This window comes from Acomys minous (genome assembly GCF_964271855.1).
Source record: "Acomys minous genome assembly, chromosome: 6".
Lineage (NCBI taxonomy): Eukaryota > Metazoa > Chordata > Mammalia > Rodentia > Muridae > Acomys > Acomys minous.
Genome location: NC_140487.1, coordinates 109834719 through 109898958, shown reverse-complemented (window position 1 = coordinate 109898958; position 64240 = coordinate 109834719). Strand labels below are relative to the sequence as shown.

General features: G+C 51.7%; 6 protein-coding genes across 8 annotated transcripts; 4 read left to right on the top strand and 2 right to left on the bottom strand.

The window, feature by feature from the left end:
• Positions 1-16750: 16750 nt before the first annotated feature.
• FAM110D (family with sequence similarity 110 member D) lies at positions 16751-19682 on the top strand. 3 transcript variants are annotated; one of them, XM_084786018.1, is made up of 3 exons: positions 16764-16839; positions 17652-17847; positions 18496-19682. In XM_084786018.1, the coding sequence occupies exon 3, from the start codon at positions 18592-18594 to the stop codon at positions 19408-19410; it is 819 nt and encodes a 272-aa protein (XP_084642144.1). In that variant the 5' UTR covers positions 16764-16839; positions 17652-17847; positions 18496-18591; the 3' UTR covers positions 19411-19682. The 3 variants fall into 3 exon arrangements, with proteins under 3 accessions (XP_084642142.1, XP_084642144.1, XP_084642143.1); XM_084786016.1 differs by lacking the exon at positions 17652-17847 and having other exon boundaries at positions 16751-16839; positions 18496-19680; XM_084786017.1 differs by lacking the exon at positions 17652-17847 and having other exon boundaries at positions 16800-16839; positions 18442-19682.
• A 1175-nt stretch (positions 19683-20857) lies between these two features.
• Positions 20858-24304, bottom strand: LOC311599594 (uncharacterized protein C1orf232). The gene is made up of 4 exons (XM_084785618.1): positions 23874-24304; positions 22182-22265; positions 21971-22068; positions 20858-21192 (listed from the first exon to the last, which is right to left on the bottom strand). Exons 1-4 carry the CDS (start codon positions 23955-23957, stop codon positions 20895-20897), a joined length of 564 nt encoding a protein of 187 aa, XP_084641744.1. The 5' UTR covers positions 23958-24304; the 3' UTR covers positions 20858-20894.
• A 1111-nt stretch (positions 24305-25415) lies between these two features.
• ZNF593 (zinc finger protein 593) lies at positions 25416-26317 on the top strand. Its single transcript, XM_084785619.1, has 3 exons — positions 25416-25707; positions 25875-25937; positions 26031-26317. The coding sequence occupies exons 1-3, from the start codon at positions 25514-25516 to the stop codon at positions 26170-26172; spliced, it is 399 nt and encodes a 132-aa protein (XP_084641745.1). The 5' UTR covers positions 25416-25513; the 3' UTR covers positions 26173-26317.
• A 143-nt stretch (positions 26318-26460) lies between these two features.
• On the bottom strand, positions 26461-31164 carry ZNF593OS (ZNF593 opposite strand). The gene has a single exon (XM_084785620.1). The coding sequence runs from the start codon at positions 26772-26774 to the stop codon at positions 26625-26627; it is 150 nt and encodes a 49-aa protein (XP_084641746.1). The 5' UTR covers positions 26775-31164; the 3' UTR covers positions 26461-26624.
• A 1638-nt stretch (positions 31165-32802) lies between these two features.
• On the top strand, positions 32803-44507 carry CNKSR1 (connector enhancer of kinase suppressor of Ras 1). Its single transcript, XM_084784477.1, has 21 exons — positions 32803-32936; positions 35653-35810; positions 35928-36109; positions 36953-37037; positions 37419-37460; positions 37564-37668; positions 38414-38473; positions 38761-38823; positions 39150-39251; positions 39361-39422; positions 39498-39571; positions 39674-39780; positions 39859-39889; positions 40384-40556; positions 41990-42063; positions 42202-42273; positions 42878-42951; positions 43098-43159; positions 43238-43322; positions 43429-43610; positions 43873-44507. Exons 1-21 carry the CDS (start codon positions 32885-32887, stop codon positions 44131-44133), a joined length of 2106 nt encoding a protein of 701 aa, XP_084640603.1. The 5' UTR covers positions 32803-32884; the 3' UTR covers positions 44134-44507.
• A 972-nt stretch (positions 44508-45479) lies between these two features.
• On the top strand, positions 45480-58359 carry CATSPER4 (cation channel sperm associated 4). The gene is made up of 11 exons (XM_084785736.1): positions 45480-45600; positions 45719-45790; positions 46182-46325; positions 49301-49402; positions 52235-52332; positions 52524-52644; positions 52868-53001; positions 55422-55596; positions 57029-57240; positions 57515-57680; positions 57951-58359. The coding sequence occupies exons 1-11, from the start codon at positions 45532-45534 to the stop codon at positions 57999-58001; spliced, it is 1344 nt and encodes a 447-aa protein (XP_084641862.1). The 5' UTR covers positions 45480-45531; the 3' UTR covers positions 58002-58359.
• Positions 58360-64240: the final 5881 nt, after the last annotated feature.

Sequence of the window (64240 nt, the reverse complement as noted above, 5' to 3'; positions counted from 1 at the left end):
AACTCTGGCTGTCCTGGAACTCTCTCTATAGACTAGGCTTGGCCTTGAACTCAGAGCGATCTGCTTGCATCTGCCTTCCAGGTGCTGGGATTAAAGGTGTGCACTACTACAACCCAGCTTAAAAGTAATTTTTTTAATAAAAAAATCAAAGCCTGAATAAAGTTCAAAAATCATATAATTATTTCAAAAACTTTCCAGTTCTCAAAAGCATAAATTAGACTGGTGGTGGTGCACACCTTTAATCCCAGCACTCGAGAGTCAGAGGCAGGCAGATCTTTGAGTTCAAGGCCAGCCTGGCCTAAAGAGAGAGTTCCAGGACAGCCAGGGATACACAGAGAAACCCTGTCTCAACTACCCACCCAGAAAAAAAAAAAAAAAGACAAAAACGTGTTAGTTGTAATGTGCTTCCCTAGCAGGGAGGCACTGTGATCATGGAGTCGGCTTTTCAGGAGGATGTGCATGCTTTGTGCTCCAGTGTGCGGATCCCTGAGTAGTCTCCACACTCAGAAGCTCAGGGTGACCATCCGTGGTAGTGGGGTTCCCACATTCCCAGTGAAAAGAACTGTAGTGTCTGTCTGTCATTCGCTTGATTAAAAACTATTAGGCAGAGCTGGACATGGTGGCACATGCCTTTAATCCCGGTGCAGGGGACCGAGGAAGGTGCATCTCTGAGCTTGATGCCAGCCTGGTCTTCATGTTGAGTTCTAGGTCAGCCAGGGTTGCCTAGTGAGACCCTTTCTCAAGAACACGCCTCTGGAGGGCTCGCCCTGCGTGTGATCACTGCCACCGCAGAATGTCAACACCCACCACCCAGACAGGTTAAAAAAGCCAAAGGGGCCAAATAATCAAGAAAGGCAAGGTCGCCCCAGATGTGGTGGCTGTCACCTGTCAGTCCCAGCACTGGGGAAACTGAGGCAGAAGGATCACTGAGAGTTGGAGGGCGGTCTGGGCTACAGTAGAAGACTTCATTAGGCAGGAGAGAGGAAGGAAAGTTATGCTGCAGGCCTGGAGAGATGGCTAGCAGTTAAGACTGCTCTTGCAGGGGATCTGAGTTCAAATCCCAGCACTCACTTGGCAGATCACGCCTCTCTGTAAATCCATGATCTGACACCCTCACACAGGCTCACATGCAGGCAAAACACCAATGCACATAATATCAAAATAAATGATTTTTAAAATTTTATTTTTAAAGAAAGAAAGTCAGGTTGCAGGGCTGTCCCAAGAGTTGAAGAGAGAGACAGGCAGACGACGCAGAGAGCTCCCACAGTGTTGGGTGTGTTCTTCAGCCGTTAGTTTATCTCTGCAGATTGCATCTGTTTATTTATGTGTGTATATGTGTGTACACACACACACGTGCCATGGTCATATATGGAGATAAGAGGACAACGTCACTGAACCTGAGATTTCTGCAAGAGCAGTAAGTTCTCTGGACTACTGAGCCCCGAGCCAAGCTTCCTCCCCCTTTTTTGTTTTTGTTTGTTTGTTTTGTTTTTGTTTTTTTGTTTTTGTTTTGAGACAGGCTCTCTCTATGTAGCCTCACTCTCATGGTTGAGTCCTGAAACTCACTTATGCAGACCAGGTTGGCCTCAGACTCACAAAGACAGGCCTGGCACTGCCTCCGTATCTTGAGTGCTAGGATTAAAGATGTGTGCTATCACTCTAGGCTCAACCGGCTTCCTTTTTGTTGTTGTTGTTGTTTATTTTTGTTTTGGGGTGGGTTTTTGGCTTTTTGAGACAGGGTTTTTCCATGTATCCTTGGCTGTTCTAGACTCATTTTGTGGACCAGGCTAGCCCACCTCAAACTCACAGAGATCCACGTGCCTCTGCCTCCCAGAATGCTGGGAGTAAAGGCTTGCGCCACCACACCCATCTTCAGCCTGTTTTTTTTATACAGCCCAGGACCACTTGCCCAGAGTTGACCCTCCCACATCAATCATTAGTCAAGACATAACTCCACAAATCTGCCTACGGGCCAATATTATGGAAGTATTTTCTCAATTAAGATTCCCTCTTCCCAGAGATGTGTCTGGGTTTGTGTCAAGTTGACACAAAACCCAACCAGAACAATATTGTAAAATAAATTATGATCCTCAGCTCCAAAAGTGTATATTATTTGCTTGCATCCATAGAACATTCTAGAACTAATGTGACAGAAAACCTATCAGTGGTTTCCTGGCATCGTACTGGTGTACTATGGGTTCCAACCCATTAATAAAAGAAAGAAAGAAACTAGTGATTCTAGTGTGAAGAGAGAATAAAATGTTGCCACTAACACCCCCTTCAATGAGAGACAGAGTTGTGCATACCTGTATTCCTCCTGCTCCAGACCAGGAAGACCATGATGTGTTCAAGCACCAGCATGAGTTCCACAGCACCAGAAAGAAACAACTGAAGAAGATGGACTGGAGAGATGGCTGCAGAGGACTGGAGAGAGAGATGAAAAAATTTAAAAAATTTAAAAAAAAAAGAAAAGAAAAAAAGAAAAAAAGCTGGGCAATGGTGGCTCACACCTTTAATCTCAGCACTTGGAACGCAGAGGCAGGCTGATTGCTGTGAGTTTGAGGCCAGCCTGGTCTACAAAGTGAGTCCAGGACAGCCAAGGCTACACAGAGAAACCCTGTCTCGAAAAACCAAAAAAAAAAAAAAAAAAAAAAAAAAAAAGAAAAGAGAGAGAGAGAGAGAGAGATGGCTGCAGGTGAACGAGAGAGATGGCTCAGTGGTTCAAAGCCCTGGCTGATCCTCCAGAGGACCCAGGTTTGATTCCCAGCACCAACATTGCAGCTCACAGCTATCTATAAAACTCCAGTTCCAGGGAATCAATGCCTCTCTCTGGTTCCGCAAGCGATGGGCACTCACAAAGGCACAGAGACACAAGCAGGCAGAAACACCCCACACACACGTAAAATAAATCAATCTTTTTAAAAGAAGCAAAAGAAGACAAGCTCGTTAGACTGAGGAACAAGTGGGAAAGTTCAAGATAGTGTCACTTTTACCAAGGAGCCACAAAACCCCACTGCAGTGCTGGACCTGGGGAGTCCATCCTCACTCTGGGACCCTCTTTTAAATCTTGTTACCACTCTCTATGCTTCTGGGGGGCAGTAATAAGAGGTGTTGAAATGTATCGCTCTGTGGCATTTGATTCTTGGGTAGGACTTTCTTTCAAGCATTAGAGAGAGAGAGAGAGAGAGAGAGAGAGAGAGAGAGAGAGAGAGAGAGAGAGAGAGATTGCTTTTTAAATTTTTGTTTTGTGGGACTGGAGAGATGGCTCAGAGGTTAAGAGCGCTGGCTGCTCTTCCTAAAGGTCCTGAGTTCAATTCTCAGTAACCGCATGATGGCTCACAGCCATCTATAATGAGATCTGGTGCCCTCTTCTGACAGGCATGCCGAACACTGTATACATAATAAATAAATAAGTCTTTTTAAAACATTGTTTTGTGTGAACATGTGCAGGTGCGGTCATGCTCGGCCACACGTGAGGGCATCAAAAGACAATTTGCGGGAGCCGGTTCTCTGCTCCCACTGTGTGGGTCGGAGGGAGCAAACTCAGGCCATTGGGTTTAGTGACCAGCTCCTTTACCTGCTGAGCTATCTGGTCTGGGCAGCATTTTCTGTTTTTATTTTATTTTACTTATTTATTTATTTATTTATTTATTTATTTATTTATTTTGAGACAGGGTTTCTCTGTGTAGTCTTGGCTGTCCTAGACTCATTTTGTAGACCAGGCTGGCCTGGAACTCAGCAATCGGCCTTGCCTCTGCCTCCCGAGTCCTGGGATTAAAGGCGTGCGACACCACACCCGCCTAGCCTCACCTTCTAAATGCTGGGATTATAGGCGTGCAGCACCATACTCAGCAGGTTCAAAGACTCATGACCCAACCCTTGAAAGAGCAAATGGACCCAGTCCCAAGTCCTGCTCTGGGCCAAGGCACAGAAGAGGGGCTTCAGGCAGCTCCCCACATCACCAGTCTGGAGTGGATAGGTTGTCCCTGGGAGGTGACCCTTCTCCTCAGCGTCCACATATCAGAATACACAGACTACAATTACTGGAGTCAGCCAAGGGGCTGGGCCTTCTCCATGGGCCTCAGGGGCTAACCAGCCTGGATCTGCCTTTCCCAGTTGGAAGGTGGGATTTCCTGAGGTTGAGAAACGTGTGGGTCTCCGCCCTGTGCCTGTGTGGTGTTGGTGGGGCCCACACGTGTCTAGTCTTCTCCGGACAAGCAGTACCACGATGGTGTGCTACAGTGAGCCGCCAGGGGGATGCAATCTCTGGAGCCAAAGCCTGTGTTTATCTAGGCCTACATCCCAGCCTAGGCTCAGGCCTTAGAGGAGAAACTTCCTGGCCTCAGGATTTCCTTTAAGTACATGGGACCCAAAGAGTTCAAAGGGTCGTTGTAATAATTAATCATTGTCGTCAGTGACATGGGTTTAACTCCTGCTGTGAAATTCAGAGGTTTGGCCCATTCATGGAAAATTACTACCGACAGTTACAAAGGGAGGCCACATAGCACTCCCCAACCCCCCTGCCCCCCCACCCCCCACCCCCCCACCTTCGGTTGAAGAAGACACAGTAGAAATGAAAAAAAGGGAGAGTCTGGGCTGTGGGTCACTCAGTTGTTAGAACATACACCAATACATGGGGTTGGCATGCAGCACTGACTAAAACCAGGTGCTATGGCAAACGCCTATGAGGCTCCTGAGTTGGAGGTCAGCCCGAGCTACAGGTCAAGACCCTATGTCAAGGAAAAGAAAGAGGGCTGGGAATATAGCTTAGCATGCGTGAGGCATTAGGTGCAACTCCAGAGAGAGAGACAGAGACAGAGACAGAGGCAGAGACAGAGGCAGAGAGACAGAAACAGGCAGAGAGGCAGAGGCAGAAACAGAGACAGGCAGAGAGACATAGGCAGAGGCAGAGAGACAGAGGAGTAAGAGAGACAGAGGCAAAGAGACACAGAGGTAGAGACAGAGGCAGAGACAGAGATGGGCAGAGAAACAGAGACAGAGGAGAAAGAGGGAGGAGGATGCTGAGGATAGAGCACCTGCCTTCCTGCTCAGGAGCCTGGAGTTCAGCCCTCAACAGCCAACAAGAAAGCAAGCTGGGTGTACGGTGCACACCTGTAATCCCAGCACTGGGAGGCAGAGGGACACAGAGCAGCTCAAGGTTAGCTTGGCTACCTAAGGAGTTCATAGCCAGCCTAGTCTGTAGGAGACTCTGTCTCAAGGGGGAGGGGACAAAGGAATTCAGGGTGGAGAAAAGAAAATAAGATCTGGGGGATATATAGCTCAGAGAAAGAGCAGCTGCCCAGCCCTGCACCCTTGGCCCTGGATTCGAGCCCCTGAATGGGAAAAAGAAAACAAAATGAAAGGCTTATGTAGCAAGAATCTTGCTTTGTTAAAAAAAAAAAAAAAAAAAACAGTTATAGCTGGGTATGGTGGTGGCACACGCCTTTAATCCTGGCACTCGGGAGGCAGAGGCAGGCGGATCTCTGTGAGTTTGACACCAGCCTGGTCAACAAAGGGAGTCTAGGACAGCCAGGCCTTGGTTTCACAGAGAAACTCTGTCTCAAAAAACAAAAACAGTAGCAAACAAACAAAACACCCAGGTCTGTTGGGAATATGTTGTTTTTTTTTTACCCAGGAGTGGGGCTATGGGGCTGCTTCAGATTGTCCACAGCAGCTGACTATGATTTGTCTCATGCTCTAGGAGGTGCATGGTTTTGCCATTTGGAGCTCTGGGGACTCTTGAGAGGGTATTTTTTTAAAAGGCCAGAAGGGGCTGGAGAGATGGCTTAGAGGTTAAGAGCACTGTCTGCCCTTCCAAAGGTCCTGACTTCAATCCCCGGGAGCTACATAGTGGCTCACAACCATCTACAATGAGCTCTGGTGCCCTCTTCTGGCCTGCAGGTGTACATGCAGGCAAAACATCGTATACATAATTGAAAACAAAAAAAATTTTTTTAAGTGCCAGAAACTGGAGAGAAGCAACAGCTGCTGCTGCTCCCCCTGCCGCGCTTTTCCTAGTTCCTGGTTGCTGGTTGGAGATACCTACCAACAAAGATTGGACTTGCCCCAGGAAAGAGTCTACCCTCCCCTCCCCTCTCTCCTTCTTTCTCTCCTACCTAGTGTTGGAAGGTTGGAAGGGATTGGGGTAGAGAAGGCTGGTAGGTAAAAGGACCCAATAAAGTATCAAAAAACAAAACAAAACAAACAACAACAACAACAAAAAAAAAAAACTTCAACTACGGGCTTATGAGTGTACTGTCGAAAGTTCAGCTTAATTTAAGTTTGTTTGTTGAGACAGGGTTTCTCTATATAGCCCTGACCGTCCTGGAACCTTGGCACATATTCTGTAGCATTTTCCACTGAGACAAAACAGTCCACCTTACAGGGAAGCTCCTTCGACACCTTCAGGAGGTTCCTGAAACTGGCCAGACTCGGTAGCCTCCAGGAAGTTCCTGAAACTGAAACTGGCTACTAGACTCAGTAGGCTCCTTCCTTCTTCCCAAGAGTAAACAAGCCAAGCTGCTGAGAGTCACTCCCGGACCAGTCAAACTGTAAAGCAGACTCTGAGACCAGCCAAGCAGCCTGGAAGAGGTTTAGACCAACTGAGGCGCCTGGAAAGGAAACTTAACTGCCCAACCTGTTGAGCTGCGTGCAGGCTGAGCGCTGTGCTCACGATTCCTAGCTTTTGTGACCTGTCACCCATGCTGGTGTGGGCTTTGGTGATCCAGCTGTCTTTGAGTAATTTCTGCTCCGGTAAGTAACCCTTCACCTATACTCATGTTAAGTGGCCTCAAAGTCACTGGCTCGCCGGGTGGTGGTGGCGCACGCTTTTAATCCTAGCACTCGGGAGGCAGAGGCAGGCGGATCGCTGTGAGTTCAAGACCAGCCTGATCTACAAAGTGACTCTAGGACAGCCAAGGCTACACAGAGAAACCCTGTCTCGAAAAAAAAAAAAAAAACTCACTGGCTCACTGAGTTGGACTTTGGTGGTGTCTGTACTTTGGACTCCTGTGGGCTTATTCACCTGTGGGGTGAATAAATGTGTGTGTTGTATGTTCCTGGGGAAAGTCTTGTCATACAATAGCACACACCAAGAGCTTAATAAATGGCAGGAGTAAACTAACCGGCCGCTGCAGCAGCAATAGCTTTACTGGGTGACTTTGATCTGGCCACTTAACTTCTGTAAACTTCACATCCTTTGAGGAGTGCCTGTAGTAATAAATTATTTTTCTAAATTGTTTTGCTAACCAAAAGAGAATAACATATGTAAAGGAAATTTCCTAATTTCCCAGGAAGGACACTAATGCGGGGGTGGCTGCTCTTGCTGGTAAACTACCAGTCCAGAGCACCCGCTGTCAGGATAAAGAACCTTCTAAGCCCTTGCAGGTGGCTTAGAGCATCGAGGATGTCAGTGCAGGCAGCCATGTGGGCAGACCCTAGAGCTCTTCCCCAAGCACAGCCAAGAGACCCAGAAGTTGAAGAGGGCTCTGGAAACGCTTCCTGCCTGGTGCAGCCTGCCCCCTAGTGGACAAGAGTGGATAAACCTACGTTTTTGGGGGGCGTCCAGGCGCAAACCACCCTCCACAGTGTCTGCACAGCTCCAGTTCCACGAACCTGCCTGTGGAGTTTGTGAGGTACGTTGTGGCATGACTTTGGAAGCAGTAGTCTCATGGTGGCGATTTCTCATGGGTGGTTAACCAAGACTCGGGGGGTGTTGCTGTCTCCTGATGGTTAATGGGGATGGCCGGGGCGGGCTCTCTGGCTGTCTTTAAACCTTCAAAGGGGAACAATATGATTTGCGTGTAGCTCGTTGATAGCCCAGAGATTCATCTCCAGCTTGTTTATTTGTTTGGGCACCTGACCCATACTAAGCAAGTGGTCTGCCAATGAGCCACAGCCCCAGTCTGTTTGAGGGCGGGAGGTGGGGGGACGGGGAGGTCAAGTGGTCTGACTTTTATATTCCACTTTCTTTAGTCATCAAATACAGGCTGTTCTGGGAAGCCAGTGACCTTGGCAGCAGCTCAGGTGGACTTAGAGAAGGCGACACTGCTAAGAACACTGACCACGTGTGGGACGGGCAAGTTCAGCTTCCGCCCCACCCACCCAACCCCCCTCCTTGAAAACTGGTGCTGATCACAGAACCATGTGCAGTGTGCAAGCGAGCTCCTTGGCTTCCCTTGGCTCTTCCTGAAGCAAACAAAGGAGGATTATGGGTAGACCCAGCCACAGCCTCGGCAGTTGAGTGTGAAGTATTTGTATCTGGGGGGCGCTGGAGAGATGGCTCAATGGTTGAAAGCACTGGCTGCTCTTTGAAAGGACCCAGGTTCAATTCCTAGCACCCACATGGCATCTAACAAACTGTAACTCAGGTTCCAGAGGATCTGACTCTCTCACATACACATACGAGCAGAACACCAATGTGCATTCCTGTCTTTCCTCTCCTCTCTCTTGTCACCACTTAGTCAAGCCTTTGTGGCCCCCAGGGCGGCCCAGTGCAGAGCCTCACCCTCTCAGAGCCTGAGCACCCGGCTTCCCTTCCTTTGTGGTGCTGGAGTTGCGGGACCTGTTTACGATGACCAGTTATAAGCACAAGAACTCCAGAAGCATCCAGGGCCCTGCGCGTCACTCTTCATCCCAGCTGTGTCCCAGAGGCCTTGTTCCTACTTAGATCCAGACGCCTGGTAAGGTGGGCTGTCAATGGGCCGGAGAGATGGCTCAGAGCTTAAGAGCGCTGACTGCTCTTCCAGAGGTCCTGAGTTCAATTCCCAGCAACCACATGGTGGCTCACAACCATCTATAATGAGATCTGATGCCCTCTTCTGGCCTGCAGGTGTACATGCTCTGTATATAATAATAAATAAATAAATCTTTAAAAAAAAAGATGGGCTGTCAAGACTCTTCTCTCCACTTTCTGGACATAGGAGCTAAGAGGCCCCAGGAGGCAGCCATAGCTTGTAGTTCAATGCAACTTTTATGGACAAGTGTGAGGTCTCGGACTGAAGAAGCAATTAAGAGCACATACTGCTTTTTGGTTTTATTTTATTTTATTTTATTTTGAGACAGGGTTTCTCTGTGTAGCCCTGGCTGTCCTGGACTCGCTTTGTAGACCAGGCTGACCTCGAACTCGCAATGCTCTGCCTCCCCGAGTGCTGCAGTTACAGGCGTGTGCCACCACACCCATGTTGCACGTACTGCTCTTGCAGAGGACCCGTGTTCAATTCGCACATCAGGAGACTCACAATAATCTGTAACTCCAAGAACCCAATGCCCTCTTCCGGCCTCTGAGGTCGCCCGCGCTGGTGTGAGCGTTGCTACACACAGACACAAACACATACATGAAATTAAAAAAAAAAAAAGGGTATCAGCCGTGGTGGTGCACGCCTTTAATCCCAGCACTCAGGAGGCAGAGGCAGGCGGATCGCTGTGAGTTCGAGGCCAGCCTGGTCTACAAAGCGAGTCCGGGACAGCCAAGGCTACACAGAGAAACCCTGTCTCAAAAAACAAAAAAACAAACAAAACAAAAAGAAGAGGAAAAACCAACGTGTGTGTGTGTGTGTGGTGTGTGGTGTGTGTGTGTGTGTGTGTGTGTGTGTGTGTGTGTGTGTCTTAGTGTAAGTATTTGTATCTTGGAGCTGGAGAGATGACTCAGTGGCTAAAACACTGGCTGCTCTTTGAAAGGACACAGGTTCGACTCCCGGCAACCACACGGCATCTCACAGCTGACTATAACTCTAGTTTCAGAGGACATGAGACTCTCACACACACACACAGAACACCAATGTACATAAAATAAATGTACATGAAATAAAAATACATAAATCAATTTTTTGTTGTTTTTTCTTTTTGTTTCGTTTTTTCATTTTTTTTAAAGATTTTTTATTTACTGATCAAGTACAGTGTTCTGCCCACATGTACACCTGCACACCAGAAGAGGGCACCAAATCTCATTATAGATGGCTGTGAGCCACCATGTGGTTGCTGGGAATTGAACTCAGGACCTTTGGAAGAAGAGACAGTGCTCGTTACCTCTGAGCCATCTCTCCAGCCCCTTTTTGTTTGTTTTTCAAGAGAGGGTTTCTCTATGTAGCCTTGGCTGTCGCGGACTTGCTTTGTAGACCAGGCTGGCCTCGAACTCACAGAGCTCTGCCTGCCTCTGCCTCCCCGAGTGCTGGGATTACAGTCATGCGCCACTGCGCCCGGCTCATACATGTTTATATTTACATAATTTTTCTTAGTATGGTGGTTTTTCTGCATCTATGTTAGTGTGCCACATACCACAGTGTGCCTTGTGCCTTGTGCCAGAACAGGATGTTGGGTTACCCATACTTGGAGTTACGAGAGGTGGTGAGCTGCCACGGCAGTGCTGAGAACCAAACCTGGGTCCTCCACAAGAGAAGGCAATGCTCCTAACCAATGAGCCATCCCTAGAGTCACCCACACGGGCTTTTTTTTTTTTTTTTTTTTTTTGGAGTGAGCTTTGAGCAGAAAAGCCATAGGGTTGGCTTATATTTTTATGTTGTGTGTGTGTGCGCGCGCGCACACAGTGGCACATGTGTCGATGTATATTTTGAAGGACTGACGTAGCCATCACTGAGAACAGACTCTGTTAGCGTTCGGCTTCAGTCTGCCTACCTGTGACGTCATTGCCTACCTGCCATGGGGTGTGGCCCTGCCCACGGCTATATGAAAGGCAGACCCTCCTCGAGGCTACTCTCCCTTGCTCTCTTATTCTTCCCCTCTCTTCCGCTGTCTCTGTCTCTGTCTCTGGGGTACCCCTCTCCCCTTTCCTTCTCTCCCCATGCTCACTTAATAAACCTAATATAATTAATATAATATAATATTTGGCACTTGGCATCTTATCATTTTCTTATTACTAAACATAAAAGACTCCAGGGAATGGGGGTTGCAGAAAGGAACCTTAAGAGAGACCCATCTCAGCAATGTGGGCCAGCATGTTGATGGCTTGGCCTGGGACACTGGGAATGGAGCAGGATAAGAAGCCCTGGAAGGGCTGGAGAGATGGCTCAGAGGTTAAGCGCACTGTCTGCTCTTCCAAAGGTCTTGAGTTCAATTCCCAGCACCCACTTGGTGGCTCACAAGCATCTATAATGAGATCTGGTGCCCTCTTCCAGCATGCAGGCACACACGCAGGCACACACGCAGGCACACACGCAGGCATAATGCTGTATACATAATAAATAAATACTTAAAAGGAAAACCACCATCAATGTTATGGCTTGAGCAGCTCTAGAAGCAAGCAAACGCAATTTCACATTTTCTTGTTGTTTGCTCTAATCCTTTAAAAAACACTGCTGTAAGCAGGGCGTGGTGGCACACACCTTTAATCCCAGCACCCAAGGAGGCAGAGGCAAGGAGGGTCTCTGGGTTCAAGAGGCCAGCCTGGTCTACAAATTGAGTCCAGGACAGACAAGGCTACACAGGGAAACTCTGTTTCAAAAAAAAAGAAAGAAAGAAAGAAAGAAAGAAAGAAAGAAAGAAAGAAAGAAAGAAAGAGACCAGACGTTGTGGCGCACACCTTTAATCCCAGCACTTGGGTGGCAGAGGCAGGCAGATCGCTGTGAGTTCGAAGCCAGCCTGGTCTATGAAACCCTGTTGGTGGGGGTGGGGGTGGGGGTTGGGGTTGGGGTTGGGGAGTAAGAAAGAAAAGGAAAAAAATTAATGGAGGTGGATAAAGACCCACTGTAACTGTGGATAGCATCACTTCCTAGATTGGACTGAATAACCTGGAGGAAGCCCCGCCCCCAGCAGCAGCACTCATCTCTCTCTGCTTCCTGACTGTGGCTGCAATGTGCTCAGCTGCTTCCTGCTCCTGCTACCATGCATTTCCTGCCATGAGGGCAAAACAAACCTCCTTTTCCTGAAGATTTTGTAAGATTGTTTTTGTTGCGGCAATGAGATAAGTATTACAACTAAATACAGTAAGAGGGAAAAAAAAAAGGAAAGAAGAAAACAAAGAAGAAAGGGAAAAAATGCGGAATCCTGTACAACACCCGTGTGACCATGGATACGTTACTAACCAACCGTCTTGTGCCAATAGGGCCAGGCTGGTAACTCCTTTTTTTTTTTTTTTTTAATTTAAAAGATTTTATTTATTTATTTTATGTATGAATGCTCTATCTGCACATGAGCCTGCAGGCCAGAAGAGGGCATCAGATCCCAGCATAGATGGTTGTGAGCCACCATGTGGTTGCTGGGAATTGAACTCAGGACCTCAGGAAGAGCAGACAGTGCTCTTAACCACTGAACCATCTCTCCAGCCCCCAGGCTGGCAACTCTTATACCTACTTTCTAAACATTTAACATTTACAGGGCCCTAGGCTTGATTCCTACCACTGCCATAAAATAAAATAAAACAAAATAGGTATAATACCTACTTTACATAGGAGTTTGTAAGTGCGGAAGGTACTGAGGATGAAGCACTTTTCACAGTACCTAGCACTGGAAACGCTCATCAGTACTGTCTGGTTTTGCTATCCTAGGTGATAGGCACTAAGAGAGCAGACATCGTATATGCATTGTTCACTAGCTATGTAGGTGCTCAGGAGAACAAATGTTCTATAGCATGGCATCTCCCTCTATAGGACGACAGCCACTCCTGTACAGTGGTGCTGGGGGCCTGGCTGCGCTCTGAGCCACATCCCTCTGAGAGACAGCAGCCAGGGCCAGGCTATTGTTGTGGCTAGGATTCTTTGCCCAACTGGAAAACCACAAATTAGAGAGGAGCTTTGGTTCTCCTCTCTGGAATTGAGGGAGGTCACCAGTCCATCCAGGGGATCTCCTTCCAGGTCAGGGTCCCTGCCTTGGGGCAAACTTCTCAACTCTGCATACTCTCTAAAGCCTCGTGCCCTCCAGAAGACCCCAGCTCCTGCTGTCCTGTGACCTGAGGCTCTCAGGGCTCTTTTTACGCCCCCCACACACCCCCAGCCCAAACACCAATCCCTTTCGGGGGCCCAGCTCAAATCCCTTCTTTGAAGCTCCCGTACCTCACCCAGGCAGAACAAATCGCTCCTGCCCCACCCCGTGTCATCTGCTTTGTTCATTTCTCTGTGCAGCAGGGCTGATCAGGCCTCCTCCGCTGCCACCCTCCAGAGGAGTTCCTCAAGAGTTTGTGACAACCCTTCCCCAACTCCACCACCACCGCCCATCCCCCACTCCTCCCTCCGCTGCGTCTCCTGACCTCACAGCACAGGGAAAGCATCTCAAATGATCTGTCGCCAGCAGCTGAGGGTGAGGGCGAGGCTGCAGCCAGGGAGGACCACAGGTAACAGTCCCAAGTCCAGGGGGAAGTCAGATCCATCCCCACACCCCATTCCCAGAGCACCTCAAGGTGTTGGCGATTTCTCAGCCCACCCTCACATTACACAAAAGCCACGTCTCACAAACACATTTGGCGTGGACCGCCCAGAGAGGTTGCGTTTCTTTTGCTGGAGGCCACTTAGAAAAAGAGTGGAATCGAGGCAGGGCTGAAATGTGAGTGGCTATGGCCTGCGGCCTGGGGCTGGCTGGGGGGAAGAGCAGACAAGGGTGTCCTTTGTGAAAGGGTAGGCACGGGGTCTGAAGGCAGGGTTTGAAGGTTTGTCCGGCCCTATCTCACGGATTCCCGACATTGGCCAGAGCTATTCCTAGTCTGGCGTCAACCCGCTCCTCAGAGGAGCCGCTTCTGACTCAGCTGGTTCCCAGCTCAGGTGCTCCGGGAATGAAGTCGGATATAGGAAGGAAACAGCCCTCAGACTTGGCCTCCCGCACCCCCAGGTCCTGGCTACTGGGCCGGAAGGAGCCACTTTAAAGATCTCCCTGGGGACCCGTGAAGAGAAAGAGAGAGGTTCCGGCCCTTGTTGAATGCCCCTGAAAATTGAGGGCAGCTGGACCGAGGGTCGTGGGCCCTCATCCTCTTACGACAGACAGATATATGACTTCTGATCCTTCTACTTCCCGCCCCCCCCTTACCGTCCCTTTCTATTACTTTAAGTGCCCACCCCGTTTGCCCACTCTCATGTGCTCCAGCTTAGACTGTGTGGTCCGAGGTCTGTGCCTGTCCTTGAACACGTTGTCCACTGGCATCCTGGCATGGGGCACTGGCAATTCAGACTGGAAGCCCTGTGAGCAGGGCTCTCAAACCCTCACACCCCCAACCAAAGACCCCCAAGGGCATAGCTATGGCACTGCCTGTTAGCATACTGCTCCAGTCTGCCTAGCAACCTATGATGTCATTACCTGCCTGCTACTAGGATTATGGCAAACCCTCCTCTCTTGTTTCTCTCTTCCTCTCTTTCCTCTTGACCTCTCACCTGTCTCTATCTCTCCTCCTGTCTCTCTCTCTTTCTCTCTGGGGTTACACCTACCACTATAATAAGTTTATACCACACTGTTGCCTGGCATCTTTATTTTTCATATTTCACTGCCCTCTGACTAAGGCTCCTGAGTCTCTGCTCTCTGACAGAGCACCGAGGGCAGGCTCATTTCAGAAGCATGGAAAACAAGACATCCAGTCAGGGTGACTCTCCTGTTTTACACACACACACACACACACACACACACACACACACACTCCCTCTTTGAAAGGGCACCCTGCCAGTCCCCCCCCCCCAATGCCCCTTTAAGACCAAAGGGATGGGGGCAGCTTCAGTGAGACACCAGGCCCCATCCTCCCCTTGGCAGGCCAGGTTTCCTGCCATTGATAGCATCCCAGCTGGGCCCCCGCCCAGCCTCCCCCCTGCTTAACCCTTTCATGCTCAGGCCACAGGGCTTCTGGCCTGTGCCCCACCTAGAAGAGACTGGACTAAACATTAAGAGCCATCGTGTGAAGTAACAAGAGCAGCCATTACCACCTACATAGTTTTCAATAAAAGTCACCTGTTGGGCTGATGATGACGTAGCTCTGCTCAGTTGGCGGAGGCTTTGCTTAGCATTCACAAAGGCCTGGGTTCCACCCCCAGCGTTGTCCAGCACAAAATCAGGCGTTGTGCCTGTAACTCCACTGCTCTAGAGGTGGCTAGAGGGAGCACCAGTTCAAGGCTAGCCTGGGCTGCCTGAAACCCTGTCCCAAAAACAAAACACCAAGTTAGCTAATGTTATTTATTCCTGATCCTGTGACTCTGGATTAAGTCATTTCACCACGCGGAGTCTTGGTCTGGTCTCTTTAGCTCTGTGTGGGAAAAACAATAAAACCCACTCCCCAAAGATTGTCCCCGAGACGAATTGGGACAGTGCGCTTGAGAGCATTTTTGTAAGATGCTGCAGCAACACAATTTTGTTATGGACAAAAATAAATAGGCTTCCCTTCGTTACAAGGGGACAGGGATCCAGGGGCCCAGAGGAGGTCAGGGGCCAGGGGTGTGTGTGTGTGTGTGTGTGTGTGTGTGTGTGAGAGAGAGAGAGAGAGAGAGAGAGAGAGAGAGAGAGACAGACAGACAGACAGACAGACAGACAGACAGAGACAGACAGACAGACAGAGATAGACAGACAGACAGGACACTAGGTCCAAGGACTGACCTTTGAACTCTGGGTGATGGAGGGAAATCTGGCAGGCTCCCCAGGTAGGAAGCCAAAGGAGCCTCTCCCCATCTTTTGCTCCTATCCAACTCCTCTTGCCCTCAAGGCATGTTGTGTGTCCAGAGCTTTCCCACCCCATTCAGGCTGGGTATGGTGAGAGCATTTTTTCCCCCCAGGTGATGAGCTCCTTGCCAGACAGTGGTGGCAGAGGAAAGAGGGGATTTGGAGTATTGTGCAAGTCCCTCCTACTTTACTAATTTCCTTCCCCATTAAGTGGGGTTACTACTCCTGCTGAGCCCCATGTGGGAGATCAGAGAGCTTAGAAGGAACTGGGCCTAGCAAACATTAGGGGCGTTAGAAGGGGAGGGAGAGGGCTTATGCTAAGTGGTTGGGCTGGTAGCGGGTGGGAACAACCTGGAGAAAACCAAAGACCAGAGCCAAGCAACCGGCCTTTGAACTCTGGGCGCTAAGAGGCTCACCTACTGAGAGGGGTGGGGCCCCTTTATGGCGAGGGCTTCCCCTTGAGATACACGGGTGCCAGAGTAGTGTCTGCTCGACCCCTAGGAGTCTCCACGTAGGTGGCCGGCCAAAGGATTGGGGCTTAGCCCTGGAGGACCTCTTCTGTCACACCCTTCCTAGTTAACTCCATTTGCCACCTTAGGGTTGTACCACTGAGTTCTTGCTTAACCCACACCACACTGCACCCACTCTTTGGTGGCAGATGCCCTGGCTCGCCTCTAGGAAGAACAGGCTCACTGCACTCCCAACACTAAAAGCAAAACAGACCTAAACCTGCCAGAGGGGGAAAAAAAGCAAATGGCGTACCACCCTATTTTGCATCAAGACTTCAGAGAGAGAGAGAGAGAAAGGGAGAGAGAGACAGAGAGAAAGAGAAAGACAGAGACACAGAGAGACAGAGACAGAGACAGAGACAGAGAGAGAGACAGAGACAGAGAGAGACAGAGACAGAGAGAGTGTGCCTAGGAGAGCAGAAAGTCTTGTTTGGGCTTAATGGTTCTCCAGCCCCAGTTTATGACGTGTCCATGGCAATCACTGAACCTGGCAGAGACTCTCTAACCATCTGTAGAGTGACGTTGCAGGAAGCACTCACTGCTCAGTAGATCCTGTCAGCACCAAGATGGGTCAGGAAGGAGTTAATTCAGTCTGAGCTCTGGATCAGGAAGGGTTAACCTAGGGGGTGGAGGCTTTTCCTGTGGAGAGTAAGGCTGGGCCACTACCAAAGTTACTCCCCAGTCCTTGCTGGCCCTCCAGCTTTCAGTCTGGGCACACTCAGGGACCCCTGCAACTCAGCGTCACCACAAAGAGGTGAGTGCATCCGGAGCCCAATGATGGGTGGGAGGGCACCCTTTGCATAGCAAGACGGCTAGTGCCAATCTACGGGGCCCTAGAAGCACCAATGTTTAAAGCTGAGTGGACAGGGTTGGAATTTACCAACTATGCCTGGGAGAGGGTAGGCAATGGGGCAGAAGGGACAAGACTGGCTACCATCGAGGATGGGCCTGTCTGTGGTCAAACATCAAAGCCAGCCCAGTACCCAGGAAACAAACAGGAGACAGTAGACTATTTTGGTCCTTGAGTTTAGGGCCTTTTTATAGCCTCCCTGCTCAAGGCTAAAGAAAGGAGGGGACAGAGGCCATCCATGAGGTCAGACAAGCTCAGTGCTCTCCTGGGACCTTGGAATCTGACCCACTGCCTAGTATAGTCCCTGGGAAAATAAAACAGGGCACTAGCAGGCTGTCATTGCTGCCCAAGTTTCAGCCACTCTCAGTCTGGGCAGATTTACCACATACTGGATGGCAGTGCAGAGCAGTGGTGTGGAAAAGCGGGACAGGTTGGGCTGGGGCTGAAGTTGCCAGGGTTTCTGCCCTAAGGCCCGTGTGAAGGGTGGAGGGGGGCATCCCTTTGTTGCCTACAGACCCAAGGTCCCTCCAGTCCCCAGAACCAATTAAGTCCCTTTCAGATGTATGGGAACAACGGGGGTGGGGGGGTGGGGGGTGGGCAGGGGGGACATCTGAGGACAGGGGTGGGTGTGTTGAACCATGTGGGTGGCCCATTCTGTTAGATGACAAGGGAAGTGTCAGCTCTTGATTTACTGTCCCTCCTGCCCTTTTCCGCAGCACGAGGGAGGTGAAGGAGAAGGGTCAGAGGTTTCTAGAAGAGGGCAGATTTCTGGGTGTGTAAGTTATTAGGAAGAATCAGTGGACGGAACCAGCTAGTGAGACCAGGAGTTCCTGCCTGGCTTTCTGGCAGCAGCAGAAACCCAACACCAGAGGCCAGCAGGGGATCCAAGCTGATCAACATCTGCACTGTGAGGCAAGAAATCTGGGTTCCAGCATGGCACCCTAACTCTCAAAAGGACCCATACAAACCCCTTCCTTCCCAGGCCATTGTCCTGCTCCACCCCCCCCCCCCTGAAATGGAAATGTAGGGGTTATTGGGTGAGATGGTGTTTACAGTTAGGCTTTCTGGACTACCCTTGGCAGGGGCTTAGCGGCTGGCAGTCGCTGACTGATAGGGCCTGGGGACTGACCACCTCCCTCTCCTTCCTGAATAGCCCTGCCGGGCCTGGCCTGGGCGGGCGAGGAAGCTGGCAGCACTTACTAGAAGCTTCTACCCTATAGTTATGTCCCTGACCTCGGTGCTTGGAGGCGGGAAGGGTGGGTCGGCTGCAGCCAGCCTGTGGCTGGGGAACCTCCTTGTCTTGGGCTTGAAGTTGCTCTGTTGGGAAGAGGTATTTTTTCCGGTTAAGGCCGATTTCGGGAATTGGGCTAGGGCCCGCCTGATTTTTCCCTTCCAAGTGTCCCGTTTGCTTGTCCTGTGTGCACGGCCCAGTGGCCAGCTTGGGGTGCTTCTCAATGGGGCATAGATGTTGATGGGGGAGGAGTGACTGGCTGATCATCTACCCAGGGATGCCCTCAGGAACAGCCTACCCTCTTCCAGACAGTTCCTCTCTCCCTTCAGGCGCCAGGGGCTCCAGAGAATTGTGCGCTACCCTACAGCTACCTACCTGTGCATCTCTAATTGCATGGAGCACTAAACCCGCCCAACCTCGCTAAGATGCTCCTGGCCTCTCCCTCCACACCATCGAGGGGACGAACCCCAAGCGCCGTGGAGAGGCTGGAGGCGGACAAAGCAAAGTACGTCAAGACGCACCAAGTGATAGTTCGTCGTCAGGAGCCAGCCCTGCGCGGAGGACCAGGACCGCTGACACCACACCCTTGCAATGATCTGGGGGCCTCTGCATCGCCCAGGACTCCTGGGCCTGCCCGCCGGGGTAGCGGCAGGCGACAGCCAAGGCCTGACTCCCTCATTTTCTACCGCCAGAAGCGGGACTGCAAGGCTTCACTGAACAAAGAGAACGCCAAGGGCCAGGGGCTAGTACGACGCCTCTTCCTAGGAGCGTCCCGGGACGCTGTCCCTAGCAGCCGAGGACCTACAGAGAGACCCGGGGCTCCCGCGGGGTTAGCTGCGTCCCCAGAGACTCCGGAGGCGACAGGGAAGCGTGCACTATGTCCCACGTGCTCGCTGCCGCTGTCGGAGAAGGAGCGCTTCTTCAACTACTGCGGCTTGGAGCGCGCGCTGGTGGAAGTGCTGGGCGCCGAGCGCTTCTCTCCGCAGAGCTGGGGCGCGGAGCACAGTCCGCAGGTCACGTCGCCGCCACCCGGCTCCGGAGACACCAGCGATTGGACATCCAGCGACGGGGACGCTGGTAGTCCGGACTGTGCGGGCGGCGGCGGCGGCGGTGGCTCGGAGGCGGCGGGGTCGGCTCGGGACGGACGCCCCCAGGTGTCGGTGGTGGAACGCAACGCTCGCGTCATCCAGTGGTTGTACGGCTGCCAGCGGGCGCGCGCCCCTCCCCGAGAGTCGGAGGTGTGACCGCCACCACACGGGAGACCGCACCTGGAGAGCTCGCCTCGTCCCGTGAAGAAATCTTTCCCTGGATCTGTTTCCCCCCACCCCCCACCCCCTGCATCTCTGCGCAGGAGGGAACCCTTTGGGCCAGGCGCAGACTGCGGAAAGAGATGGAGTGGCCACGTGGCCTGTGAATGTGAGCAGTGATGGGACTAAAGCGGGAGATGAGAGAACTACTGAATAAAGCAAAAATGTTATTTAATAAAAAGGGTCGTGAGTTTGGCTTAGCGGACAGATGTTGAGGAAAGGGAAGAACTGGTTTGCGTGGGTGAGTGGGTGGGTTTTGAGTGTGGGTAAGTGTGACTCTGGCCAAGTGGAGGCCTTTCTTCACATTAAAGGAAGTAGACAGGCTTCTGGAGTAGCTGTAATGCACGCGGCAAATGTGCCTGGAATAAGAAAGAGCTCAGTACACTCACTGTATCTTGCTTAAGCTACCTGGATTCCCGGAGCTTCATGTCTCCCCCTCTTCCCCCCGCCTCCGCCGCCCCCCACGGCCCCCGAGGTAAGAAGGCTGAGACTTGGAAGATCTGCAATGGAACTCACTAAAACCTCCTGCTACGTGTGTGTGTGTGTGTGTGTTCCAGGCCAGCCACTGTGGTAATGTGACAATGGGGACTGAACTTCATGCAACTAGACTAGCCCTCTACTGCCCAAAGCTATATTCCCAGCAGGGTTCCATTTTTTTTTTCTTCCCCTTCCAGAACACACAAAGTCGCAGGTTTTCCTCACAGGTTCCGGTGGAAGCCTTTGTTCAGCATCCGCCTTCTCTGGGGTTCTGGTTTCCTTCCCGGAACTCTGCATTCTTCACTTTCAGGGGACTTTCCCAAAATTCCCCATGGACCTCATCTCTTCTTCTTCTTCTTCTTTTTTAAAAAATTTATTATGTATATAGTATTCTGTCTGTATGTGTGCCTGCACTCCAGAAGAAGGCACCAGATCTCATTATAGATGGCTGTGAGCCACCATGTGGTTGCTGGGAATTGAACTCAGGACCTCTGGAAGAATAGCCAGTGCTCTTAACCTCTAAGCCATCTCTCCAGCCCGACCTCATCTCTTCTGATCTTACTTTACGTCTCAACAAGCCCTTGTTTGGGACCCTTTGCTAGAGAGCTGCCTCGTTAGTCCAGTGTTTTCACACGTTTCGAATCAGCGAATGCCGTTGGGCCACCAGCAAACAAAGCTGGGCAGGGCAGTGGAGTCGGTCCTCTGGGGCTTTCTGCAAAGTCGCAACTTAAATATAAGGCCACCCATCCTGTCACCTGGAGTGCCTCTGCACTTGTGTCGGGAAAGGTGAGAAACCGTTTAACAAGACCCCACCCCGTCGCCCACCTAAAAGTAGCTTTTCCTGTTGTCGGGAAAAAATTACGCAGTCACACTGGTGTCCATCCAGAAGTTTTTATAGGGGGTGGGGGGAGTAGGGAAGGGCGGGCGCCAGCCAGGCTGTCCGGCTAGTCGCCCTTGGGCGCGGCCTTCACCCTCATCTCTGCCAGTTTGTGGGTGAGGAAACCCCACTTGAAGCCTGCCGCGGGGTCCGCCTCTCGTGTCTCGGGGCACTCGGTGGCCTCCTCCGCAGGTTTGTCCTGGGGCTCCAGGTCGGGCCCCGCGGTGGTCTCCACGCCGCGCAGCATGGACGCTGCCGCTTGCTGCTGCTGCTGCCATCTGCTGGCGAACGCGTCCCAGAAGCCCGGTCCGCGCGGCTCGGTTTCAGTGGAAGCCACCTGCGAGGAGGGAGGCGCCGCCAGCGGGCTGCAGGAGAGGAGGGGCCGGCCGTCAGCACCGGAGAAACAGGAGGAAATCCTTGCACTGATACTTAGACAAGAAGAGGGGTTAGGTGGAAGCGATGTGGGAAAGGGCTGTCCAAGCAGAGATGATAAGCCTTGCCTCTGCCAAGTCCTAGGAGAACTGGGACTGGAAGGCAAAGGCGCGGGGTGGGGGTGGGGGGGAAACCACCCCTGAGGCAAGAGTAGTGGATGGGGGTGCATACAGAAGGTGGGTGCGCAGGGCTGAAGGAGAAGCCAGAGCTGCTGTATGTGTAAGAGACGGAGCCAGTGGGAGATGAAGCCCCGGGGCCATCTTTCAACATCAAAGACCCTTGTAAAGCAGTATTTTCCAAACTGTTGTGCCTTGGGGTCCTCTGGGATCCTCAGGCCTCCGTGGACACCGAGAAATTCAGACGGGGAACCTATGCTGGTCACAAGCTGCTTTTACCACCTAGACCACCTTTTACTGCAAGCCCCTAAACAAATAGGTCTTCTCTGCTGTCCTGGGGTGCTAGGGAGATGTCTGTCTGTCCTCAGGTAGAGGGATGACTCACCCCCATAAGGACTTCCCTTTACCTCAGTGCCAAGAAATCTGACTCCGGCTTCTTTCTACACAGGCCACTGTATGCTGACTAAGAGGGTGGATCAGCCAGGGGTTGTCCCTGTGAACCCCTATAGGGGCGATGGACAGAACAGAAGGAGCCATGGTGGCAGTAGAGAGAGCAGAGGACTCTTCCAGCCCCGTCCCCTAACGACACACATACTGATCAGCACAGGGGTCTGGTGGCAGCAGTTTGTCCTCATCTTCTTTGTTGAACAGAGACGACATCGTCAGCCAGCCTTTCACGCCAACCCCCTGAACCTGAGAGGAAAGAGCTAGGAGTGAGGGACAGACACGACACCCCTGTGGCTTCACCACAGACACTGTCAGGCTTCCCAGCCTGGGATGGGGGCGGGGGGGACTGGAAAACTCACCCTGCGGGCCAGCTGTGACATGGGGTTGAAGGCCTCCTCCGCGGGTTCTGCCGTCTCAGACTCCACTAATGCTGGGCTCTCCCTCTGGGATACAAGACACCCGCACACACACACACACCCCAGCATGAGAGGAGCCCCATTGCTGAACAGCGTACACACACACACACACACACACACACACACACCTGTGTACTCACTTTGCATTTCCACCAGGGCCCATGGAAATGCTTACAGGTCTGTTTCACCTCTACGTAGTGGCCCTGGTCACACACACAGGCCTGCATGGTAAATTTCCACAGACACCCTTGAGCACATATACCCACCCACTCCCAAACATACCCAAACCAAGTAAAAACCCGGACAAGGGTACACTACGCACACCACTACAGACCACACACCTGTACACTGAGCTCCTCTCTTTGTAGCTACCCCTTACCCCCTGGGTACAGACGTGTGTGGCGGTCTGACACCCACAGAGGAACACTCGTGTGACCCAACAGTTCCTTCCTGCAGACAGCTAGCTGAACAGAGAGACCTGTGCACCACATCCCCAAATTTTTCTGCCAACCAAAGGTAACACCTACAAATGCCTATCTGAAAGCACACAGGTACAGAATCCTGCTCAAAAATGCATATCCATGGGGGAAAAAAAAGTCACCAAGTCCAGTTCACGCCTACACTGGAAGTATCCACAGAGGCACCAGGTGAAGCCTTTTCCTACAGACACATTCATGGAAACCCATCCTGGAGGCCGGGCAGTGGTGGCGCACACCTTTAATCCCAGCACTTGGGAGGAAGAGGCAGGCGGATCACTGTGAGTTCGAGGCCAGCCTGGTCTACAAAGTGAGTCCAGGACAGCCAAGGCTACACAGAGAAAACCTGTCTCGAAAAACCAAAAAAGAAAGAAAGAAAGAAAGAAAGAAAGAAAAAGAAACCCATCCTGGGACAGCAGCCTGTCTAGGCATATGCTTGTCCACCCGTTCCCTGCCCCTGCCACACCTTTTTGTGTGACTGCCACTTATCATGATTTCTAGACATAAACTCCTAGTTTCAAAGCCCTTTTCCCCTCCCCATCATAACCAAGTCTGGTCTAAGTACGGCTTTGACGGGACACTGCGACTGTGGGATACTCCCTACTCCCCACACAGAAGCTCCTTGCCTCTCCAGGCAAGGCGTCCCACTTTTGCTTAGCTTTGTCCACTAGAAAGCTGGGGTGTTTGTGTGTGTGTGTGTGTGTGTGTGTGTGTGTGTGTGTCCACTGCCAAGTGGCATTAGGACACTTTATCATGCTGCAGTTCATGATATCCTTGGAGTCGGCGACTGCTTCTCTCCTGACCCTAGCTCTTCCCTTTTTTTTTTTTTTTTTTTTTTGGTTTTTCGAGACAGGGTCTCTCTGTGTAGCCTTGGCTGTCCTGGACTCAGTTTGTAGACCAGGCTGGCCTTGAACTCACAGCGATCCGCCTGCCTCTGCCTCCCAAGTGCTGGGATTAAAGGCATGGGCCACCACCGCCCGGCCACTCTTCCCTTTCTTGTCTACTTAAACATCACTGCACTGTCCTGTTTGCGGCCTCAGAATGCGTCTACAGTTTTTGCATTAATGAACCCACCTTTGACCCCAGACTATTTCACACTCTTGCTCCCTCTCACCCCTTTGCTGGTCTCTCTGTTCTAGAAACCATGGACAGTACCCACCTCCTCTGCCAGGTCCTCTTCAGATTCCCCACTCAGAGTCTGCAGCACTTTGGACTTGTACGTTTTCCAGAAGGCTTGGTTCATGGCTGCGGTGGGGGAAAGGGGGCCTGGCACCCAGGAACAGACGGCGGCCGCACAAGGGGTATCAGTGGGTCTGGTTCCAGAAACTTGGAAGAATCAAGAGCCTGTCCCGGGGATCTGGTGACTTCATGAAAGATGCACCATTCTCCCCAGCTGGCGGGGTGCCAAGCAGGTAAACCTGATGCCAATGATTCTGAGGTTGGCGGCAGGCTTGTGCCAACTCAGCCCCTAGTCTTGACCCATATCGGTCAAAGTTAATGAAGACGGCATTTTTGGAGAGTCCGTTTTCCTGCACTTAGGAATTCCCTGCGCTGGTGGTGGCTCTTCTCTTAGAATAGCTGCAGAAACAGTTTTCCACTCAACTTCCAGGGTGCACACCAACGCATTTTAGGATTGTAGCTAAGTCCTCCCCAGGGCCCCGCCCTGTGCCTCCACTCTGCCTTCATGAGCTAGAGTGGGCCGATCCCCAGGTCTCCAGTCGGCACCCTGGGCTCCCATTTCGCTGCTTTGTCTGACCTAGAAACCCCTTCTCCCCAGGGATGCACGTGCCTGGCCCCCTGTTTCCTGGCAACCGGTCCCAAAGAGCCAGAACCCTGAATTATTGCTGAGATCCTCTGCCCTCATATGATGGAGCTGGCTCTGGCCAGCCTGAGCGGCACCAGGCCAAGATGAACGAAGAAAGGGCCCGCTGTCTCTTTCCCTCCTTTAAGCACACCAGTCCTGCTTACTTCTCCCTAGGCTGCCAGGCGCCCCCCCCCGCCCCCAGGAGCCTGGGCATAGAGAAAGAAAGCAGACATAGGGATTGCTTTAGGGCATTTCCTCCTGGGGATGTAGCACCCCCCTCACCCCTGAACCCCCAACCCCCACACACTCTTGGACTGTCTGCCTGGAATATATGAGGTCTTGGGTTCCATTTCCAGTACTGGGGCGGGGGGGGGGCGGGGAAACCAGACACAGACAAAAAGTTCCTCCTTGCAAGAAGAGCTGACGACCACTGTTTTAGGACAGAACCTCCAGGTGCTAGATTCTCTGTGAAACAATTCTCTGCTCTCTACCCTAGGAATTTGAGAGTAGAGGGACGATAGAAGAGAGAGATGAAGACCCGTTGAAATGCCAGGGTAGGAGGGTGAAGGGGGGGGTCCTTTGTTAGAGGCTAGGGGCATCTCTAGGTGCCCCATCTATGATTCCAAACTTATTTTGATTTATGAAATAATTTATTCATGGCACAAACATCAGTGTTTTCCAGAGACGTTTCAAGCATCCCCTACCACTTATATCCGAGGTGTGGAAACCGGGAAGTGATGATGGGGTTGGCAGAGTAGTAGGAGCCGCTCCCCCAAGGCCCCCCTCCTGTTCCGCCGGAGCCCAGTCACTATCATCCACGACCGCTTGGGGGTGCTCAAGCAGCCAACCCGTCCGTGACGTCATCAGAGGCGGTCCAGCCAATCCTGCCCCGCCCCCGGGCGGACCTCTCGTGACGTCATTTAGCGGCCCGGAAGCGCCTACACGTGTGGGTCTTCCCCCTACTCTGTTTCTTGGTCTCTCGTTGGTCCCAGATCATGGGTCGCTCCCGCCGGACCGGCTCGCACCGAGCACATTCCTTAGCCCGCCAGATGAAAGCCAAGAAGCGGCGGCCGGACCTGGATGAGATTCACCGCGAGCTGCGGCCGCAGGGGCTCGCGCGGCCCAAGGAGGACGCAGAGCCCGACCCGGACCTGCCAGGGGACGGCCTGCATCGCTGTCTGGCCTGCGCGTGAGTCCAGCCAGGGGGCGGCCTGAGGCTGGGACCCGCGGGTCAGCCCGCCTCTCATCTCCTCGGGCTCAGAATCTGATGCACGGGAACGAGCTCGGGCCAGGGAGGTAGGCAGACCTGAGAGGCCTCACCTCTTCCCTCTTGCCTCTCACCCTACATCCCTGCAGGAGGTACTTCATCGATTCCGCCAACCTAAAGACTCACTTCCGATCCAAAGACCACAAGAAAAGGTATGACGAAGGGTCGGTAGAGGGCTGGTGGGTGGGTGCCATGCAGGTAGGTCTTGCACCAGGGCGGTTTCAATGTCTTATTCTTTTCCCCAGGTTAAAGCAGCTGAGCGTCGAACCCTACAGTCAGGAAGAGGCTGAGAGGGCGGCGGGCATGGGCTCGTATGTACCCCCCCAGCGGCTGGGCGTTCCCACAGAAGTGTCCACCGAGATCCCAGAGATGGATACATCCACCTGAGTGACCTGAGCATGCAGGGCAGAGATGCTTCCCACGGACAGTGGTTCAGCGGCTAGGCTGAGTGTGTGCTTTGGGTTTTGGGTTTGGGGAGATAGTCTCTTCTGGATGTTTTGCCCAAAATAAAGGACCTGGAGAAGAGGGCGCACCTCCTGCGATGCTAACTTGCCTTATAGCCCCGCAGGGGTTTCTGGGCCAAGAATGTCTATGCCGTCCTAGGTCTATCTTTGGAACCTGTACCCCCACCTGCTACCTTCTTTGGATCTGGGCTGGAGTGCAGGTGCAGTGTAAAATTGGGGAGTAGGATTGGGTTTATTCTGTGTTTCTGGCAGTGGCAGAAACTGGTCCTCAAGGGGTGGGGGCGAGTGGGTTTCTGAGATTGCAGGGCCCTCTCCGGAGTCACCTACGTACACCGGAGTCACCTACCTCCAAGCCTGGGTGAGAGGCTCCCTGGCTCATCGTGGGGCCTGTGATGGCTGCCGCTGTTTCACCATCTTCCACACAGCATAGCAGGATCCACCCAGCCCGAGGGCAGCCAACAACGTAGCCACAATCCCAACCAGCGGACTCCGGGGCTCCGCCTTCAGCTCCCCGGCTACCTGCATCTGGGAGAGCACAGAGGGGCGCACACCAAGGGTCCGCTGAGACTTCTAGGATACGATGGTGCGGTGGGGTGAAGAAGATAAGGACGCCATTTCTGCCCCAGGGAGAGATTCCACCCTCAATCCCTCTCGCCTCACTGCCCATCTGGGTCCCGGCTAGTCAGGCAGCAGGGAACGTGACAGCCTAGCTGTTGGGGGGGTATCAGCCCAGCCATGGGGAGAGGGAGGGAGAGGTCAGTGGTGTTGAAAGCCAGTATTTAGGTGTACTTACCTGTAGCACCCGGAAGTAGCCGGGAGTCAGGCGTCGAAATCTCATAGTGGAGGGCAAGGGCCTCCCTGTCGGTCTATGGAGGAGGTCTGTGGAGTGGGAGCAGAAATAGAAGACTATATGTTGCTGGGTCTCAAGATGGAGAAACCGGATCGTGGGGGTCCCTGACCTGTTTGCCTGAACACTGTGTGCTCATAGGATGCTCACCTCTGCTGGCCTGCCCAAGTCTGGCAAGGGGCGGGGCAGCTGGATCTTTAAATCTGGTCCCCCTCCCCTCCCCCTGCCTGCTGCCTTGCCAGCCTTAGGAGCAGCTGTCAGGAGAGATCAGCATCAGGTCTGTGTAGCGGCCCCACCCCCACTCACCAGAGAGGCCGGGCCAGGCATGTAGGCAAAGCCTTAGCTGGCAGTGCCCAGGGAGCCCAGGCATCAACCAGGTACCTCGAAAGCTTTCTCAGCCTTGGTCTGGACCGCACCCATCCCTGCCTTAGATAAGTGGGTGCTGCCAGCGAGCGAGCATTCAGCAAAAAGAGGCCAGGAGACTTGTCAGCCATTTTTCCATTTGGGTTGTAGAATTTCCACCAACTTGGAGGGGGGGTACACGTCATCTTTCTCTTCAAGATGTAGTTACCACAAGACCTACTCTCTTTTGTGGGTTTGAGGTAATCAAGATTTGTTTATGCCAGCTGGGTGTGGTGGCACACACCTGTATCCCCAGCACTTGGGAGGCAGGCAGATCTCTTGAGTTCAAGACCAGCCTGGTCTACAAAGCAAGTCCTGGACAGCCAAGATTACAAAGAAACCCTGTCCCAAAAGAAAACAAAACAAAGATTTGCTTATGCCAATAAGCTATTTATAATATGTTGTTAGTTTTTTAAATTATATTTATTTGTATGTATGTGTTTTGTTACTTCTTTTTTATTTATTTATTTTTTCTTTTTGAGACAGGATCTTTCTACACAGTTGGGTGGACTTTGTTTGCCTCACCTTCCAGGTGCTAAGATTAAAGGTGGGGGCTACTATGACCATAACCAGCTTCTTGTTCTTTGTGAAAATTAAAAAAAGAAAAGAAAAAGGACAATTTTCAGAATCATTTGCATAGCTGGGTGTGGTGATGCACGCCTTTAATCCCAGCACTTGGGAGGCAGAAGCAGGTGGGTCACTGGGAGTTCAAGGACAGCCTGGTCTACAAATCGAGACAGGGACAGCCAAGGGTACACCAGAGAAACCCTGTCTACAAAAAACAAAAAACAAAACAAAAACAGAACAAAACAAAACAGAATGTCTGTGTAAAGGATGAGAGGGCTGGGGCTGGAGAGTGGTTCGTCGATTGAGAGCACTGGCTGCTTTTCCAGAGGACCCAGATTCAATTCCCAGCGCCCACATGACGGTTCACAGTTGTCTGTGACTCCAGTTCCAGGGGATCCAACACCCTCACACAGACATACATACAGGCAAAGCACCAATGCACATAAGATAAAAGTAATTAAAAAAAAAAAAATGAGAGGGCTGTACTGCTGTGATTGAGTGCCTGCCTGGCATTCGCAGGCTCTGGAATAGATCCCCCGCACCTCAAAAAAGGAGAAAAGAAAACTAGGTTTAAAAAAAAAAAAAGTGTTAGCTGGGCATGGTGGTACATGTCTGTCATCCCAGCCCTCTGGAGGCAGTGGCAGAAGGACCTCTGAATTGGAGGCCAAAGGGACTTTATCCCAGAAACAAAAAGCCTGAATACAGAGGTGGCTAGGCATTGTGGCAACTTCTTTAATCACAAGTTCAAGGCCAGCCTGGTCTACATAGTGATTTCCAGAACAATCAGAGCTATGAAATGAAATCCTGCCTCAAACAAACGAAAAGAACGCAGACGTGAGTACAGGATGAAACAGCATGCTCGAAGCCCTAGGCTTCCGTCGCCAGCACCCCATAAGCCATTGGTAGTGTCTTATGTCTCTAACACCAGCTCTCAGTAGAAGGATCAGAAAGTGAAGGTCAAAGGGAAGTCCTGGCCATCTGGATCCGTAAGACTCTGAAAAGGCCTTTTACTCGCAGCACTCAGGGGCTGGAGAGATGGCTCAGAGGTTAAGAGCACTGACTGCTCTTCTAGAGATCCTGAGTTCAATTCCCAGCAGCCACATGGTGGCTCACCACCATCTATAATGAGACCTGGTGCCCTCTTCTGGCCGGCAGGCACACTTGCAGGCAAAACACTATGCATAATAAGCCCTGTCTCAAAAAACAAAAAACAAAACACCACTCTCTTCTTACTCTGGTGACCCAGACTTCTCCATTAGGGTTCTGCATTCCTTGGCTTTGGTTGTCTGCTGGTCAGTCTGTGAGAGGAGGGCTGGAGATCCTGTTGCGTGCACCCAGCATGTAGGGCCCAAAATTCAGTTCCCAGCACCACAGAAAGTATTAAGTCCTAAGCTGGACCACACATCTCGCTGAATGTTCATATTTTGAGACAGTGCTCCGTGTACTCCTGGCTGTCCTAGAATTCACTCTGTATACCATGCTGGCCTCAAATTCACAGAGATTCACCTGCCTCTGCCTCCCGAGTGCTGGGATTAAAGGTGCACAACTGCTGGACATGGTGGCACACACCTTTAATCCCAACACTGGGGAGGCAGAGGCAGGCAGATCTCTGTAATTTCCAGGCCAGCCTGGTCTACAAAAGTGAGTCTAGGACAGCCAAGGCTAAATAGGAAAACCCTGTCTCAAAAAAAAAAAAAAACAAAAAAAGTGCATAACTGGCTGGCTAGTGTTCTTTGGGAAAAAATATGTTATTACACTAAAATTATTGAAGTGCATGAACGCTGTGGTGTATGTGTGTAGCTGTCACAGGACCATATGTAGGAATCAGTTCTCCATCTGGGCCCTAGAGATTGAAGTCAGGTTGTTAGGCTTGGGGATAGATGTCCTAATGCCACTAAAAAGCAAGATTTAACTTTATTTATTTATTTACTTTTGATTTCTTGCGATAGGGTTTCTCTCTGTAGCCTTGGCTGTCCTGGACTTGAAATCGATTTGTAGAACAGGCTGGCTTGGAACTCAGCGATCCGCCTGCCTCTGCCTCCTGAGGGGTTGGATTACAGGCGTGCACCACCACGTCCAACTCAACTTTAATTTTTCTTTTTTTTTTTAAAGATTTATTTATTAATACATATACATATTAATGCATACCAGAATAGAGCATCAGATCACATTATAGATGGTTGTGAGCCACCATGTGGTTGCTGGGAATTGAACTCAGGACCTCTGGAAGAGCAGGCAGTGCTCTTAACATCTGAGCCATCTCTCCATCCTTGGTTTGTTGTTTTTTTGTTTTTTGTTTTTTGTTTTTGGCTTTTCGAGACAGGGTCTCTCTGTGTAGCCTTGGCTGTCCTACACTCACTTTGTAGACCAGGCTGGCCTCGAACTCACAGCGATCCACCTGCCTCTGCCTCCCAAGTGCTGGGATTAAAGACGTGCGCCACCACCGCCCAGCCTCTGACCAACATTCTTTAAAAGTAAATGAGCAAATAAGAATACATATTATATAACTACATTAAAACTTTTATCGGGGTCAATTAATGGGTTTTTACATAGTCCTGGCTGTTGTGGAACTCAAAATGTAGACCAGGCTGACCATGAACTCACAATCTGCCTACCTCTGCCTCCCCAGTGCTGGTATTAGAGATGTCTACTACCATGCTTGGCTGCAGCTTTGTATTTTTAAATTATAATTTTAGGCATAGTTTTGTCCTTTTTTTTTTTTTTTTAAGATTTATTTGTTTATTAAGTTTACAGTGTTTTGCCTGCATGTACCCCTGCATGACAGAAGAGGGCACCAGATCACATTATAGATGGTTGTGACCCACCATGTGGCTGCTGGGAATTGAACTCATGACCTCTGGAAGAGCAGACAGTGCTCTTAACTGCTGAGCCATCTCTCCAGCCCCGTTTTGTCCTTTTTAAAAACGATTTTGTGGGCCGAGCGTGGTGGCGCACGTCTTTAATCCCAGCACTCGGGAGGCAGAGGCTGGTGGATCGCTGTGAGTTTGAGGCCAGCCTGGTCTACAAATTGAGTCTAGGACAGCCAAGGCTACACAGAGAGACCCTGTCTCGAAAAACCAAAAAAAAAAAAAAAAAAAAAAAAAAAAGATTTTGTGTGTATGAGTGTTTGCCTGCATATATGTTTATGTACCATGTTTGTGCAGTTCCTGAGGAATCTAGAAGAGGGCGTCAGAGCACCAGGAACTGGAGTCACAGGTGGTTGTGAGTCAACGTGGGGTCCCAGGAATTGAACCAGGGTCTCTGCCTGTTCTTAACTGCTGGGTACTTTTTCAGCATCTTTTTGTTTTTCAAGACAGGGTCTCTGTTTAGCCTTGACTGTCCTGGACTCACTTTGTAGACCAGGCTGGCCTCGAACTCACAGTGATCCACCTGCCTCTGCCTCCAGAGTGCTGGGAATAAAGGTGTGAGCCACCACCACCTGGTCTCTTCAGCGTCTTTTAAGAATATTGTTCTAGTGGGCTGGAGAGATGGCTCAGAGGTTAAGGGCACTGGCTGTTCTTCCAAAGGTCCTGAGTTCAATTCCCAGCAACTACATGGTGGCTCATAACCATCTATAATGTGATCTGGTGCCCTGTTCTGGCTGGCTTGCTCACATCTAGGCAGAATGTTGCATAAATAATAAATTAAGTATTAACAACAACAAAAAAAAGAACATTGTACTAGCTGGCTCTGTGGTGCAAATTGTCCCTGTTTTTTTGTTTTGTTTTTTGTTTGTTTGGTTTTGAAATGGAGGTCGGAATGAAAATCATCACAAAAGAAGAAAAGTGCTTTTGGGCGGCAGCTAACCAGGGGAATGGTTGGTGCGCTCTCTCTCCATTTACTGTTGTAACCAGTAAAAGCTGTTTGTGCCCTAAAATAAGTAATAGCTGAATTAATGAAAACCTTCCTTTGAGAAAAGGTCTCTAAATCTCAACAGAGCGTCAAAAGGTTCAAAATAAAATAGGGGGGCAGAGTCCCACCCTGAAGGTTCTACTTAAGTTTTAGTGTCTGCTGTTTTCATTTTTGTGTTTGGAATGGGCTCACTCTGTAGTCCAGGTTCTCCTTGAACTGGGAGTAATCCACCTGCCTCAGTCAACGGAATCCAGAGATTACAAGCAGGAGTGACCATGAGCTGGTGTTCCAAACATTTAAAGCCATTTGCTCAGATACTCACAAAGGTCCCACGAAGCAAGGACTGTTATACCTTGAACTGGGAGTTACGGCAGCTGTCTGTGGGACAACTGCCACTAACAAGCTGGGTTAGGGCTAGTCACGGGCTTTGTTTCTGTGTCAGTCAGTCAACAGGAACTCTATTTTATTTATTTATTTTATTTTTTTAGGTGCTGAGAGGTCAGGGTACCAGGCTGGGATATGGGGCCAGTTTTTTGTTTGTTTGGTTGGTTGGTTGGTTGGCTTTTGTTTGGTTGTTTGAGACAAAGTCTCCCTACACAGCCCTGGGTTATAGCCTGGAACTCACTACCTAGACCAGGAAAACGTCAAACAGACGGGGATCCTCCCGGTGAGGCTAGTTTTGAGCAGCATCTCGTGCCAGTTTCCGGACTGCCAGAGTCACACCCCGTGGCGTCAGCCCTTGAGTCCGACTGCCTAGCTGCCAAAGTCCCTAGGATGCCAAGAGGGGCAGGGCAGGAGGAAGACAAGCGGTGGGCCAATGGCAGGCCCAGGGCCTCACCTGGGAAGCCACGTGGGCCCAGGTATGCGGTGGCCCCGCCCTGGCCCAGCCCGGCGGGCGGCGGGCTCCGGGATCTGTCCCGGAGCGGAAATTCCTGCAGGGGCTGGACGTTGGCGGGCGGAGCTCAGCATGGAGCCCGTGGAGGCCTGGACCCCCGGGAAGGTGGCAGCCTGGCTGAGAGGTTGGTGATCTGGTGGGGGGGGGGGGGGGCAAGAGGTGGGCAAGAGGGGATTAGTGCGGTGTCACTCGGGTTTAAAGTAGGGAGGGGAAAAGGAGAAAGAACCTGCCGAGTCTATTAGTCAACAGGTATTTATAGAGCGTCTGCCCTCGTCCCAGCCAGCCTACCAGGGTCCCCTGTGCGGGCAGAGATAGGCCGGGCGACACTGGAGGACCTAAGACACAGGCAGGGGGGGGGGTCTTCCCCGTACTTTTGTGTGTTGAAGCTCCCGCCAGGGTGGCGACAGACAGGCGCGGTAATATGCAAAGCTGGGTGGCCCTCATGGCCCACGCCCCCTTTATCTCCCGCATCTTCCCCGTGCCCCAGGGCCCTATGAGCTGCTATTAAGCCCATTTTTCAGATGTAGAAACATGCAGAGAGCCAGGAAGTGATTTGTTCAGTCTTGGAACAGGGCCGGCCCTGGTGTCATTTTCCCAGCCTGAGGTTGGCAGAGAGAGAAAAACAGAAATCCCAGCCATTCTCAAAGGGTGACACAGCCCCACCCTGGGGTTTCCATCCGAGTGAAGATCACTCCCCAGGTGACTGACCCGAGAGAGACAAACACAGTCAGACTCAGAGAAGTGAGAGCATTCTGTGGCCGCGGCGGGGAGTGGGGAGGCCAGTCACCAAGGTTGCCTTTTCAGTGTGAGCCCCCCAGGAGAGCCAGTCAGACGACTTCCAGACTGGGGCCCAGGCCAGCACTACCACTCACCAGGTCGGAGACCACAGCTCTTATTTTCTCTGTTCATGAAATGGACAAAATAAGACCCTGGTGGTGTAGCCGGGCGGTGGTGGCGCACGCCTTTAATCCCAGGACTCGGGAGGCAGAGGCAGGCGGATCGCTGTGAGTTCGAGGCCAGCCTGGTCTACAAAGTGAGTCCAGGATGGCCAAGGCTACACAGAGAAACCCTGTCTCGAAAAACAAAAACAAAAAAAAAAGACCCTGGTGGTGTGACAAGCATGTGTAGCTCCAATGTCGGTGTCCTCTGGGAAGGAGGAGAGCAGACCAGCACATGCAACATGGGAATGAAATTGTCCAGATAACCCCGGCCTCATGAGCTCTTAACCCAGCACTCTTAATGTCACAGGAGTGAGGAACACCTAACGACTACACACATTCCCCAGCGACAGAGTCTGGCCTGGCATGAGAGCCTTTCTTCCACAGTGTTAGCGAGCCACTACATCTCTCCATTAGTTTACCCAATTGTGTGTCAGGGATGGTTGTGCCCGCCCGGCCTTCTCGAAACGTGAAGATCAAATGTGCCAAATGGAGCCGTAATCCCAGCACTCAGGAGGCAGAGGCAGGCGTACCACTGTGAGTTCAAGGCCAGCCTGGTCTACAAGTGAGTCCAGACCAACCAAGGCTACACAGAGAGACCCTATCTTAAAACAAAAACAAACAAACAAATAAAAAAACGGGGGAAAAAAAGGCCAAAGTTTTTTGTCGGTTTGGTTTTGGTTTTTGAGACAGGGTTTCTATGTGTAGCCCTGGTTGTAAATTTAGGGATTTCCCCTGTCTCTGCATTCCAAGTTTGGGGTTAAAGGCATGCACCACCACACCTGACTGGGTAAAATTCTCAAAACATTGCCTCACACAGAGTAAGGTCATGGTAGACGGCCTGCCGACAATGTGATGGCTGCTACTGCCTGACTACCAAGTGTTTGGCACACATCAATCAACTAACACATGTGGTGCTTTTACTGTTGCCATTGTACTTATTTTTAAATTTTTATTTATTTTGTGTGCATGTGTTGTCTGTGTGTATGTATGTGCACCCTGAGTGTGCTCATGGCTGGCGGGAGCTTCCATGTGGGTCGTAAGTGCTCTTAGGCACTGAGACATCTCTACTGCCCTGTTCCTGTTTTATAAGTGAAGAAATTGAAGCCGGGAAGTGGTGGCGCACGCCTTTAATCCCAGCACTTGGGAGGCAGAGGCAGGTGGATCTCTGTGAGTTCGAGGCCAGCCTAGTCTACAAAGCGAGTCCAGGACAGTCAAGGCTACACAGAGAGACCCTGTCTCGGAAAAAAAGAAAAAGAAAAAGAGAAATTGAAGCACAGAACTATTCTATATCTTAAGTGTTAGCTCCCTCTCGGGTGTTTCTGATTCCAGGTGCTTGCGCTGTGGATGCTGGGAAATCAAGCTTGGGTTCGCCGTAAAAGCAGTTCATGTGGTTCTTAACCTCAAAAGCATCGCCATAACCTCTTTTTTGTTTTTCTCTTTTTTTTTCTTTAAAAAAAAAAAAGATTTGTTTATTTATTTTATGTGCATCAGTGTTTTGTCTGTATATATGTGTGTGTGAGGGTGTCGGATCCCTTGGAATTGGAGTTGTAGACAGATGTGAGCTGCCATGTGGGTGCTGGGAATTGAACCTGGGTCCTCTGGAAGAGCAGCCAGTGCTCTTAAACCGCTGAGCCATCTCTCCAGCCCCTGTTTGTTGTGTTTTATGGTAACTGTATTCAAGGTATTTGAGCATGACTTTGGTAGATTGCTAGTGTTACTACTGGGTTGGAGACGCTGCTGTAGATGGTTTTTAACTCGATGGCATCAGCTGGGAGATTGCAGAACCCAGCCTGGGTCTCAGAGGTGTCATTAAGAGACAGGAAGGAGGGCTCTGATGTAATAAACACGCAGCATGGTGACGCTACCTGTTTCCCCACGCTGACCCCCTTTTGGCTCCAGGCCTTGATGATGCCCTGCAGGACTATCCCTTTGAGGACTGGGAGCTGCCTGGAAAGTACCTACTGCAGCTGTGTCCCCAAAGCCTCGAGGCTCTGACCGTGTGGCCTTTGGGCCACCAGGAGCTCATTCTACATGGCGTGGAACAGCTCCAGGCCCTGGTGAGTGTATCACTGCCTGCACTGGCACGAGCATCCACCAGGCTAGGGGTTTGCCCATGTGGGCTGGCTGCTGGAGGTGGGGGCAGTAATGTGGTAATGCGAGCCTTTCTGATGCAGGGCTCCAAGCTCCAGACAGAGAACCTGCAGAGCCTGACTCAGGGGCTGCTAGAAAGGACCCAGGCCTTCCAGGGTTTGGTCCAAGGCCGCCTGAGAGACTGTGTGGAGACCCCTGCTGATGTCCTCAGTGCTGCCGTAGAGCTGGTGCGGGAGGCCCATGCGCTTCTCTCCTGGCTCAACAGGTACTAGAGATGGGTAACTAGTGGCTCCTCTTGTCCTTGGTCTCCCTCAGGGCTTGGGACAGAAAAACAGTACTTGGCTCTCGATCTGATATGTCAGAGTAGATCAAAGAGTCTCTCTGTGCAGGGACACTAGGCCACCTTGCCTCCCAGGCCCGCCCTAGAGTTTTTGTTTGTTTGTTTTTTGTTTTTGTTTTTTGTTTTTCCAGACAGGGTTTCTCTGTGTAGCCTTGCCTGTCCTGGACTTGCTTTGTAGACCAGGCTGGCCTTGAACTCCCAGCGACCCACCTGCCTCTGCCTCCTGAGTGCTGGGATTAATGGCGTGCGCCGCCACCGCCCTGTCCACCCTAGAGTTTATCATCTCAGTGGTTTTACCAGCAGTTGTTTTTGTTTGCTTGCTTGATATGTGTGTGCGTGCATTTGTCACACACAGGAGTGCGTACAAAGCTCAGAGCATCCCTTGGAAATCCGGTACTCAGGGCATCAGCTTTAGAGGCCAGCATCTTCTACCAACAATCTCCCCGGTCCCTCACCAGCTATTGAGTACAGAGCTTCCCCTAGAGTGGCAGTTGTCGGTCCTACATGTTCTACCTCAAACGTCACTTCCTCAGGGATGCCTTCTCTGTGTGCCACTCCTACCGCTCTTTTGTAATACTCAGAACAGTCAGATCATCAATAACATCTCCCCTTAGTGGCATCTTCCTGGTGCCTACAACAGGACCTGGCACGGTCGGACATTCAGGACGAATAAGTCCCGCGCTGAGCGGACCCCACCGCAGTAGGAATTGTCTTCCATTCTCAGGTGAGGAATCCTATCCAGTATCTTACTTGTGCTTCCCCTGCCAGGTACCTCTTCTCCCACCTGAATGACTTCTCCGCCTGCCAAGAGATTGGCGTGCTGTGCGGGGAGCTGGGCCAGGTCTTGCAGGAGGTATGAGGACAAGGGGCCCAGAGCTTTTTATAACCTGTGAATCAGACCGGGATTGGGTGTGAGAGCTGGGGGAGGGGATGACGGGTGGGGAGGGTGAGCAAGAACAGAAGAAGCTCTGCCTCTCAGTGTCGGGGAACAGGCCATGGGGTGGGTGGGTGGGTGGTGGGGTCCTCTGGCAGCAGCTCGGGTGACGTTCGGGAAGGGGTGGTGTGTGTGGTAATGGTTGAGTCAGGTGTCAGAGGAGTGAAAAAGCTGGGAGATGAAACCCCGAGGCCATTAATAGTTCTGGCAGGGAGACCTTCCCACCCCCACCCGGTGTCCTCAGGAGAAGGTGGCTCTCGTCCCGTTTAAAGGCCGCCCCCTACGTTTCTCTGCTTCCAGGACTGCCCAGAGGCTGAGAAGGAAAGCAACATCTTGAGGATTGTGAGTCTCTGGTGGGGTTTGGGGGGCATGGGCAGGCATCCGGTGTGGAATCAGACTCAACCAGATAACCTGCCATCTCCCACCCATCCACCCCGTCCCCCAGTGCAGCCACGTGGCTGGGATCTGCCGCAACGTCCTGAGCTGCAGCCCTGAGGAGCTGCTCAGCCAGAGGGCCGTGTTGGAGCAGGTACAGCTGGATGACCCTTCGGTGAGTTCTGACCCCTCGCTTCTTCCTGCAGACCCCAGGGCAGGCTTGTCTGAGCCCTGAAACATGGCCCAGGAGCCCCAGGATCTTTTGTTGTTGTTGTTGTTGTTTTTCAAGACAGGGTTTCTCTGTGTAGCCTTGGCTGTCTTGGACTCACTTTGTAGACCAGGCTGGCTTCGAACTCACATCGATCTGCCTGCCTCTGCCTCCCGAGTGCTGGGATTAAAGGCGTGCGCCACCACGCCCAGCGAGCCCCGGATCTTATATTCTATGTCCTCTGTGCACAGGTGTTTAAATGGATGCCCAGAGGACCTACCTAGGGCGGGGTCTCACCCTTGCTAAACACCTTTCCCAAGCTAGAAGGGCTATTTAGTGTGGCCCAAGGTGGCACATTCCAGCCTGGCAGGGTTCTTGGGGGCAGGTGAATAAAGATGGCAGCATACACTTATGCTTGAAACAACCAGTTTGGGAAAATCAGAGTTGTTCCCCCTGTCCCCCCCCACAACCCCATGTCACCCCCTGCTGTCCCTTCAGGAAAGATCTCAGAGTCTGTTACCCCAGAAATCAGTGACACGGTTTCCCCTCTAGCTGTATTGGTGTGGGGCAGCAAGCCCAAAGTTACAGTTAGGACAGTGACATCGTGGGGCTCTGTTGCTGTTCTGCTCACTCTAGAGTCCTGGTGCTCAGTGTGAGGTCCTGCCCACTGACTCGGCTGAAGCTTCACTTGACTGAGTCTCTTTCTCAACAGAGTCTGGAAATCCACACTGCCAGCAACTGCCTGCACTTCGTGTCCCGAGTAGGTGTCCAGGTAAGAGTCCCGATACTCCTGCCCCCTGCCCCCCCTGCTCCCCCCCCCCATCTACCCTGGAGGACTTTTTTTTGGTGGGGGTGGTTTCAAGACAGGGTTTCTCTGTGTAGCCTTGGCTGTCCTGGAACTCGCTTTATAGACCAGGCTGACCTTGAACTCACAGTGATCCGCCTGCCTCGGCCTCCCAAGTGCTGGGATTAAAGGCGTGCGCCACCACCGCCCGGCCCCTAGAGGCCTTCTTGGGCCCCAGGAAAGCCTCATTTTCTGGGCCCCATTCCTCACACCAGGCTACCACCGGCTCCCAGATCCTGCCAGGAGATGAGATCGTTCAGATCAATGAGCAGGTGGTGGTGAGTGACGGGGAGGGGGGGGGGGCGAGGTGGAGATGAGGAGCTGAGGAGGCTTGTGGTTCGGGGGAAGTCACCTGAGGGTTTCGTCTCTCGTGAAGACCAGGGCTGTGGGAGCTGCCCTGCGTGCCATGGGCTACCACAGGAAGGTCTCAGGATGACTGCTGGTGGATGGGATCTCACTTGGGCGCTAGCCTGACCTTCCGCAGAGCTCAGTTAAAGGGGTTCCTGGGGGCTCCCTGAAGGTGCCATGAAGTGAGGCCTGGTAGGGAGCTCTGAGAGTTGCTGGGCTGCTTGGGAACCTCTCACTCAGTATCCCTGTTGCGCAGGTGGCCTGGCCCCACAAGAACGTGCTGAGGGAGCTGCTGAGGGAACCAGCAAGGGTCAGCTTGGTGCTGAAGAAGATTCCTGTGCCAGAGACCCCTTCTCAGGTACCTGCCCCCGCCCCTCCACACCCCCTTACTCTGCCCCCCACCCCCGCCGCCATCTTCAGACTCCCGTGGTCAGCTCTATCACTTTGTTTTTGTTTTGTTTTCCCAGACACCCCTGAACTCCACTCACCTGTTAAGCCAGTCACTGCCTCTGAACCCACTGTCTCCCAGGTAACAAGCTCTACCCTGGGGTATGTCTCAAAACAGGGACCACAGGCTCATCTCATGCCCACTTGTTCTCCACAGAGTTCCATCTGAAGGTCTTTTTGCCTTCAACCCGGCTGCAGAAGGAAGCCCTAGAGCCAGCCCTACCTGGACAGGTAGCTTCACAGCCTCAGCAGATGGCTCATGCCCTGGGGGAGGCCACTGAATGCAAAGCCCAGGCTCATGGATTTACCCTCTTTCTCTTCCGTGCCTGACAGACTCTACCTCCCTTGACGCTAAGCCCCTGCCCACTTCCCCCGGTGCCCCGGGGACACTTCCAGAAGAAACAGCAGAGCCTCTGGAGTCTTCAGGGCACCCTGATCAGGTAAACTCCAGCACTTAGCAAGAGAGGGCAGGGGCGCTGGATCCAGACCCTTCCCTAAGCTCTTCATGGTCTTTTCAGAGTCCTGTCCTTGGTCGGAAGAAATCAAAAGGTATGAGAGCCCCTGACCAGGTAGGGTCTCAGAAATCTTTAACAGGGATGGGCAGGACCCTCACACCACACACACACACACACACACACACACACACACACACACACACACACACACACACGCTTTGTACACAACAGCCTTTCCTGGAAACATGGACCCTTGCTTCTAGTCTAGGCCCTCTTGTTAGCTCTGAGACTGTGAGAAAACACCCTCCAGTGGTCAGTTCTCTCTCTCTCTCTCTCCAACCCCCACCCCCGTGTGTGTGTGTGTGTGTGTGTGTGTGTGTGTGTGTGTGTGTGTGTATCCCACAGCTGTGCCCAAGCTGTATGTCCAACTTCTCCAGTTAAAGTCACTCTGCCTGATGACATGTGTAACACTGTGAACCCCAGAGTATGAGTTCAGGTCTACAGGGGATTCCCGTGGGGGCAAGTAGACTTAGGAAAGGATGCTCGCCGGCTGGCCCCTCACCAATCCTTTTGGCTGTGCTGGGGCAGGTGTGGCCACGAGGCTGAGCCGCCGGCGGGTGTCCTGCCGAGAGCTGGGACTGCCGGACTGTGATGGATGGCTTCTGCTGCGGAAGGTACCCGGTGGCTTTATGGGCCCACGCTGGCGCCGCTGCTGGTTTGTGCTCAAGGGACACACCCTGTACTGGTACCGCCAACCCCAGGTGAGACCCCATACACACTTACATAGGTAACAAGTAAACCTGAGGACCGTCATTATTGTCTGTACTACACAGCGGGAGGGGCATACTTTCCCAGGACTCAATATTCTCATTTGGGTTTTTTTTCTTTTTATTAATTAAACACGTTTTAATTTTTACACATATATATTTAATATTCTCATTTGTAAAGTGAGGGCAGCATTGGTAGAGAAATGAGTTTCTATATGTGTAAAAGGAGGTTATAGGGGGACTGGAAAGATGGCTCAGCAGGTAAAGACCCCTTGTAACTCTGGCAGAGGACTGATGTTTGGTTCCCAGCACCCACATGGTAGCTGACGAGTGTGACTTCGGTTCCGGGGGATCAGATGCCCTCTTCTGACTTGTGTGGGCACTGGGCATGCATATGGCACACAGGCATGAATTGGCTGGGCTATGTAGCAAGTTTTAGGCCAGCTCAAACTGTATCATGAGACTCCTGTCTCAAAATAAAAAAGCCAGTGAGAAAGATGACTTCGTGGGTAAAGGTGCCTGTCACCGAGCCGGATGACCTGAGCATGATAGCCGGTAACCCCCATGGTCTAACAAGTCCTCTACCTCCATGTGCCTTGTGGTATACACGGGAATGCCTGCGCACGCAAGTGCACGCATACACACACACACACACACACACTAAATAAATAAATAAATAAATGCAAAACTTTTTTTTTTCTGAGACAGGCTCTCTTTGTGTAGCCTTGGCTGTCCTGGACTCGCTTTGTAGATCAGGCTGGCCTCGAACTCTCAGCAATCCACCTGCCTCTGCCTCTTGCGTGCTGGGATTAAAGGTGTGCGCCACCACGCCTGGCTGCAAAACATTTTAATTGTAGTAAAAGTCACTTTTATTCTCCCTACCTCTCCTTTCTCTCCATCGTCACCCATGCATCCTAGTGATGGGCCACTTGTTCGTTCGTTCATTCATTCATTCATTCATTCATTCATGCACGAGGCATTCAGGTGCTACTGGCCCCAGCTCTGAACTAGAGCACTGGGAGCACAGGAAAGAGTTAGATAGTCCCTTCCCCTCTGTAACTTAGAGGCCCGTGGGGGAAAGGAAGGGCAGAATGCACCCTTAAGAACAATGGGCCATGTGCCAGGATGAAGGAACCCCCAGTCGATGTGTGGGAGTCTGATCTAGTCCAAGGAGTCTAGAAGCTTCTTTGGAAAGCCATTTGGATGTTTGTCAGATGAAACATACAAAGAAAACCAGGAAGGGAGGAGGCTTTTCGAGAAAGAAGCTTGAGGGTAGGCCTGCGCAGGCTCCTCCCCTCTGGCTGTTTTTCTGGATGCCTTTGCTCTCCTTAGCCGCATCTTTTGCCCTGAGCTCCAGAAGCCCTGAGGGGGTAACTAGGGAGCTAGGTGTGGCCCTGTGCTGACCCTTGTGCTGTGATTCCCCCCAGGATGAAAAAGCTGAAGGGCTTATCAACATCTCCAACTACAGTCTGGAGAGCGGACATGACCAGAAAAAGAAATAGTTAAGTCTTGGAACGGGGCGGGATGGGGAGAAAAGGGGAAGAGGGACAGGGCGGGGTGGACATGCGGCAGCCTCTCCTTGAGTTCTGGATGGACATATGCCCAGAGGAGGCTGTGACTCCTCCCTGTTCCCCAACAGTGTGTTCCAGCTGACCCATGACGTGTACAAGCCGTTCGTTTTTGCTGCTGAGACCCTGTCTGATCTGAGCATGTGAGTGCCACTTCCTCATCCTTAGTCCCACACAGTCCCCAGCCACCAAGAGCTTAAGTGCTCTGCTCCGGAGACTGGCCTTCTCCCCCCACCCCCCACCTCCCCTTCCCTCTTGGAAAGCCTCAGTGTTGTCATCCGCAAAATGGGCAGCGAAGCATCCCTGCCTCAGCTGCTCTTTGAGGGTCAAAGCTGTGGATCTTGAACATAGTGGTTCACTTCTCTAATTCCACCTCTGAGGAGGCTGAGGCAGGAAGAGTGTAAGTATGAGGCCAGTCTGGGCTTCATGCCGAGTTTCAGGCCGACCAGAGCAATATAGTACGACACTGTCTCAAGAAAATAGGTGAGAGAGCGAAGGGTGTAGCTTAGTATAGGTCACTCAGGCTCCATGATTATACAAAAAGTTCAGGGGAGGCAGAGGCAGGCGGATCGCTGTGAGTTCGAGGCCAGCCTGGTCTACAAAGCAAGTCCAGGACAGCTAAGGCTACACAGAGAAACCATGTCTCAAAAAACAAACAAAGAAAGATGTAGGTGCAGAGTGAAAAGCTCAGACATAAGGGGGGGCCACAGCAAATGGAAACCCCGTGACCCGTGTGCTCCCCAACAGGTGGGTACGTCATCTCATTACCTGCATTTCCAAGTACCAGACTCCAGGCCGGGCCCCCTCCGCCAGACGGGAAGGTGAGTCTGTGACAGTAGGAGGAGGCCAGGCACCGTGGACTTCCTGTCTTTCCCCGGCCAGGCCGGCTGCTGGAACTCAAACCCCCCCGGGCCTGCTCTGGAGTCTCCCCTAACCCACTCTGTCGTTCTCCAACTCCCCACGCTAGATTGCTACAGCGAGACAGAAGCCGAAGACCCTGACGAGGAGGCTGGATCCCGCTCAGCTTCAGTGAGTAGAGAGGTTGGGAGCCAGAGAGCAGGACGTGGGACATGGAGCTAATCCTCCTCCCTTTCCGCCTCCTCACAGCCCAGCCCAGCTCAAGCGTGGAGTGACACATCACCCACAGCGTCACCCTTGCCGAGTCCCAGGACCTCCTTTGGATCTTCAGCAGGTGCTGGCCTGGGGGGAGGGGAGGGCGGAGGGGGCGGGGGAGGGACCTAGGTTTCGGGGATAACATTCTCACATGTGCTCTCGCATCCCTCGTCCTGCTCCCACAGACAGCAGTGACAGAGCGCTGGAAGGAATGGTACGGGGGCTGAGGCAGGGCGGAGTGTCCCTCCTGGGCCAGCCACAGCCCCTGACCCATGAACAGTGGCGGAGCTCTTTCATGCGGCGCAACCGTGACCCTCATCTCAATGAGCGAGTGCACCGTGTCCGGGCTCTACAGAGTACACTCAAGGTGAGCTGGGAGCCCTGGGCATGGGCATGAGCAAGGGCATGGGCAAGGACAAGGCTCTTCCCAGCTGTGAGACTGTAGGCTGAAGGCTTTTTCTGGGCACTTTAGGCTCAACTGTGTTCTCAGCCAAGTTCTAGAAGGTTCCGTGGACCAGGGACTCTTGGACCAGGGTATCCTGGTAGTGGGTACAGGATTTAAAGTTAGTTCTGGGTTCTGTCCCTCCTTGGGTGACCGTGGCTCTTTGCCCTTTTACTCTTCACCTCAGGCAAAGCTGCAGGAACTGCAGGCCCTGGAAGAAGTGCTGGGTGACCCTGAGCTCACGGGAGCAAAGTTCCGCCAGTGGAAAGAGCGGAACCTGGAACTGTACTCAGAGGGCCTGAGGACCTGGGGAGGGATGTGGGCCCAGAATAGCTCAACCCCAACCTCTGACTCCAGAGGCCAGTCCCCACAGCCCCTGCCCTCTGAGCCCGAGGAGACCTCCCAGCGTTTTTCCCTTGACCCCAGAGAACAGCCTCCAACCTCCTGACCTCTGACCTCCGACCCTGGCTAGTGCCTGGCTCCTGACCTCTGACCCTGGCTGAGGACTACCTCATTTCCAGCCTTTGACATGTTAAGACAGATGTCCAAGGGGTCTTCGTGAGGCTGGAAGGAGTGCTAGTCTTTGGCTGTACCCACAAACTGAGCCCCCCATTCTACACTTCCAGTTTCTGCTCATGCGTCCCCAGGAGTGGAAGGAAAGGCCCTTCTCTGTGAGGCAGAAATCCCCAACCCATCCTCAGGTCTGGGACATACCTGCCTCCCTGGGCCATTCATAAAGGTATCCAGAACAGATCTGGATGGGGATTTATTTTACATGAGAGATGCTATCCCTCCAAATAAAGTTGATTTCTCTAAAATGAACCCATGTGTCTTTGCTTTACAATTGGAAATCTGGGGGGGTCTGGAGAGATGGCCTAGCGGTTGGGAGGACTGATTGTTCTTCCGGAGGACCCGGGTTTAATTCCCAGCACCCACATGGCAGCTCACAACTGTCTGTAACCCCAAAATCTGACACCCACAGACATACAATGCACATAAAATAAAAAATAATTTTTAAAAAAGTGGGAATCTGTATCCTCCCACCCCCCATCCCCCACCCCCTACCACATACAAGGGTGAAAAAAATGTCAGACTAGAGTGGACGCTTTCTGTCACAGGGTGGCTGACAAGCTCCCTGTGTGCTCAAGGCCCCTGTGCCAGGGCACCAGGCTCTGTAGTCAGGCAGCCCTCCTCTTGCTTATCTCCTTAGTTCTTAGAGGTCAGACCTGTTCCCCTATCCTAGCCCCAGGGAGCAAGTGGATGGGGAAACATCTTTCTGGAAAGGGCCAAGTGGGCAACTGTGGGACAGATAGCTGGAGGCAAGGAGTGTCTGGGGCACGTCTCATCTTCCTCTTCACTCAGCCCCTCCCGTACTACCTGGATCTAGAAAGGGGCCCTGGGTGGGGGTGGGGGGCCTGGAGAGATGGCTCAGCGGTTAAGAGCACTGGCTGTTCTTTCAAAGGTCCTGAGTTCAATTCCCAGCAACCACATGGTGGCTCACAACCATCTATAATGTGATCTGGTGCTTTCTTCTGGAGTGCAGGCAGAATACTATATACATAATAAATATTTTTTAAAAAGAAAGAAAAAGAAAGGGGACCTCTGTACACTGTATTCAGATGATGGCATGAGAGGCCAGACCTAGCCCCGTCAGCCTCCATCCTCTGACCCCATCCTGAAGCCATTGGCTGAGTCCCCTCCAGCCCCCAACTCTCTGTGGGTTTATCTATTCGGAATGTCTAGGTGGAAGGGTTTGTGGGTCACAGCTGCCTTTGTGATCTCATCACAAGGGGGAGAAAGGCTGCTCGCAGCCAAGCTTCTTTGAAGAGAAGGGAACAGAGCAAACATGTCTGAGAACCCGAAATCGTGGGATCAGAAGACAGAACCCGCCCATGCCAGACATCTGAACGTTATGGTAGGGAGCCCCTGCCTGGCGTGGCCAGTGAGCGGCCATCCTTGGTCGGGCGGCAGGGGTGGGGGTGGGGGGAAGGGGGCCAGTGGCTACACTGAAGTTATGCTTGTCTCCTCTGCAGAAAAACTACGAGCTGATTGGCCGGCACGAGGAGCAAGTGCTCATCAGCCGCAAGGACATCACAGACAAGAAGGTAAGGAGAGGAGAGAGACTGGCAGGGCTGAGGCTCAAGACGACCTCCACCTCAAAGGTCTCTTCTGCAGCTCTCTGCCCTTTAAATGTCTTCCCTAAGCACCTTCCCTAGGAGCGAATGCCCATTGAGGGTAACTCCTCACAAGGCACCCCTCAGCAGAGACCCCAACACCACCCAAAGGTCCCCAGGGGTGACCGTCTCTTAGGTTGTGACTTCCATACAGACATCACTGTTTCATGAACTCGGACAACAGCATCCCCCGTGGCCACCTCCAGGGCGGACTCCCAGGGGGTTTTCCCATTCTCAGGGAAGGGGGTTGGGGAGTCAATAGTCCAGGTGGAGGCCACCAGTGGTGGCACTTGCCTGAAGGAAGTTCTCCATCCTTTCCCAGGATGCCTGGGACGTGGAGGAGTTCATCACCCGCATGTTTATCAAGCAGTTGCTTCAACACCCGGCCTTCCAGCTGCTGCTGGCCTTCCTGCTGGTGACCAACAACATTACCATCGCTATGCGCACCAACCCTTATCTCGGTCAGGTGGGATGCTGGCCTGATGTCTACCCCCATTGGCTGTAACCTGGGGACCCAGTGCTTCCTTCTCAGGTCCTTGGCTCCTTGTCTGTGTGTGATGGTTGAAGGTTGAATTGGTTGTTCTTCAAAAGTCTGGTCCCTACCCGGGCCTGGTACGGCAAACTTTTAATCCCCATCCTAGGAAGGGAGAGAGGCGGGGGCTGTAGAGATGGCTCAGCGGTTAAGAGCACTGGCTGCTCTTCCAGAGGTCCTGAGTTCAACTCCCAGCAACCACATGGCGGCTCGCAACCATCTATAATGAGATCTGATGCCCTCTTCTGGCCTGCAGGTGTACATGTAGATAGAGCACTAATATACATACAAATAAATAAATATCAAGAAAAGAAAAAAAGAATCTTATAAAAGACTCAGGAGGCAGAGGCAGGTGGATCACTGTGAGTTCGAGGCCAGCCTGGTCTACAAAGCGAGTCTAGGACAGCCAGAGCTACACAGAGAAACCCTGTCTCAAAAAAACCAAAAAAAAGACACAGGTTGCCACAGTGTGGACCATGCAGTGAAGAGGCCTAAGAAAGAGAAGATGGACCAAGATGGGTCAAAGATGTCCAGGGAAAGACTGACCTGGACCAGGACAGTGGCACATGCTCAGCTGCCATTATACCACAAGCCTGCATCCCCAACCCCCTGGGCTTCTCTCCTGGCTTACACGGCCAGTTAGTGTTACTGAGCTTTTGCCATGTGCTACCTTATGTTACCATATATCGTTTTATGCATATAGACAAAAGCACTGCAGGAAGTTGCGCTTGTGGCTGGCATGAGCAACAGTGCGGGGCGAGTGCTGCGTGTTGGGACATGGGGACACAGGAGAAAGGGGGTTTGGAGAGGGATGCAGAGGTCAGTTCGAGGCATTCGAGAGGCTGTGAAAAGTATCCATATGTGGCTAGCTCAAGAGGAGTTGGCAGATTTAAAAGACTGCGGGTACCCTGGGCTGGAGATGGACATTTGAGAGCTTCCAGTGCCTAGGGGGCTCAAGGCTGAGTGGAGCTGAGTATTCAGAGTGTGAGTGAAGGCGGGAGAGGCCAAGGCAGGTTCCCAGGAAGAGGGTGGGAGTGGTGGAAAGGCGACTGAGTGACCAAGTAGGGAGCTCAGGAGAGTGACAGCCCGGGGGCCAGCATGGTAGTGAGTAGGCCTGATAAAGACTAGCCGTACTCCCCAGGGCTAGCTAGCACATCTGGCCTCCCCCGTGCCCACCTCCCCCAGCCAGCTATCAAGGAGGCAGGAATTCACCTGTGTAGCTTGTACAGCAACAGAGGTCCGTGCCCAAGCTATGCTGGGTTATAAAATTAACTCAGACCGAAGATGCTAGCATTCTGATAGTGAAATAGAACTGGGGAGAGAAGAGGAGGGGAGATAGGGAGGGAGAGAGGGAGGGAAGGAGGAAGGGAGGGAGGGAGGGAGGGAGGGAGGGAGGGAGGGAGGGAAGGAGGGAGGAACAGGGGAGTGAGTGTGTGTATGTGTGTGTGTGCCTGTGTGTGTGTGGACCATAGCAAGAATATGGAGCTCGTAGGACAGCTTGCAGGAGTCGGCTCTCTCCTTCTACTATGGGATGCAACTAAGTTGTCAGGCATTAGGGCAAGCACCTCTGCCCTACCCACTGAGCCATCTTACCAGTCCCCGGGGGATCATTTTGCAAAATGTGAAAAACATCTTTTACTATGGGTCTCAGTCAAAAACCGCTGGAACTGGGGCTGAGGACACAGTTCAGTCAAGTGCATCAGAATTTCAAGGTCACCCTTGACTATGTCGTGTGAGGCCAGCCTGGGCTACATGAGATTGCCTCAAGCAATATAGTAAAACAAGAACGTCAAATAAAGCCCCGAGAGCCGGGCGTGGTGGCGCATGCCTTTAATCCCAGCACTCGGGAGGCAGAGGCAGATGGATCGCTGTGAGTTCGAGGCCAGCCTGGACTACAAAGTGAGTCCAGGACAGCCAAGGCTACACAGAGAAACCCTGTCTCGAAAAACCAAAAAAAAAACAAACAAAAAAAGAGAAACAAATAAAGCCCCGAAGCTTACTAAGGCATTTGTGACTATGAAGGTTAGACCCTAGAAGCCTGTAGGTAGGACAGCAAGAGGCGCCCCGTAAGGGACAGGGGGAATCTGCTTGCTGTTGGGGGAGCAAGACTAAAGGAGACAAGCGACTGGTTTGCCGGGGTTAACTCCGTGGACTGGGAGTTGTTTGTGTGTGTACGTGGGTGTGTCACAGCTATAAGGGAGCTGAAAGCAAGACTGAGTGAATTCGGTTTTGGGCAGACCTAGCTATCCGTCTACCAATCCATGCACACAGGGGACAGGTCTTAGATCCACAAAGGGAGGACACCTCAGTCCTGAGCCTTTGGGGTGCTGGAGCTGGAGGGATAAGAGGAACCAGCCTAGCAGAGAAGTTTCCTGGGATTCGGGGTCCTACAGCTCCTTTTTCTTTCCGTCCCAGAGTTTGTTTAGCCCTTCCCTACAATTCTCTTTTCCAAATACCCTGCTCTAAAGGCTAGGGGTGAAGGCCAGCTGTGCGCCCGAGCACCCCATTCTCCACCTGTAAAATGTGACAATAGGAAACGACTTCTCGAAACAGTGTTGACAGTCACATGACACTGTATGTGAAGAGCCTTGGCACCGCCTGGCATATGTGCAGAAAGTTCCCCTAACAGACTATAGAGATTCTTCTGAAGGGGAAGAGTAGCTCCGGAGCTGGGCGTGGCGGCGCACACCTTTAATCCCAGCACTCGGGAGGCAGAGGCAGGCAGAGCTCTGTGAGTTCGAGGCCAGCCTGGTCTACAAAGCGAGAGTCCAGGACAGCCAGGGCTGTTAGACCCTGTCAGAGGGTGGGGTGGGGAAGAGTAGCCTGGGTACCATCACACCCTCACCCCAGATCCCCTCTCCCTAGCCTGGCCAAAGCCCTACTCACTGATGCCTCTGTCCTCCATGTAGACCTACTATGAGCTGTTCTCGACGATAGATGAGATCGTACTGACCATCCTTATCTGTGAGGTTCTCCTTGGCTGGCTCAATGGCTTCTGGATTTTCTGGAAGGTGAGATCTGGGAATTCCTGTCATTGCCCTCACCTTGTCCCTCCAAGGTATCTGCAGTACATCAAGCCTTTGCCCTGCAAAATAAAGGGTTTGTATAGAGACAGAGTGTAACCCTGGCGCGGTGGCTCACCCTTTTAATCCCAGCACTCGGGAGGCAGAGGCAGGCGGATCGCTGTGAGTTCGAGGCCAGCCTGGTCTACAAACTGAGTCCAGGACAGTCAAGGCTACACAGAGAAACCCTGTCTCGGGAAAACAAAACAAAACAAAACAAAAAAAGGCACGCACGTGTGCTCTCACACACACACACACACACACACACACACACACACACACACACACACAGGAATAAGAGTAGTTGTCCAGGGTTGTCCAGGTAGTGTCCCCTCCATGCATTTCAACCCCTGCTCCCGCCTCCCAGCTCTCTCTACTCACACAAAGCCTGATTTCTCTATCTGCAAAATGCAATTGAGGAACGGAGAGAACCAACCTTCATGTCCATGGTTCTGGGTCGGGACCCAGTGAAGGTCTTCTGTGAGGCAGTCATTTGTATTTTAAGCTCACCTCTCTCAGGTAGCACAAAAGCGCACCAGCCAGAACACAGGTGAGTGGGAGTGGCTGTGTCCCAGCATGGCTCCCTGTACCCCAGTGAGGTGTGCTGCTGACAAAGTGCTTGTTTGTTTGAGGGTCTTGCTATGTTGCCCAGGCAGGACCCCAAACTCCTCCTGTCTTAGCCTCCCAATCAACTGGGACTACTCTGAGGATTGGCTCTAGTCCAATAAGAGTTCACAGTAATGCACACTCAGAATCCCAGTAGTCAGCCGGGGAGGGGGTGGGGGTGGAGGTGGGGGGCGCACGCCTTTAATCCCAGCACTTGGGAGGCAGAGGCAAGTGGATCGCTGTGGGTTCAAGGCCAGCCTGGTCTACAAATCGAATCCAAGACAGCCAAGGCTACGCAGAGAAACCCTGTCTCAAAAAGCAAAACAAACAAACAAAATCCCATCTTGATTCCTCAAGAGTTTCTCACAGGCTAGGCCTGTGCTGCTCTGGGTCTCCCTCCTAGTTTCTTCTCTCTGGAGGAGTTAAAGTGAGTTCTCAAAAATAAATAAATAAATAAAATAAATAAAAGCCGGGTGTGGTGGCGCATATCTTTAATCCCAGCACTCGGGAGGCAGAAGCAGGTGGATCGCTGTGAGTTCAAGGCCAGCCTGGTCTACAAAGTGAGTCCCAGGACAGTCAAGGCTACACACAGAAAAACCCTGTCTCGAAAAAGCAAAATAAATAAAATAAAAAATAAAAAATAAAGTGAGTTCTCTACCCATCTTCAAAAGGGTCTGTGACCCCAGGAGCACGTAACCCAGCCTCCTCAGAACATGGAGTCAAGATCTGGCATACAGCAGGAGCTTAATACTGGGTGGATTCAGAGCCCAGCTACCTCAGCTGGGCTTTTGTCTTGACTCTTGGTGCTGAGAATGGAACCAAGAGTCTCACACTTGCCTGATGTCTTAGTCAGTGGTTCTATTGTTGTGAAGAGACACCATGGCTAAGGCTCTTAGAAAAGAAAGTATTTATTGGGAGCTTGCTTACAATACCAGAGGGGTGACCCATGATCATGATCTCATAGCAGGAAGTAGGCAGGCATGGTGTGTGTGTGTGTGTGTTGTGTGTGTGTGTGTGTGTGTGTGTATGTGTGTGTGTGTGTGTGTGTGAGAGAGAGAGAGAGAGAGAGAGAGAGAGAGAGAGAGAGAGAGAGAGGGCACCTGAGCTTGCCATGGACTTTTAAAGCCTTAAAGCCCACTTCCAGTGACACACTTCCTCCAACAAGACCACACCTACTCCAAGAAGGCCACACCCCCTAGTCCTTCCCAAGGTGACCAAGCATTCAAATATATTAGTCTATGGGGCCATTCTCAGTCAAGCCTCTACACTAGGCTAACTTACTCATCCACCAAGTGACTCCTTGTTTTCTTTTTGTCTTTATCCAAGAAGATTTTTTGTTTTTGTTTTTGTTTTTGTTTTTGTTTGTTTGGTTTTTTTTTCAACATTTAACTTCAGACACATTGACCAAAACTCTATTGAAAGCCACGCAGAATCCTGGGTCCGCTCCACTCGCTCACCCTCCTGCCTCTTTAGGTAATCCTCTTATATCTCCCGACAATCCTCTCAGCAGTTGTCTGTATAATCCCGGGCAAATAGATATGTATTTTTAGTGCTCCCTTTCAGTAGCCTACCACAAACAACCCTTTGTACTTAGTTGTTGGTACTTAGGTGGCCTGGCAATCTTTCTTTAGTCCTGCATGGTGGGTGGACAATCACTTCTTCTACCGGTCTCTCACTGTTGGTCACATTAGTTGCTTTTAACCTCTCGATCTATCTATCTGTCAAGACATGGTCTCACTCTGTACCTCTGACTAGCCTGGAACTCCCTCCGTAGACGAGGCTAGCCTCAAACTCACAAAGTTCTAATTCCTTCTGCCTTCAGTATGTTTCCATTACAGGCATGTACCACCACGCCTAGCTATTTTAATTTTTATAATCATAGCGTATGTCACATATCACACTAAGGCAGGAGCATCCAGGAGTTCTCAAAGTCACCTAACCATAGGTCAATTCGTATCTGGGACTGGCTGTTGCCATAAGTGGAGGACTGCGATGCGGTGTGTTTTTGTGGCATGTTGGAACAGCGATAGAGTGACAGGAGAGGGCAGCTGGCTAGCTTTGCTCTTAGAAAGGGAAAGGGACATTGAGTCTCCCATCTTTGGTGGTGTGGGAGGCAGACGGGACGCTCTCATGGGCTGGGCTTCATAGACTCTTATGTGCTGCTCCCCCATTCAGGACGGCTGGAACATACTCAACTTTGCCATTGTCTTTGTCTTGTTTATGGGGTTCTTCATAAGACAATTAAATTTAGTTGCCGTCACCTACACTCTCAGGTGAGTTGGGAGCTCTGAAAGGTACAAGGTTTACCTGTCCGGATCCCAGGAGTGAGAAGGGAAGGTTCCCAACCCCCTGGGGCTCAGCGCTACCTCTTTGGGAAGTTGTGGGGGTGGGGGAGGGAGAGGCAACAAGGGAGGAAGGGGTCTGGGAAGGCTTAAGGAGCACCCCTGAGAGGCTTCTACCGCAGGGCACTTCGGCTGGTACACGTGTGCATGGCAGTGGAGCCCCTGGCCAAGATCATCAGGGTCATCCTGCAGTCGGTGCCGGACCTGGCCAACGTCATGGCTCTCATCCTCTTCTTTATGCTGGTCAGTGTTTCCCAGGGCCCAGTCCGTCTCCTTCCCTGAATAGAGCCTATAAGGGCAGTGGGGGAGGGGATGGGTGCCCAGGGTGCCTAGACAAGCAAGGGGCTTGGGTCTGACTCCTTTCCAGTCCCTGGCAGCATGATGTTTTTGCATTCCTTTGCATGACTTTGTCAAGCCCCAAGGCTGCTGAGTGAGATGAGCGTCGGGTTTTTGATGTCTCCGACAGGTGTTCTCTGTGTTTGGGGTCACGCTCTTCGGTGCGTTCGTGCCTAAGCATTTCCAGAACATGGGGGTTGCCCTGTACACACTCTTCATCTGCATCACCCAGGACGGCTGGGTGGATATCTACAGTGACTTCCAGTGAGTACAGGTGGGGCTCTCGGGTTCTGTTCCCTCCTGGCTAGGAGCAAGCGGTGGAGCTCCTGCAAGTGAGGGAGATGGGGTGGGGGGAGGGGGAGGGAGGAGCTCCTGAGACGTCCATGATGCTGGTCTCACCGGAAGTGACTACCCAAGGAACCCTCCGCTTGGTGATACTTGAACCTTGTTCCCATAGAAGCAGCACACATTCACAGAGCATAACAAACCGCCCAGACTTCTGGGAAGTTTGGGTTTCAAGCTACTCATGCTCAGACCTGCTCCCTGAGATGATTCTTGTGGTGTTGTGTTCTTCGCTTCTTGTCTGTGGCATTTAAGCCAAGTAGCCACAATCCACCCCAGACGTGGGGAATGGAAATCCCAGGACTCAGGAAGCAGAGACAGGCGAATCTGGAGCTCAAGTTAATTGACTATCATTAACAAGAACCTGTTTCAGAGGGGGGTGGGGGCAAGGAGGGCCAGATTGGGGACAAAGCTTAGTCAGCAGAGTGTTTGCCTAGCCTGGGTTCAATCCCCAGAACTGAACAAAGCAACATTGGCGGCATTCACCTACACTGCACAGTCTGAGGCCAGCCTGGACTAACATGAGAACCAGTCTAAAAATAAAACAAAAAGAAAAGCTAGCAACAATGACACACCCCTTTAGTCCCAGCACTTAGGAGGCAGAGGCAGGAGGCTCTCTGTAAGAACTTGGCCAGCCTGGTCTAAACCAGTTACATGGTAAGACCTTGTCTCAGAAACAAAAACTATCGCCAAACCACCACCACTACCACCACCACCACCACCACCAGAAGGCGGGGCATTAAAACCCAGAGCTTGTTGCCTGGTGGCAGCTGCTTTTAATCCTAGCACCAGGGAAGAAGAGGCAGTGGCCAGCCTGGTCTATACGGATGGCGCAGTGAAACTGCTCAGGCTTTTAAGTCCTTCCCCCTGACTGGCTCTGTGACATTAGACAAACGCCTTTAATCTCAGCATTCGGGAGGCAGAGGCAGGCGGATCGCTGTGAGTTCGAGGCCAGCCTGGTCTACAAAGCGAGTCCAGGACAACCAAGGCTAACACAGAGAAACCATGTATCAAAAAAAAAAAACAAAAAAACAAAACAAAACAAAACTGTTCCACTGTTGGCCTCAAAGTTGAAGCAATCTTCCTGTCTCGGTCTCCTAAATGCTGAGATTACAGATGTGGGCCACCAAGACCAGCTTATTGATGTATGTATTTCTGAATCTATCTATCTTGTGGTTCTGGACCTTAACCATGCCCAGGTAAGCCTTCTTCTACTGAGCTGTAGCTCCAACTTCTGGCTTTTAAAAGTTGTGAGCCACCCTGTGGTTGCTGGGAACTGAACTCAGGACCTCTGGAAGAGCAGCCAGTGCCCTTAACCGCTGAGCCACTTTTAAAAGCTGGAGGGATTTGTTTTGTCAGTTTTGTGTTTAAGTGGAGTCTAGTGCAGCCCAGGATGGCCTTGAAGGCCTGCCTCTCCTTCTCCTCCCACTTCCTGATGCTAGGACTCCAGTCACATGACTCCACTCCTGCTTTGCGCCGGGGCCTCACGCATCCTAGGCAAACACTCAACCAACTCAGCTCCCAGTTTTGTTTTGTCGAGGCAGGAACTCAGCTAGCCCAGGCTAGCTTTGAACTCCTGATCTCCCACCTCTACTTCCTGAATATTGGGATTTATTATGTACTCATTCATAATTAGAGACCACAATGTAGTATTGACTACCTCATAGAGTGCCCTGAGGATCAGCCTAGAGACTCTGTAGAAGTCTTCTGGCATGCAGCGCGGCACAGGGTGCCTCTATTTACAGTGCATGGAAGGACAGCAGTGACTTGCACTTGATGGTGCTGACACACACACACACACACACACACACACACACACACACACACACACCTCTCTCTAGGGCTTGCTTGAGAGATAGTCCCTGATGTCTGGCAGCACAGCAGGTCTCAGTAAAGAGCAGCTGCCATGACCAGCAAGGGTGGGGAATATAATTCTCTCATTTTAAAGATGAGGAAACTACCAGGCGTGGTGGCGCACGCCTTTAATCCCAGCACTCGGGAGGCAGAGGCAGGAGGATTGCTGTGAGTTTGAGGCCAGCCTGGTCTACAGAGTGAGTCTAGGACAGCCAAGGCTACACAGGGAAACCCTGTCTCGAAATTAAAAAAAAAAAAAAAAAGATAAGGAAACTAAGCCGGGCGCAAGCCTGTGATCCCAGCACTCAGGAGGCAGAGGAAGGTGGATGACTGTGAGTTCGGGGCCAGCCTGGTCTACAAAGGGAGTCCAGGACAGCCAAGGCTACACAGAGAAACCCTGTCTCAAAACAAACAAACAAACAAAAAACAAAACAAAACTGAGGCTTAAAGGGCCAGAGAAATGATAGAGGCCCTAACTGCGTTCCCAGGATGGAGAACCGAGAGTACGCGATGGAAGTCGGAGGTGCCATCTACTTCGCTGTCTTCATCACCCTCGGCGCCTTCATCGGCCTCAACTTGTTCGTTGTCGTGGTGACCACAAACCTGGAACAAATGATGAAGACGGGTGATGAGGGACAACAACGTCAGATAACGTTTAGTGAGGTACACAGGGCGGGGGACAGGAGGGCGGAGAGCGTGTGCCTGAATGACCTGAGTGTGTGTGTGTGTGTGTGTGTGTGTGTGTCACACTCGAGCGCATAGAGATAAGCCAGGCCCAAGACCTGGAGGTAAGACCTCCACATCTGTAGTGTCTGCTCAGCGACTGAGGCTCCCGAGGGGCCGCGTGGACCATGATCGTTCAAGACTGAGCAATTGGGAGGCCTCAGGGCTTTTACCCAACTGTGTTCTCACGTTGTTCTCCATGATGGGAATGGTATTAGTCACCACTTGCCAGGTCTCATACAGGATCTGATGGCTGCTCATAAGTCAGAACGTTAGAAATTCCTCCTGGAGAGAGCTGGCTCAGTGGTTAGGAGCGCTTACTGTTCTTGCACAGGGCCCAGCACCTGCACAGGCTGCTCTTAACTGTTGGTAACTCCAGTTCCTGGAGATCCATAGCCACCTTCTGGTCGCCACAGGCACTGCATGTACACATGTACACAGCGGGTGCCCTTACGCTCAGATTTGCAGGCAAAACGTTCATGCATATAAAATGAAAAAAAGAAATACTTGCCAGGCGTGGTGGTGTAAGCCTGGAGAGGCAGGAAGCTATCTTAGTTCAAAGTCAGCATGGTCTACAGAGTGAGTTCTAGCCAGGCCTACAGTAAAACCCTGTCTTGAAAAAACAAGGAAAAAAACCCAGGGTGGTGGTGGAGGTGGGTGGTGGTGGTGGCGGTACACACATTTAAATTTTATTTATTTATTGTATATGAGTGCTTTATCTGCAGAAGAGGGCATCAGATCACATTACAGATGGTTGTGAGACACCATGTGGTTGCTGGGAATTGAACTCAGGACCTCTGGAAGAGCAGACAGTGCTCTTAACAACTGAACCATCTCTCCAGCCCCCAGTGGTACACACATTTAATCCCAGCACTCAGAAGCTAAGGCAGGAGGATCGCTGTGAGTTTTGAGGCCAGCCTGGTCTATAGAGTGAGTTGCAGGACAGCCAGGGCTACACAGAGAAACCAAACCAACCAACCAACCAACCAAACAAACAAAAAACAAAACAAAAAACCCTCAATAATGAGGAAGGAGGAAGTAGAGTATTTTGGAAAGGTTAGAGAACCAGGTCCTCCGTCATGTCAGAGTAAGTAGGTTTGCTGGGGTGAGAGTTTCCAAAGACGTACCAGAGACAGGCCTGTAAGCGCGATGTTAAGTTGCCGCAGCAAGCTAAGGTTGGCTAGAGCTGCATACTGGGCCCAGTATTAGACGGCTTGCCTAGCTTGCTGGAGGGCCTGGGTTCCATCCCTAGCATGCACAGATAAACAATTCTAATACTAAATAAGGTTAAAGGGGGCATGCCCTAAGAGTCATCCTTCCTGAAGCCACATGACTCTGAGCTGTCTGTCCCTCTCCATGCACTGTCCCCCAGACAGATGCAGAGGAAGATGACTGGTCTGACGGCCTGCCACTAGTGCACTGTACAGAGGCCCGCAAGGAGACTTCCGGTGTCCCTCAAGAACCGCTAGCTGGGGGTCCTCTGTGTAACCTCACGGAAAAGACCTGTGATAACTTCTGCTTAGTGCTTGAGGCAATCCAGGAGAACTTGATGGAGTACAAAGAGATCCGCCAGGAGCTCAACACGTAGGTGGGGGGGGGGGGAGGGATGGGGTGGGGACGATGGTCGGAAGGGCTGGGGAGTCAGAGTGAGACCTAGCCTCAAGCCCATCTTCCCAGAAACGTGCTCAGGTTCAAGCATCCAAAGTCAAGAGCTGCCCCCCCCCCCCCACACACACACAGCCTGGGTCTCCCTTAAGGATGCTTCAGACACGAGTAGAAGGAGGGAGGGAGGGAGGGAGGGAGGGAGGAGGAGGTGGAAGAGCTTTGCCAACAAACACAATATCTCTTCCGACCCCAGGATCGTGGAGGAAGTGCGCTCCATTCGTTTCAACCAGGAGCAGGAAAAGGTGGTGATGAGCAGGCACCCCTCCAAAAGTATGTCCTTCCTGACCGAGTCCACCACAGACATGCGCGAGGTGGCTACCCAGCAAGACTTGATCAATGCGCTGGTCAGCAAGGAAAAGGTGCGTGTTCCCTTCCCTACTTAATGGACTCCCCCGGTGTGTGTGTGTGTGTGTGTGTGTGTGTGTGTGTGTGTGTGTGTGTGTGTCTGTGCCTCCTATCTTGGGAGACAGGAGTGGAATGGGGTCTTGGAGACACCTGAGCTCTCCCCAGTTTAGAGTGGGTTCTAGGCATGCTAGAGTTACCCAGATGGGGCAGCTGTTGCCGCGGAAGAAGGAGCAGTTTGTCACGTGAAGGTAAGCGGAAGTACAAAAAGACCTCCTGTTTTGCAGGTTTATGAGTCTACCACAAATATGGTTAGCAAACACAAGTTCAGCCACTGAGAAGGCGGAACGGGAGCCGAGGGGACGGCACACACAGGCCAGCTGCTGCATCTTCCAGCATCTGGGACTGGAGGCCATCGCTCTCCCGTGACCCCCCCGGGCGGCAGAAGCCATGAGGCTTGGGATGGTGGCAGCATCTGTAAGGCTTGTACCTGTGAGCCTGAGGTCCAGAGGGGTCAGGATGAAGGAAGGATTCTGGACAAGAGCAGAAGTCCCACAGCAAGAATGAGCACAGAAGGGGTTAGCCAGGTCCTTGGCCTAGGGACGAATATCCCTGACCTCTCCTCCGGCCAGAGCTGGATGAGGCATCAGTGGGCCCAAGAACCAGAAAGAGAAGAGCCAGGCCAGTGAGGCTGTGTGCACCGAAAATAAAATTTTGTGTTGTAACTACTGTGTCTGACCCACACTGTGTTCTCGCCCCATTCCCACCTCTTGCCTTTGGTCTATGGGAAAAGATAGATCTTGTTTCCTAAAAGCCTGTTTGCTCGGGGCATAGTGGCTTATACATTATTCCCAGCACTCGGAAGTAGAGGCAGGGGGAGCAAGAATTCAAGGGCAAGCCAGAGCTGTGGTGGCGCACGCCTTTTAATCCCAGCACTCGGGAGGCAGAGGCAGGTGGATCCCTGTGAGTTCGAGGCCAGCCTGGTCTACAAAGCGAGTCCAGGACAGCCAAGGCTACACAGAGAGACCCTGCCTCTGGAAAAACACAAAACAAACAGGAAAAAAAAAACCCAATCAAGAATTCAAGGCTAATTGAAAGCCAGCCTGGGCTACATGGGACACTATCTCAAACAAACCACTCTGTAGGTTGCTGAATGTGGTGACATGACCACACAATCCCTGCACCTGAGATAGGATTGATGAGAGTCGGAGGCTAGCCTGGGCTTTCCAGTGAGACCTTGTTTGGGGGTTGGAATGGGGAGATGACTCATTAGTCTAATGACCCCTTTCAGGGCTTCCAGTCCAGTGAGGGAAGAAAAGATACCCCCCCACACACACACACACAAAATTTATCCCCCCAATCATTTTGACATAATGATAGAGACTTAACCTCTGACCTTTAGATTCCTAAATTGGGGTGAGGGTGCTGTTTCTGGGCCTCATGGTTGGAAGTCCCTGACTGATGCACGAGGCCATATCCTCTGCCCTCTCTTTCAACCTACCGGAAGGTGATGACTGGTCTTCACTCTGGGGAGCCCTAGTCTGATAGGGTCACCACTGACCAAGATGAACAGGCGGCTCTTCCCTTGGACATCAAAGGACGGCTGGTTAAAGCTACCCAGAGGCAGCCTGGAGAAGAACAACACTAAGGCTTGCTGGGAGGAAGTGGATCAAATGAAGTCTGGTCGGGGGAAATTTAGTGCCTGTGGCTGGAGCAGTAGCCGAGAGAGCTTACATCGTAACAGGCAAGTATAAGGCAGAGAGAGAGAGGGATGGGGGAGGGGAGGGGAGGGGAGAGCAGGGGAGGGGAGGGGAGAAGAGAGAGATACCAGGAATAGTGGAGGCTTCTGAAATCTCAAAGCCACCCCCACTGACGCACCTCCAACATGGCCTTCCCAAACAGTTCCACCAACTGGGGCGCAAACATTCAACTACATGAACCTACGTTTGAATTCTCAGAACCCAGAAGGTGTGAGACCAACATTCCCGACACTCAGCTACTCCGGCGTTGGTGACAAGGACGCTTGGGTGGCCCAGAGTTCTGCCTTGCCGTTCATTAAAGGCTGACAAGGAGGGGCCTTGGGGACACTCACTAGTTGGAACTGCATTCCCCTGAGGTCCACTGATTGCAGCTGATGGGAAACACTGCCTCACGCCGCCCCTGGCTCCCCGTCAACCTTGCTTCTAACTCTAAAAAAGCCCCCTGAGGCCCACAGGGAGTCTGGACAACAGGGTGAGTAGAGTGTTCAGCAGGTAGCCGGCGAGGTGGCACTGGTGACTACAGTACTCTGCTGTCTTGCTGCCTGTCCCTTGGCTGCTACCTCTTCCCCAGGACCACTCACCCGCAGAGACATGGGCAGCCATCGCCTTCTGCTGCTTCTGTTGCTCCTCAGTAGGGACAGAGCCTTCAACCTGCCTGGTGAGTACGTATGCAACCCTTTTCCCCTCCTCCACTTGTAGTTTCTTTGCTGACTGGCCGGAGAAGGGAGGAACTTGCTAGGAATCCAGGTGATGCCGTTCCAGAAGGCACTAAGGGAAGCACAGCCCCGCCCTAACTGACCTCAAGGGGTACAGGCAGGCAGGATGCCCTCCATGGGGCTCTGGTCTCCTCCCGTACATCTATTCCAAAGTGCTAGCTATCTCTGCTTGTCTCACTGCTCCATCTTGTCAGTCTGTCTGTCTATTTATTCTTCATATCTGGGACAGCTTAATGGCTTGGGCTTTCAGCAGGCTGAGGGCCCAGGTGTTCGGATTCTTGCTTTGCCATCCTCTGACACGACCCAGAGAAAGGAAAGCATTCTGGGTTCTGAGTTCCTTGGTCAGTATGAGGAAAGATCCAAGCAAGACCCTGTGTGTGGCATCAGCTTCCCAGGGCTGTGACTTTGACCAGGGACGGGACCCTCTTTGACAAAGCAATGAAGAAGCACACGTTAGTAAGTGGGGCGGGAGCAGCAGGGTGGGAGACAAGTCACTCTGGTGGAAGGTTCTACTCATGGAACACCTGCCTGTGCCTATGCCAAGCATGCTGTGAAGGCTTCTCTTGCCTTAAGCAATCTCAAGGTCACAGTGAAGTAGGTACCATTAGATTAGCATCCCTGCTTTGCAGTGAGGAAAATGGGGTGGGGGTGGGGAAGAGGGGGCTCACGTGCTGATTTCCATGTCCTCCCAATCACACAGTAGAGATTGCCCCCAGGTCTGACTCCAGAGTCCAGGTAGCATGCTGTTGCTGAAAGCAAGGAATTTCGATTATCAGGAAGATTTTCACCAAATTAAAATTATCAGCCTATTTCCAAGTAAAATCCCAATCAGGGCTTATAGATAAACTGATTCGGGGCTGGAGAGATGACTCAGAGGTTAAGAGCACTGACTGCTCTTCCGGAGGTCCTGAGTTCAATTCCCAGCAACCACATGGTGGCTCACAGCCATCTATAATGTGATCTGATGTCCTTTTCTGGTGGGCAGGTGTACATGCAGGTAGAGCTCTGTATACATAATAATAAAGAAATAGAATCTTTAGATAAACTGATTCTGTGTAAGAGAGGACGGAAGGACACTGTGGTAGCACAAACCTGTATTCCCAGTGCTTGGGAGGTAGATGCAGGAGGATCAGATACTCAAGACCAGCCTAAGCTACAGTCTCAAAGAATCCAAAACGTCAAAAAACTAGTGTATATGTAAAAGAAAAAAAGACCAATAGTATCCATGATGGTGCGTGCGTGCGTGCCTGCGTGTGTGTGTGTGTGTGTGTGTGTGTGTGTGTGTGTGTGTGTTGTGTGTGTGTGTGTGTGTGTGAGAGAGAGAGAGAGAGAGAGAGAGAGAGAGAGAGAGAGAGAGAGAGAGAGAGAGAGAGCGCAACTGGCTGACCACTTGGAGAAGGCATAAAGTGAGGCCAAATGTGGTGGTACAGCCCTGGGGAGACAGAAGGATCAGACATCAGACTGCTGACCTTCTAGAGAGTAGAGAAGGATAGAAGAAGGTAGCAGGGTCCAAAACCCTGGGCCCTCAGCCCGCTGAAAGCCCAGGCTAGAGAGTCAGAGTCCTGGAGCCAGAGTTCCAGGCCACTGTCAGCCATGAGCACTGGGACTGGAACTTGGGTCCTCTGGAAGAACAGCAAGGGCTCTTAACTGTGAGCTATCTCTCCAGCCTGCCTCTCACCCCCAGGGCACATTTTTTTGAAGGACAAAAAATGAGAGACTAATGGTAGAGGTGGGTAGAGATGTGACCTACCAAACAAATACTGACCCTTCCTCTAAAGTGACAAGGGATGTGGTGTTGGTGCAGTGACACAGAAGTAAGCCAGCCCATGCTGGAAAGACAGCATGGAGCTGGCAGCAGAATGACAGAACGGCATGTTAACCAATGGAGAAAAGACAGACTTCTGCATGGGGACAGAGCAACCGGCTGACCTCTTAGAAAAAGCATAAAGTCTGACTAGGTGTGGTAGAGCACCCCTATAATCCCAGCCCTGGGCAAGTGCAGGATCTGGATTTTAAGCTTAGCCCAGGCTACCCGGAACCCAAAGGATCCAAAAGAAAAATAAATAAATAAAGCATGCATGCCGTTCAAGCCGAGGGAGATAGGCCTCGGTGCAAACGAAAATGTGAGGTCCCTATAAAAAGGTATCTGCGGGGCTGGAGAGATGGCTCAGAGGTTAAGAGCACCGTCTGTTCTTTCATAGGTCCCAGAGTTCAATTCCCAGCAACCACATGGTGGTTCACAACCATCTGTAATGAGATCTGGTGCCTTCTTGTGGTGGGCAGGCACACGTGTGGGCAGAATACTGTGTAAATAATAAATAAATCTTAAAAAAAAAAAAAAAGGTATCTGCTCCGTCAGCCTGGGCTTTTGTGGCTCCGCTCACACTGTGTCTCATTATGCTGAGTGAGATATGGAGACTCACTCAGAGCAAGGGGTGGGCTTCACAAGGTCACACAAGAAACACAGACTAGAACAGTCCCCATCCCAAGCCTCCCTTCTCTTTGCAAGCATCTCAGGCAGCTCTGCTTACCCTCTTCAGGTCTGTGCCTGAGGGTGACCTTGGAGTGCCAGTGGGGCAGGGGCAGATGGGAGAAGGGGTTAGGCCCAGGGCCAGTTGATGGGAAGGAGAGCCTGCTGGTTAATCAGCTCTCTGGTAATTGCTAGGAATCTGGAACAGGGCATCAGGTGATGGCCTGTTTCTGCCCAGTGCCCAGGGGAAGGAGCAAGGTTTCCTAGGGACCTACTTCACCATATTTGTGTGGGTTTTCCCCTCCAAGGAGATCAGCTCACTCTGCCTTGGAAATGAAGCGCTGTTACTCTAAAGCCTCCGTCACAGGGCAGCTGAGGAAGAGACTCAGGGGTCTGATGGATCTGGTTTCAGATGCAGCATCAGTCTTAGGGGTGTGGCCTTGGGATGTCCTTGCTTGTTTCAGCCTCAGTTTCATGACTTCGTGTGTGGGAATAATAGGCCTTACCTCAGTTAGTGAGGGAACAGACCTTTAGACAAAAGAGAGTAAAAGACAGCAAGAGGCATGCCCTTAACGGCCAGGGCTTTAAAACAAGGTGTTTATTCTTATCAGTGTGGTGTGTGTATGTGTGTGTGTGTGTGTGTGTGTGTGTGTGTGTGTGTGTGTGTGTGTGAGAGAGAGAGAGAGAGAGAGAGAGAGAGAGAGAGAGAGAGAGAGAGAGCATCATGCACAGTTATAGAAGTCAGGTGATATGCTTTTTTTTTCCTTTGGTTTTTTGAGACAGGGTCTCTCTGTGTAGCCTTGGCTGTCCTGGACTCACTTTGTAGACCAGGCTGGCCTTGAACTTACAGTGATCCACCTGCCTCTACCTCCCAAGTGCTGGGATTAAAGGGGTGCGCCACCATGCTAGGCAGGTAATACTTTCAACGGAAAGTATTATTAGTATTTTCACCTGTGGGTGTGGGTGTGCATGTGTGCATAACACTTCTGCATCTTTCTTTTGTTTGTATCTCATTCTTGTTTTGAACTGTGGGTGGGTGGGTATTTTTGCATGCATGCATGTTTGTGTGACACACGAGTGCCTGGTGCCCTTGGAGGCCAGGAGAGGATGTCAGATCTTCTGGAAGTGGGGTTCTAGACAATTGCAAGTTCTCACATGAGTCCTGGAAACCAAATGCAAGGCTCTGAGAGACTCTTTACTTTATGTGCATTGGTGTTTTGCCTGCATGTATGCCTGTGCACTTGGAGCTGGATTTATGGAAGTTCGCAAGCTGCCATGTGGGTGCTAGGAATTGAACTCAGGTCTTCTGGAAGAGCAGCCAGTGCTCTTAACTGCTGAGCAATCTCTCCAGCTCCCAGAAAGTGCTCTTAATGGCCAAACTGTCACTCCAGCCCCCATTCTGTTTCTGCTTTAGGGTTATTTTTTATTTAATGTGTGTGTTTTGCCTGCAGGTATGTATGTGCAATATATGTGCTCCTGGTGCCCTTGGAGGTCAGAAGAGGGTGTCAGCTCTCCTGGGTCTAGAGTTACAGATAGTTGTGACCCACCATGTGGGGACTTGGAGTCGAATGGGGGTGTTTTGGAAGAATAACCTGTGTACTCTTTTTTTTTTTTTAAGATTTTATTTATTA

Coding starts and splice junctions, on each gene's coding strand:
- FAM110D (XM_084786018.1), top strand. CDS start 18,592: ATGCTCCTGGCCTCTCCCTCCACACCATCGAGGGGACGAACCCCAAGC.
- LOC311599594 (XM_084785618.1), bottom strand. CDS start 23,957: ATGAACCAAGCCTTCTGGAAAACGTACAAGTCCAAAGTGCTGCAGACT. Junction 22,266..23,873: donor AAGAGGACCTGGCAGAGGAG/GTGGGTACTGTC, acceptor CTTGTATCCCAG/AGGGAGAGCCCAGCATTAGT. Junction 21,193..21,970: donor CCAGACCCCTGTGCTGATCA/GTATGTGTGTCG, acceptor CCTCTCCTGCAG/CCCGCTGGCGGCGCCTCCCT.
- ZNF593 (XM_084785619.1), top strand. CDS start 25,514: ATGGGTCGCTCCCGCCGGACCGGCTCGCACCGAGCACATTCCTTAGCC. Junction 25,708..25,874: donor CATCGCTGTCTGGCCTGCGC/GTGAGTCCAGCC, acceptor ACATCCCTGCAG/GAGGTACTTCATCGATTCCG. Junction 25,938..26,030: donor TCCAAAGACCACAAGAAAAG/GTATGACGAAGG, acceptor TCTTTTCCCCAG/GTTAAAGCAGCTGAGCGTCG.
- ZNF593OS (XM_084785620.1), bottom strand. CDS start 26,774: ATGCAGGTAGCCGGGGAGCTGAAGGCGGAGCCCCGGAGTCCGCTGGTT.
- CNKSR1 (XM_084784477.1), top strand. CDS start 32,885: ATGGAGCCCGTGGAGGCCTGGACCCCCGGGAAGGTGGCAGCCTGGCTG. Junction 37,461..37,563: donor AAAGCAACATCTTGAGGATT/GTGAGTCTCTGG, acceptor CCCGTCCCCCAG/TGCAGCCACGTGGCTGGGAT. Junction 39,890..40,383: donor TGGTCGGAAGAAATCAAAAG/GTATGAGAGCCC, acceptor GTGCTGGGGCAG/GTGTGGCCACGAGGCTGAGC.
- CATSPER4 (XM_084785736.1), top strand. CDS start 45,532: ATGTCTGAGAACCCGAAATCGTGGGATCAGAAGACAGAACCCGCCCAT. Junction 45,601..45,718: donor CCAGACATCTGAACGTTATG/GTAGGGAGCCCC, acceptor TCTCCTCTGCAG/AAAAACTACGAGCTGATTGG. Junction 57,241..57,514: donor ATCCGCCAGGAGCTCAACAC/GTAGGTGGGGGG, acceptor TTCCGACCCCAG/GATCGTGGAGGAAGTGCGCT.